At 41.2% G+C, this 72,089-nt stretch overlaps 2 protein-coding genes and 2 long non-coding RNA genes across 4 annotated transcripts in view; all 4 read left to right on the top strand.

The window, feature by feature from the left end:
* The first annotated feature begins 27,897 nt into the window (after nucleotides 1-27,897).
* On the top strand, nucleotides 27,898-31,400 carry LOC125315492 (putative disease resistance RPP13-like protein 1). Its single transcript, XM_048280651.1, has 2 exons — nucleotides 27,898-31,074; nucleotides 31,242-31,400. The coding sequence occupies exons 1-2, from the start codon at nucleotides 27,898-27,900 to the stop codon at nucleotides 31,398-31,400; spliced, it is 3,336 nt and encodes a 1,111-aa protein (XP_048136608.1).
* Nucleotides 31,401-31,441: 41 nt separating this feature from the next.
* LOC125315637 lies at nucleotides 31,442-41,316 on the top strand. Its single transcript, XR_007198902.1, has 3 exons — nucleotides 31,442-31,582; nucleotides 39,623-39,627; nucleotides 41,306-41,316. It is a non-coding gene; the product is annotated as an uncharacterized LOC125315637 (long non-coding RNA).
* Nucleotides 32,771-33,611, top strand: LOC115754354. Its single transcript, XR_004016982.2, has 3 exons — nucleotides 32,771-32,953; nucleotides 33,104-33,218; nucleotides 33,546-33,611. It is a non-coding gene; the product is annotated as an uncharacterized LOC115754354 (long non-coding RNA).
* A 28,541-nt stretch (nucleotides 41,317-69,857) lies between the features above and the next one.
* LOC115754368 (guanylate-binding protein 4) overlaps nucleotides 69,858-72,089 on the top strand; it is a 7,750-nt gene continuing 5,518 nt past the window's right edge. Inside the window, exons 1-2 of the mRNA XM_030693365.2 lie at nucleotides 69,858-70,216; nucleotides 71,337-71,439. Of these exons, the coding sequence (XP_030549225.1) occupies nucleotides 70,128-70,216; nucleotides 71,337-71,439 (192 nt within the window). The 5' untranslated portion in view covers nucleotides 69,858-70,127. The remainder of the gene's footprint in view (nucleotides 70,217-71,336; nucleotides 71,440-72,089) is intronic.

Genomic DNA, 72,089 nt, shown 5'->3' with positions numbered 1-72,089 from the left:
ACTTCATACTCGTAGAGGAACTCATTTTGCCATTGGTTCAGCTAACGATGCGAGTCATAAGAAAGCATCCTTTAAGAAGGATAATGACCGTTGTTTCTTCTATAAGAAAAGAGGTCACAAGAAAAAGGACTACTTCAAATATAAGAATTGGTTGTCTAAACGTGAGGATGCATGTATTGATTCTTTAGCATCTGTTTGTGAATCCAACATATCCGAAGCCCCATCTAGTTCATGATAGTTAGATAGCGGTGCAACTAATCATGTTGCCTTTACCATGCAGGGGTTCATAACTAGAGGAAGCTAAATCAAGATGAATCAAACCTCAAAGTGGGAGATAACAATAAAGTCGACGTTGAGTTCGTGGGAGATAAAATTTTGGTTTTAGAATCTGGTTTCAACTTGATGTTAAGGAACACTTTTTATGTACCTTCCTTCAAACGGAACTTAGTGTTTGTATCATGTTTGGACATGTGTGGTTATTCTTTTAAAATAAAGAACAATGTGGCTTCCATGTTTTTTAATTCAAATAAAGTTAGATACTGCAATATGTCCAATGGATTGTACATATTGTGTTTAACTCCCAATGATATATACGTCGCTTATACGATTGAGAATATTATCTCAAAAAGAACTCTACCTAAGGAACAGTCTTACGCATTATGGCATAAACGTCTTGGTCACATTTTTAGGGAAAGAGTAGAAAGGTTAATAAAAGTTGACATCCTACCTACTCTTAAAAGTGACTTGGAAACTTGCGTAGACTGCTGTAGAGGTAAGATGGCTAAGATAAAGAAGAAAATAACGGTCCGCGATTCTGACCTGTTGGAGGTCATTCACACCGATATCAGTGGATCTTATACTGCGACATTGTGTAGAAATTTTTATTTCATCATTTTTATCGATGACTATTCCCGATATGGTTATCTATACTTGATTAAGGAAAAATCTGAGTGTCTTGACAAGTTCAAGATATTTTATACTGAAGTCGAGAAACAGTTGGGAAAAGTCATAAAGGTTGTCGAGTCTAACCGAGGTGGCGAATATTATGGCCAACATAACGATGCTGGACAGTTTAAAGGGCCATTTTCCAAATACTTAGAGGATTCTAAGATAGTAGCTCAATTTACTATGCCCGAGAGCCCTAAACAGAATGGTGTAGTCGAAAGGCGTAATCTCACCCTTATGGATATGAAGAGGAGTATGATTACTAGAACCAACTTTGCCACCTTTTCTTTGGGGTGAGACGTTGAAAACAACCATTTATGTTTTAAATCGGGTTCCCACTAAAGCCATTCGATTGACTCCTTTTGAGTTATGGATTGAGCATAAACCCAGTTTAAATCATCTAAAAGTTTGGGGTTGTCCTGCAAAAGTGAAATTATATGATCCAACATTAAGTAAGTTGGACTCTAGAACCACTCGATGCTACTTCGTGTCTTATCCAGATCATTCGAAGGATATCGGTTTTATAACCCTATTGGAGATACAAGAATTGTGGAGTCACAGACAGCGAAGTTTATGGAATTTGATGTAGCCGAAAAGGGTAGCTGTTCGAAGACTATAGATGATAACGATACGATGGAGACTACTATGTCGTTTCCTCTACCAATACAGACCATTGTGGAGCCTCCTATACCACAGACCGAGCCTATTGGGCTTCAGGATCCAATTATTGAAATAGTTCCCGATGAAGTTATTTAGGCCCTGCAGTTGCAAGATCAAGGCGAGGTAGCTCCACTTAAGAGGTCTATTAGGTAGAGAAGATCAGCTATTCCACTGGACTATATAGTCTACACGGGAGAGCAAGACTACGATGTCGGCTATGTGGTTGATCCAGTTACTTATACGAATCTTGTTTCTTGTCCTCAATCAGATTTGTGGATAGATGCGATGAAAGATGAGATGTAGTCTATGAGACATAATAGTGTTTGGGAACTTGTTGTATTGCCCGACGGCCATAAAGCAATTAGCTGCAAATGGGTGTATAAGACAAAAAGAGACTCTAAAGGAAAGATAGAAAAGCTTAAAGCGAGAGCGGTAGCCAAAGGTTTCACTCGGAGAAAATGAGTGGACTATGAAGCATCTTTTTCTCTAGTCTCTTCTAAAGATTCTTTCAGAGTGATCATGGTATTAGTAGCTCATTTAAATATGGAGTTACACCGGATGGATGTAAAGACCGCCTTTACGAATGGGGATCTTGAAGAGGAAGTCTATATAGCACAACCGAAGGTTTTGCAGCGAGATGATTTGGATAAGCTTGTGTGTAGACCGAGAAAGTCTATTTATGGTCTTAAGCAAGCTTCCGGACAATAGTATTTAAAGTTTCATAGTGTTGTGACTTCTTTCGGATTTGTGAAAAATAGAGTGGATCGGTGTATATACTACAAGGTCGGTGGGAGGAAATTCATTTTTTTTGTTCTTTATGTGGACGACATTCTACTTGCAAGCAGTGATATTGAATTACTGCGTGAAACAAAACGGATGTTGTCAGAGAACTTTGATATGAAGGACCTTGGTGATGCATCTTTTGTCCTTAGCATTGAGATCTATAGGGATCGTTTTATTTGGGTATTAAGTTTATCTCAGAGGGCATATATTGATCATATTCGGGTAAGATTCAATATGCAGCATTGCAAGCTAGGAATTGTTCTTGTCTCTAAATGTGATAAATTGAGTATTTCATAGTATCCTCATTCGGATATTGAGAAAACTCAGATGAAGGATATATCTTATGCTAGAGCAATTGGTAGTATCATGTATGCACAAGTTTGTACTAGACCAGATATTGCTTTTGCAACAAGACTTCTAGGCAGATATCAGTCAAATCCAGGACATGATCATTGGGTTGCTACCAAGAAGGTTTTGAGGTACTTAAAGAAGACGAAAGACTATATGCGATTTACGAGACACGTTCAAGACCTATAGCTAGTTGGATATTTAGATTCGGATTATGCTGGCTGTCAAGATGACAAAAAGTCGACATTAGGATACATTTTTATGTTAGCAGGCAATGCGGTATCATGGAAAAGCGAGAAACGAAAAACAGTATGCATCATCTACCATGCAAGTAAAGTTTATAGCATGCTATGCAGGTGCTACTCGAGCTATTTGGCTCCGGAACCTTATTAGGGAGTTGACCGTATTTGATTTTGTTGATAGGCCCATACGGTTGTATTGTGATAGTAACTATGCGGTGTTGTTTATTAATAACAACAGAGGTCTCAAGGGGTCTAAGCACATGGAGGTCAAGTTTTTTACCGTAAAGGAATTTGTGCAAAATGGTGACGTTGCGGTAGAGTATATTTCCACAGTTGATATGGTTGCGAGACCCACGACTAAAGGTCTTCGCCCTTGTGTATTTGAATGACATGTCATTAGCATGGGCTTAGTGGCATCGTTGGATGCTGTTGTCTAGTGGGAGCCATTTTGCTTTGCTCTAATAAAGATTACATCCGTGTTTGTTACATATTGTAACATTTTGATATGTGTTAAAGTATGTATACAATATTTGTGATAAATACATACATTTGATGAAAATCTTGAGGTGAGTGTAAACCTTGAGTATTGGCTATGGGCATTTGGCTACTAGCCTTATTAATATGTCATATTACACATAAAGTACAATTAACTATAAAAATAAGACATATGTGGGTATATCAGAACCATATGGATATTCTCCGGTGACACATTAAGTTTTGTGACACATAAGGTGAGAGAATGGTGACTAACAAAGGGAATGACACAAAAGATATCCCTATTTTATGAAGTGTCATCCAATTGCCACACTACCATATTGAATCCATATCGGTAGAGTTAAGAGCACTCGTGATCATGGATGGTTACGTGTACAATTTTATGCAATTACTACCATAATTTGGTATTTAAGACTACGTGGGATCGGATTAGCCATTAAGAATAATCCCTAGACCAGCATAAAGGTGTGCACTACAATACACTTTCAATTAATATAGCCAAAATGGGAGAATGTTAGAGTTATCCTAATGTGGGCTTATATTAATTGGGATTGTAATAACTGACTTGGTCTAATAAAGATTGGATATAAAGATTCTTAATGGGCCTAATATGAGCTTGGTTAGTATGGGCCGAGTTCGGCCTGGCTAGTGTGGGTCGAATTCGGCTCGGCCCGTGATGAGAGGACTCGCCAGAAACTCCATAAATAGCGCTCAGTCCCTCTTTTAACCCTTAAGGATTCATAAATCACCTCACATAAAGTTTAGAGAGAAAGTGAGAGGCGTCTCATTGAGCCGGTCATACGGATGGTAATAGAGGAGAAGATCTAGAGCGTCGGATCATTGCGATTCCGCTTGAAGTACAACGGATTCGAAATCGGGGGCACAAACTCTTTATTTTCTCCGTATAGTGTTCTATTTCTAGCTATGGTGATCTAGGGATAGCCGCAATGAGGTTTATAGCAGCCATCACCACGTACAGTCAGTTTTCTATGGTTCGGGTAAGTTTTTTGGTTTCCATTCTGCTTCCTCCATTCGATGCTTAATAACACAAACTGATTTTTCCCATGGGGAAGTTTCACATAAATTTCCGGAAATCCAATAAATCCCTGACATTTGCATCGATTGGGTCCAGATCCAATAAAGTCAAATCGATCTGCGCTTAAATTTGCGAACTGCCGCGATTGATTCGTCTATGTACAGTCAGTTGTCTAGGGTTTGGGTATGAATTACTTTTTTAACTATGGAGACGTTTCCCATAGAGTCAGAGACTGACATTCGGGTGTGTGTTCTCGTTGGGGAGGGGGTCTCTCACCCACAATGCAGTAAGAAGAACGGGGGATCTAGATCCCAATTTTGACATCACATCCTTGTCCCGGTATGCGAAGTTACCCAATGGGCTGAAAAATGATATTCTTGTACGCCACTGCTGCAGTCACCCTCCCCTGCACCCAACCATCTCCCCTGTTTCATTTCTGGCCTCAATCCCAGCAACAGCCACCATCCGCCAATCACGACTTAACTTACATTTTTACTGGCAACACATTCCAAAAGAGCTCTTCTAACCTGTATAACTGACAGTTTTAGTATCTGGTCATTTATGGGTGAAGTTACCGCATTTCCAGCTTTCCACATATACCAACAGGTGTAGGCAATCACTAGAATTGTCCAGCGGAAAAAAATCTCGTCGGAATGGTTCTTGTCTTGTTTGTTCATTGTTTTAGCTGTCAGGTGGTTATGCATACAATTCTGGTTGTCTAGTGTCTAATCACTCTCACATAGGTATTCATCATGAATGTAAGATTATTATTAGTCAGGACTAAGTGATTGTCCTGTTCCAGATTTTTGGATGAGAAAAATGAAGAATGTGGAAGGACTATCAACGGTGGCAGACGTTAGATGTGTAGAGTCTTGTGTTTCCTTCTTCCCTGTCCTCTCTGGAGATGAGAAATGTGAGGAACGAGGAAAGACTATCAAGTGTTGTTTGCAGTCATCTCTCCTTTTTTCAGACAGTTATATGTTGTACATCAAGTTGATGTACTTGCCTGAGGATGACTTCCCTCCGTCCCTCCAAGTATTTCACATAGTTCAATGTGAGATTCTGAAAGATCGATGCTCAAAACTCCTTGACTATTGGCACCCCGTCCAATATATCCCGCTCATCGTAATTGATCAAGTTTGGTTCCAATAAGAAGATTTCTCTCCACTGTTTTAATTTTCGTTCGTCAGGTAATGATTCAGACTTCTTTCTTTCTTCCACACTTGTCGTTTAGCTACTGCTGCTGCTCCAGGATGCATTTCCATTCCGCTTCCACAAGTCGATGCTAAAAAGTCCATGTTTTCCCACGGACATACGTCACAGAAATTTCCACAAACCAGCTACTGAAGGTCCAAGGTTAATATTTCGGTTGCTCTGTTTTGGTTGACAAGGAAGTAAGCAATGAAAAAGTTATAATGCCAACGGGTTGCAGCGAGTGCCTATTCCTCGAAACAAATAATTCCTACATGGACTTGCTCACAGAGCTGGAATTGTGATGCATGCATCATATGTGCCCGTTTATGTTGATAATATATCTAGAACTTTGCACTTGGATGACACACAGAATTTGTAAACGGAAATGCACTATGCTTTGCGCGAGAATCATGAAGAATTGTTGCTCTTGAATTAATATTTTTCTGCAATTCAAGCATTTGCTGTATTTTCTCTTTGAAATATATTTTCTTTTTTTTTTAATGCCCTATCTCATTGACCTGAATTCTCTCAACCGTGCTTGTTTTGCAGAATATCCCATTGTCATCTGTCTTTTGCCAAATTATCTCGGGAGGATCAAATGCAAACACTGCGGAGGTAGGCAATTGCTGTACTTATGTTCATCTTTTGCTGTACTGATATGCTCTGAACTTCTTTTTCTCATTTGTGTCCTGCTCTAAATAAGATTAATCTCTATCATGATGTCGTTTATTGGGGTCTACATTCTAAGTCAAATCAATAATCTTTCTTACTTTGAATAACAGCTACTTTAAAGATGCAAAAATAGGATTTAAGATTAGGGGTTTTCAAGTTGGCAAATTGGGCAACCAAATTCCAATGAACCATGCAGGTTATAATGTATTCAAATCTGACCATCTTGTCAAAGTTCACTGTTCATCCTTCTTCTATTTAAATACCCACACCATCTCATAGAACATTTTCTTTTTCTTTGTTGTAAAGGAAAGGTGGAGAGGAGCATTAAGGGAGACTATGCTTTGTTGCTCTTTAAGCAATCCTAAAAGTCTCACGTCTGCCGTGAAGCATTTTGATCAACAATTGCGACAAGGTCGTCATCCAATAACACTCGCAACCCAGTTATCTCGGGAGACAATTATCGTCAAGATAACCCCACCAAGCTACCTGAGCTCCCGTCATGAGCAAGGCAAGATACAGGCACCACCATTGCAAGCGGATTATCCTAGTGACCTCGCACTTGTGGAATATCAGCTTGTACCATTAGGCCATCTCCCATAGTTTCTGTATGAACACAATCATAAGGGTCATTCTGGAAAAAAAAAATCATCAAATGGGTCACTCATTCTTGCTGGTTTTTGGTTGCATTGGGGTGTGTATTTACATAATTTGTTTGTATGGTTACTCTTGTAATTTTTTGTTTCGCATGGCAAAATAATTTTTACAGGGGACTAACTGATTTGTCGTTCCAGATTTTTTTTAAATTTGTTCCCTTACCATTTCGTATATATCAATCTTAGGGGCTGAACATAACGAGTCCAATGCAAAGACTGTGATTCAAACAAAATTATCATTAATGTAAGCAAAACGTTATTCTTTTGCTTTTTTTTTTTTACCTAATTCTCTTTTCATGCGATTGATATGCGATCTTTCTCGACGATTTCTTCAGCTAGTCAAACCAAGTTAGTTGCCTTCATATAAAAGTGTTATGAATCTTCTGTTTTGTTTTACCAAATATATAAATACTTTGCATGTAATGATTGACTTAAATGATATATGTTTCGATAATGCCTAAATATTTCTCGCTACTGATTTATATTTATTGATTTTTTTCAAAAACACTGCGAGATTTACTAATCTACTGATGGGAAATATATAAAGTAAACAGATTCCAAGTCAGTGATAAATTTTGCTAAGGTCAAAAGCAGAAGGAACTCACACATATTTAAGCAAAATTAACTTTATAGAATATCAAAAGAAAAAGTTTATACGCATCTACAAATTATGCAAATGTCCAAAATGACGAGTCAACTTTCATTGCCCATGATATGCGTCTTGCAAAGTCTTGGTCTTCCTAAATTTTATTATAGTTTCTTGCGCATCATCTCCTTTTCACTGTTGCTCCACTTTCTTTACAGGAAGTTACATGATCTCCAGTAAAGTCTTGGTCTTCCTGAGATCACGGTACACGTGCAATTACAGTGCTAAAAATCCGCAGCAAGAGGGTTTCAATGATCTGCTAAAGGGTGCGGAGGTAGCAGTTAATGATCAGAAACCGCTTAATAAGAGAATCCTGATCTTTTTTAACATGATGGTAACTCTATAATACCCGAATCTCTATCAGGCATAATCATTTGCTATCATGGTAAAAGTATAATGCGCAACAGCAGCCAAAAGCCCCGTTTTGCAGTCGTGAGACTCTAAAATTGGGTGGATCCAATTATGAAAAACGATATGTTTCATTGGTTTAGCCAGTGAACGAGTGGTCAAGCTGGTTCGATCTGATTTTGGTCAAACTACGTCACACACTTTTTTGAGTTTTGGTTGAGGAGATCAAAGGGAGAGCAAATGGAATTGGCCAAAAAATGGGGCGAGAGCAATATTTCCATGATCCAATGATTCTAGAAGATCTAAAGGAAATCTCCATTGATAACTTTATGGTCTTCGAACGTGCTTGAAATTTAGCCACTGAAATCCTTTTGCAACGGCTTGAAACTAACAAAACTGTTTAACATTCTCTTTCGCATGAAAGAAGGAAAATTTTTTAAAACGAAATTAGTAAAGTGAGATCAAGCAAAAAAACGAGAGGATGAGCTAGTGGATTAACATCGCGTAAGCAAAAACACGTTTGAGATTTGAATCTAGTCAAATCATTATATGAAAAAAATTCTTGGAAAACGGCTCAAGTATCCGAATTATTACCCTTTTTGTAATCAAGTATCTGCATTTTTTGTTGGGTTGAGTCAATTACCTCGACTTTTCAAATGTAAATCAAAGCTTCCATTAAAACTGCAGATTTGAGAAATGTCGATATGATACTAAAGCTGTTAAATAATCGTCAACTGTCCATATATATTGGCATCTCATACGGTACCATGAGATGCTACCACGTCAACCGAGATATATTAGACGCTAAGGTCGTCTAAGTATTGATAAAAAAAAAAAAAAACAAAGGGTCGTCTAGGTCAACACACTTTTTCTCTCCTCGTCACTCTATTTTTAAGGTAAGGAGCCATGTCATCTATTATTATCAATCCATGTGTGGGCTAAGGCCGAAAACTTCAAATTGGTATACCTATGACTAATTTATCCTAAATTATTTTGTTGATCACAAAAAATCCTAAACTGATACACTTATGATAAATTTACCCTAAATTGATATACCTATGACAAATTGACCCTCCTTTAGTTTTGTTAAATCTGACCATCAAATTGCTGAGTTGGATGACACGTGACGGTTGATGGGTGTACCGTTTGTGATTTTTATCCTCTTGTTAGTCATATGTGTATCAATTTGTGATTTTCGTAGTATTAACCAAATTTAACGAAGGATAAATTTATCACATGTGTATCAATTTAGTATTTTTCGTGGTCAAAAAAATTAGATTAGTATAAATTTATCACGGACATACCACTCTGGGGTTTTTGGTGGTAAAAAAAATAATTTTGGATAAATTTATCACGGGTTTACTGGCTTGAGGTTTTTCATGATATTAGTCCAATTTTTAACTTTTGCTGAGTAAGTGAGTCACGTCAACAAAAATCACATAGCATGGCAAGTTATTTAACCCATGCCTCAAGTGAGCCAAATTTGAAAAATTGTGGCTCTTGATTGAAAAAAAAAAGTTCAAATACTCTATCATAAACCGAACAAGAGCTTATGTACTTATGACGTCATTATTGTTTAACTCTTGAAACACTCTAAGAATAACATCTCAAGAAAAGTTCTTGCTATTTTTTCTATCTACTTATTTCTTTGCTTCTTTTTATTTTATAGAAAAGATACATGAAAATCTAGACATAACTTACAAGAGAGATTACTGAATGAAGAAGCACAGTACAATTAGGCGGGGAAAGAGGTGGACGAAAGTGAAATTACAAATATCTCTAAATAGTACGAAAGACGCACCTGTGGACGAAAAGCATCCTCGAAGTCTAGGTCTTCGTTTCCCCTCTCCCAGGTCGGTGAAAAGTCTTGTTCTTCCCGGATCGATAGTTTTCTCTCTCCGTCGGCTCATTTTCGCTTTGCTTCACCATAGCCCATTCTTCTCGTCCCCATGCTCAACGGTGTTCTCCGAACCTAGCGCTCGTGCTTCTTGGATTCTTGTCGTTGATCTCATCCCGTTCACCGATCTGCTCCAGCAAGTCTGCTCGGAAAAGGTAAGAGACAACCACCTATTCTTTCTGAAGTCTTTCTATTAATGGAGGTGTTGACGTCTAAATTTTGACTAATCTATTTTTTGCATAAAAATTATAAAAAAATCATCTCACATATTTATTTTTAGCGTACATTGCATTGGCATATAATTTGGGCAAGCAGAACACTTAATTTAGCATGCGTCTAGACTAGGCACGGGATGGAAAAATACACCGAGAAGATTTGAAACTTCGGGGACTGTATTGCAAATACTTAAAACTTCGGGGGACCGTATTGCAAATACTTGAAACTTCGGGGACTGCATTGCAAATACCAAAAGAAGATGGAGAAAGGAAGATGGTGAAGAGAAGATAATGAAAGGAAGATGGTGAAGAGAAGATAAAGAAGAGAAGATAATGAAAGGAAGATGATGAAGGGAAGATGAAAATGGAAGGTGAAGAAATGAAGATGAAGAAGGGAAGATGAAAATGGAAGGTGAAGAAATGAAGATGAAGAATGAAGGGTGGAGAAATTTGGCTATAAAAGAGGAAGAGGATTGAGTGGAATTTTGAGAAGAGAAGGGGGAGTGGAAGAGAATTGAGAGAGTTTTGAGAGAGTTTTTTAGAGAAATTTTTAGAGAGGAAAAAGAGAGTTCTTGAGAAAAATCAGAAGAGAAAATTCGAGAGTGAAGAAAGGAGTTTTAGTCGAGCATCATCTTCGACGAGTCCCGACACATATTTCACCTCTCGCCACCCAACAACGCCATTGCTTGCCATTTTCGACGACAGCCGCGTTCTTCCAGCTCCGAGATCTTGAAGGGAACTATAACGTGTATGTGAGTAAGATTTTGTGTAATAGAAGGTAATCCTTTTCATCTTAATCTACAAAAATGTAATCGTTTGGTTTGAACATTTGTTTGTTTATTTTAGACATGCCACGTGTTCCAAATTTTAGCATTATTACATGTTAATTTATTTTTATAAATACTCGTGATTGGCTGCGTTTTCTTTCTTTCTAAATCATCCATGGTGTATATCGCACAAAGTTCAATGTTTTACATCCCCATAAAAAAGAAGAAAAAACCAAAAAAATTGCATCTTTGAATTTCAAGTAAAATCCATCAAAATTGCCAAATCAAATATTTTTCATGAACATGGTACCGAAAGGGCGTTAGAGTAATCTAGCGTAACCAAATCCCCGAATTCAAAATCTCCGGTTCGCGGAAATAAGATAGTTTTCTCCCGCTATTTTATTTAGGTTTCTAATCAACCTACCGAAAATGATTAGTGGCGACTCCAAATTCAAAACATGTTGCATGTTAATTATTTGAACCTTAAGTTGCGATTTGGTATGGACTTGGGAGAGTCCGAGTTAGGTTAGTTAATTAATTAACCTGATAATCCATTAGCCCGAAAATAAACTTGTCTATTTTTTTTTAGGTCGCGACATGACTTAGCGACTCATTGGGGATCCAAAGAGGACTTAGGCCAGATAATTTCATGAAAAAGAAATCACATGATTTGGTAAACTTTGGTTGAATTCTCATTCTTAGGTGTTAAATGTTTTTTGCAGATTGGGAGTTATAAGGGGAGGAGTGATTGGCTAACCCTTTGTTTTGCAGGCTTGGTGAATTGGAATTGTGATTTAACTTTTGAATCATTGAAGCGGTGTTTGTTTTTAATTGTTGTGCATGATTTATCGTCTTTGCACTACATCGCACACAACCCGTGACCGGACCTGGGTCACACTAATAGTTTTAAGATGGTATTTAGATGGTCCTTTAACCTTGGCGGTAAGGCTTCGCTAAAGGTTATCCCATCTCGGATCCCGAAATTTTTTCAAAAAATGGCTCAAGGGTCGTTCTTATGCACGTGAGGCTACGATGCATGAGAATTGCCCTTGTCGACCAAACCAAGCCGAAGTGATTGAACCCGACTAGTCATGACTATTGTACGCGAGGCTGCGACTAGTCATGATGATTGCGCGCGAGGCTGCGGCATGTCGTTTCGTTCATCATTTCACTTTGCAAAAGCCTTTTGGATAGATAGAATAAGATTTAAACTCACAATTCATGCGCATGTCTTTGTGATTGACATTTTCTTCCTATGAACGGTAATTTCTTGTCTCTTTTACCCTATTATCTCATTTTAATTTTGAGCTGGTCCATGGTTTAGGAGTATCGTTGTCTTATTTCCAATTTCGCACTTTGCTTCCGTAGCTTTTACAATTTCATCGGTTGTCCTCAATTCTGATTTGGCTTGTTTTTGTTGTGCGATTTTTACTAAATTCTATGATCGAGCTTTGAGTAAGTGCCAAACACGAAAGTTATAGACCTATGTTTCAACTAATATCCTACAAAATTTCAGAATTAAATTCATAATTTAAGATGGCCTTTCGTTTTTTCAACTACCTGCGGTTATAACAGTTTTCTGAATGCGATTTTTTGGAAAAACATATTAAACTGATTTGATCCGTGCATTTCTAGTCCGATTGGCCAACATAAAAGTTGTTCATCATCTTCTCAACTACAAGCTCGTAAAATTTGGACATGTTTTGATCAACGTACGAATTAATATGAATTTTTTCGTAAAAGCGGATAAACTGAAAATTACATGTTTCAATCCTTTGGTCATAATCACTTTGTTCGTTTGAGTCTAGAGGGATGCCATGGGCCGGCTCGCTATTTTTGCTCCCTGTACTCATTTTGGGTTTGTTACTCTCTACAGGTAATTTATCACGGATCCTCCACATATCACCCGATCGCTAGCAAAAAGGATGGCCGACATCAACGCCACCGTCGGTCTTGCCCTGGATGAGAAACTTGGCTCCTTGACCGAGCGCTTTGAAGGGATGATGTCCCGAAAGATGGAGGAAATGATGGCCGCCTTTGCCGCCAAACTTCAATCATCCACCACCAGCCCGCCGCTAACCATTCCTGCTCCAATTCCTCCTATGGACAACTCCGGTAAAGCCCAGGAAACTGCTCCCTATCAGACAATGCCGCTAGAAGACGTGATCTTCACGGGCGTGAGCTCGAGCACGCCGCCCGTAGTCCCAATCCTCCAAGCCAGCCCCGTGGCCCCCGGGTTGAATGGTGATACGGCCAAGCGGTTGGCCCAAATGGAACAGAGAATCCGAGAGGTCGAGGGGACTCACAACATACCCCAGATTGACTTGTCTGTCTTTTCAAAGGTCACGAGTGCCGGAGAAGTTCAAAATGCCCGACTTCGAGAAGTATGATGGGACTTCTAACCCGGTTCAACACGTCCCGGATGTACCAGGCAAGAATGAATAAGCACGCGACCAACGGCCCCCTAATGGTCCAGACTTTCCAGGCTAGTTTAAAAGAAGCCTGCCATGAGGTGGTATACGGACTACGAGATCTATCGGATGGATGATTGGGAGAAGGCAGCTAATGCTTTCATCAAACATTTCAGCTTTAACTTGGACGTACTCACCACCAGAGAAGATCTTGAACAGCTTGAGATGAAGAAAGGAGAAACAATCAAGCGGTATGCCACCAGGTGGAGGAATGTGGCATCTCAGCTGAAACCGGTCCCTCCCGGAAGGGAGCTCATGAAGTTGTTTGTTTCCACTCTGCCGCGAATTATGAAAACCCGACTGCTGGGATCCGTTGCTACGTCATTCAGCCATCTCATCGCAATGGCTGAAGAAATCGAGAACGGTATGAAGAAAGGTTGGTACGATGATGTCACCACGACGACTAAGAGGTTTGCGGTAAGGAAAGATAAGGAACCGGCTCCACAGGTTAACATGACCTACGGCCGAAACCCATGACCCGGGCGCGCGGTTGTGCAGATTCCTAATCGCGGCGAGGCTAATTTCGGCGCACAACGACAAAGAGGGAATCAACGGCCCCCTCGACAGGTTTACTCCTCTACCGGGAACCCCGTCACGGTACTCGCGGTTCTACGTAAGAGAGGTTTACGACTTCGAGCCTCTACGATGCGGTAACACGAGCTCGCCAAAATATGATCCATCAAAGAAATGTGATTACCACTGTGGGGAGCCTGGACATGACACCGACAATTGTTTCGTGTTGAAGCATCGGATTCAAGATCTTCTTGATTCTAAGGCATTCTCATTCCAAGGCAACAAACCGCCAAATGTCCAGAATAATCCTTTGCCGGATCATTACGGTAAAGTTAATCTTGTATTCGGGCTAGGAATCGAACGAGGTTGGTGCTAGTAAGGATGAAGGAGTCTGCGATATCGCCGGTTGTTTTGATGATGTAACCATTGCTGCTATATCCGAAGACGGAGCGCATAAAGAGGAACCTTACCTGGTGCCTAAACCTTCCAAATCATTCGTCAATGCCATATGTGATGATCCACTTGGAGGGTTTAGATTCGGAGTAACATCTTTATGTTTATGCAATCCCCCATGTGGGACCTTTTACATTTCCTTTAGGTTTTGGGTCACATTGGGATTTCTATTACGTGTTGCACTCTTGAATTTTTTCCTAGAAGATGTAATTTCATATCAATAAAATTGCACTATTTTTCGAATCTTGTTGAAGTATCCCAAACCAACCCGATGACGATAACCAACGACCAACAAGTTTGTCATCATGGTGAGAACCGAGGGTTGGGCTTCTTCAAGAATTCATGTCCCACGGTTTTGAAAAAAAAATAATAATAACAAAAAAAAAAATATATATAATAAATAAAGTTCTTCAAAAACAAAAAAAAAAAAAAAAAAAAAAAAAAAAAAAAAACACCGCAATTAAACCTTGTTTGTTTTTCTGATTTTGTTACTTTATGTTTCAGGGGGATACATGAGGAGGGAAATCTAGTGGATTCAGAAGTATATGACCTAGATGAGTGCGGTCCAGATTATGAGGAAATTCGTCGGGATTTCGAACGACATAAGGAGATCAAACCCTTGACCGGTGAACAAACTGTCTCGGTCAACCTAGGCGATGCAGAAAACCCTAAAGAAGTTAAGATCGGGGCAAACCTTTCCAAAGAGATGACCGAGCGCTTGATTAAGCTCTTGAAGGATTACCGGGACATTTTCGCTTTGGTCCTATGCGAGATATGCCCGGTCTTGACCGTTCCATTGTCGAACATTGTTTGCCGATAGATCCTTCGGCTAAGCCGGTGGTGCAAAAGTCAAGGAGGGCCGGACGGAATGGTCCGGAAGATCAAAGAGGAGGTCATGAAGGCGCTTGACGTCGGATTCCTTGAGACTACAGAATATTCTGATTGGGTTGCCAATATAGTCCCAGTCATGAAGAAGGATGGGCGTATTCGGGTCCGTGTCGATTATCGAGATTTGAATAAGGCCGATCCTAAAGATGATTTTCCCCTCCCGCATATCGACGTACTTGTTGACAGTACTACGGGATTTGAATTGTTTTCATTCATGGATGGTTTCTCCGGGTACAATCAGATTCTAATGAATGTCAATGACAAGTTGAAAACCACTTTCACCACACCATGGGGAATGTTTCATTACCGGGTGATGCCGTTCGGTCTCGTAAATGCTGGAGCTACTTACCAACGAGCCATGGTTGCCCTTTTCCACGACATGATGCATAATGAGATTGAGGTTTACGTTGATGACATGATAGCAAAAACAAGGCATGGAGAAGATCATGTCGAAACGCTCAAGAAATTGTTCGATAGACTCCGAAAGTACAAGTTACGCCTCAACCCCGCCAAGTGTGTCTTTGGGACCAGCTCGGGCAAGCTGCTCGGATTCGTGGTAAGCAATAAGGGTATTGAAGTCGACCCTTCTAAAGTCAAGGCTATTCGTGAGCTTAAGCCGCCGACGACGGTTAAAGAAGTTCGAAGTCCGATGGGCAGGCTAAACTATATTGCTCGATTCATCTCTCGGTTATCAGAAACCGCTAAGCCATTCCTCAAGCTGTTAAAGAAGAATGCGCTAATCCAATGGGATAGCGAATGTGAAGAAGCTTTTGGGAAACCTGACGAAAGATCTCATGAGTCCACCCGTGCTTATTCCTCCAACACCGGGGCAACCTTTAATCCTCTACCTCACAATCCTTAGTGAGTCTTTGGGTGCTATGTTAGCACAAGAGAGGCGGGGAGGATGGAAAAGAACGAGCCATTTATTATCCGAGCAAGAAATTCACCGCTTCGAAATGAAGTACACCGAAGCGAGAAAACATGTGCGGCGTTAGTGCAGGTACTGCACGGGCTTCGGCAATATACCTTGCATTACCAGGTACTTCGGTGACGAGTGCGATCCTATCAAATACTTGCTTAATCAACCCGCCTTGATTGGTAGACTTGCCAAATGGCGGATCCTCATCTCCGAATTTGATGTTCAATATTTGTCCCAAAAGTCAATCAAGGGACGGGCTATAGCGGATGTCCTAGCTGAAAATCCGGGCGAGATGATGATGCCTATTATTCGAGGATCGGATCATGTCGGTGGAAGATTACATCTGGACTATGTATTTTGACGGAGCTGTCAATTTATCGAGGATCGAGCACGGGCGCGGTTCGATATCTCCAAGTGGTCGGCATTATCCCGTGGCCGCAAAATTGGTATTCCCTTGCACAAATAATATAGCGGAATATGAGGCATGCATCCTCGGTCTGCAGCTGCGATTGAAATGGGGATAGCCCGACTCAAGGTGTTCGGAGATTCCGCTCGATTATCCTTGAGATCGTTGGAAAGTGGAAGACGAGAGATGCTAAATTGCTACCCTACCATGAGTATCTGGATAAACTGGTGGATGAATTTGAGGATATCTCATTTGAGTATCTGTCCGGGACTCATAATCGATTCGCCGATGCATTGGCTACCTTGTCTTCAATGTTACAAATCGCCAATGGACTTGAGGTTGACCCACCGAAAATCGAGGTATTAAAAAAGCCGGCATATTGTATGGCCGTGATCGATGAACCCGATAGTAAGCCGTGGTACCATGACATCAAAACTTATATTCGAAGCGCGGTTCCCGAAGAAAGTACCGTATCGACCAAAAGTACATAAGGAAGATGGCTTCAAAGTTCTTCTTAAACGGAGAAAATTTATACAAGCGATCATTCGATTACGTCCCGCTAAGATGCGTTGATTCAACCGGAGCGGTTAGTCGATGATGGAAGTGCATGAAGGGATCTGTGGTCCACACATGAATGGCTACATGTTAGCTAAGAAGGTCATGAGGTTGGGTTATTATTGGCTCACGCTCGAAAGAGATTGTATTCAGCATGTCCGGAGTTGTCACAAATGTCAGATTCATGGTGACAAGATTAATGTCCCTCCGAATGAGTTGCATCGATTATCCGAACCATGGCCGTTTTCTATGTGGGGCATTGATGTTATTGGCCCTATCAATCCTAAAGCATCCAATGGGCATCGATTCATCTTGGTAGCAATTGACTATTTCTCTAAATGGATCGAAGCCGCATCCTATTTAGCGGTCACAGCACGAAATATCGTGAAATTTATCCGTCGAGATATCATCGCTCGATATGGTTCACCTGAAGCCATAATCACCGACAATGGCTCAAACTTGAACAACAAGCTAATGGACGAATTGTTCAAGGAATTCAAGATCAAGCATCCGAACTCTTCCCCATATCGTCCTCGAGATGAATGGAGCGGTAGAAGCCGCCAATAAGAATATTAAGAAAATCTTAGCAAAGACGGCTGAAAATTATCGCGATTGGCATGAGAGGTTGCCATTTGCGCTTATGGCATATCGGACCTCGATCCGGACATCTACGGGAGCAACCCCGTATTCTCTAGTATATGGAATGGAGGCTGTTCTACCAATTGAAGTGGAAATTCCTTCGTTACGTATATTGTCTCAAGCTAAGTTGGCTCAAGCCGAATGGATCCAGCGGAGGACGGCCCAATTGAATCTAATCGACGAAAAGAGACTTAAGGTCAGTATGTCATGGCCAATGTTATCGAGCAGAGGGTTGCTAAATCATTCAACAAAAAAGTTCGGCCTCGATATTTTCGGATCAATGACCTGGTCTTGCGAAAATTGTTGCCAATAGTCCCACTCCCGGAAGGGAAGTTTGCTCCAAACTATGGTGGTCCATATATAGTAAAGAAGGTGCTCCCTGGTGGTGCTTTGATTACGGCCGAGATGGATGGTCGTGTATTTACCAACCCGGTGAATTCGACTACGTAAAGAAATATTATACTTGATTTACTCGATGTTTTCATAATCGAGTTATAATATTTATACTGATTCACAAGTTGTTCACATTTGGGCATTCGTTTGTTTCATCGCTACCAATTTTCTTTGAGAGATCGTTTCGAATGGGGGGTCTCTCTCGGCCCAATTGAATCAGCCATCGGTAGCGTGAGATTTACATATTCACGAGTAAAAGGGGTTATCTTGCGAAAAAATATGATGACCAAGATGAAATCGGTAAAAACTTGCATTCGTTTCATCCATCGAAAGCCTTACAAATAGATCATCGGGGTGGGAACGTAAAGCCAAGCCGAGCCCTAATGAGCATCACAAAGGAGCTTAACTGGTCCTCCATACAATTGATGCTCCGCCTACACCGATCGCTTCGAGAATCAAGATCCGCCCGGCTTAAAGAGGAGGAGCTCACATTTCTCTTTAAGCTCGGCTACCCTTTCCTCGTGATACTCGACAACAGATTCCAAGTCATGGATCGGCATTCTCCCGCGGGCTATATCCAGGGTCGAGATCGTCCATCCTTTCTTCCAGCCATGTGCATTGGAATTTCAAAACAATATTGAGCGGATCACGCTCAAAGATGGTCTCGAGACATGGCCAAACGTTCCACCAAGTTTCTCCTCTCACGAACCAGCAAGGAGACTTGATCATTACCGTAGTCAAGGGCCTTCTTATAATTGTCGGCTACAAGACGGCCAACACCAAGTTATCTCGTCCGATCCTCGATAGCGTGCCCTCACAAGATAGGCCAAAGTAACATCTTGATGAGCGTGATTGTAAGCCTCCAGGGAAGTTAGTGAAGAGGGTAGGGAAGATCCTATATTCCTCTTCTAACTTGGTACCTTGAATAGAAGTAATGTCCATATCCCTAAACATAAGACGAATTTCGGTTTCGACCTCCGGATGGTTGGCTATATAAGAGTAGCCCTGGCCTAGGAGATTATAAAGTTTCTCCCATTTGGCCGGAACCTCGGCCGAGAAGACGTGTGCGGGGAGGGAGGCCATTGTTGTTGAAGCAACCGAAAAAGAATGGATGCGAAAGAGTGCTTAGAAGATTGGAGATGAAGATATGAAAGCGATAATCGTCTCGGCGTTAAATCCTAATTTAAAGGGCAGGGAAAAGTCATAGCAATAATTATTGTGGGGGCCGAGTTAATTATCCGGGTGAAACTACGGACGTTTCGTCCGTGAATCACGGATCTACCATCTCGAGGCTCACGAATTCGAAAAAGTTACGAAACGACTTAAAGGTTCCGCCATATTAAAAGAGGGACAAGCATACTGCAGAAAAGATTTGAGGGTCCCACCATGTTAGAAGGAAATGAAGAAGACGGAGCGGGAAACACGAAATCTTGGGAGAAGCACCGGCTTAGTGGTTTTCATCCACGTTAAAAGGGAGGCTCCGGAACATGCATGTTTACTCGGAAGAATTTGAAGAGAGTAAGCATACAACGGAGAGTAGAGTGAACAAAAGGCGGTAAGAAGTATTTCAATCCAACATGTTTGGAGGCTACCAAGCACTTACCGGAGGCAACCAACCTAGACATCCCCGAGAATGAACTGCTGAATTTCGAGGCCGGATCCAGCGCAAAAGCCGTAAAACCCAACTCCCTTGGCGGTGAAGTTCAAGATCTCGATAACAGCACCAACAATAGCAGCAGCAGCAGCCGTAGTCAACCCCAGAAAAGAAAACATCAAATCAAAGAGCTCGAAGCTGCCTTTAAGGAGTGCCCTTACGTGAACGGGAAACGAAAAAATGAGTTGAGCCGGAAGCTAGGAATGGAGCCCTTGAAGGTCAGGTTTTGGTTTCAAAACAAGCGGGCCCGAGTGAAGGTTCGAAGTGAAAGTCATGAACTTGCGTCTCTAAAGGAAGAAAATGAAGAGCTTCGAAGCGAGAGATCAAGAGGTATAGGGAAGCTCTTAACATCGCTATTTGCCATGTCTGCAGCAACCCCATCACCTTTGGTGGCATGTTCCTTGATGAGCCACGTCCGAGCATTGAAAATGCTCATTTATCGATTCATCCTCCCGAGCAAGTTCTCGCACAATCGGATTTCGTTGGGGATACATCCCGGAAAGTCGGCCTTGCGGAGGCAGAACCGATGCCCTTCGAGGGAAGTGACATGCATCACTACAATTGGAGTTTCCACGATGTCACGATCGGCCAATTCAACACCGATGAAACTCCGAATCGTAGCCTACATGAAGCTTGAGTTTTTATTATGGGCTTTCAAAATATCACTCTTTTGAGCATTACTAGCTAGCCCTTATGAATTCTCAAGAGAAGTAGAGACATGCGTGAATGAATGTACTGTTTGTTACAAAGTCCCCATGTGAGACATTCTTCCTTTTACGCCTAGAGTTAATCAAGGGGCAAAGAACGAGTACTTATCCGCAAATATCTTCATGCTTAAATGCGTGAATTCTTTGTCGATTTGATCGAACGCCGAAAGGAAAAGCATTAAAAGCCTTCACATAGATAGATGCAAAAAGATTTGAGAAAAAAAATAGCTGCCTCGTTATTAGAGAAAGCAAAAAGATTCGAGGAAATAAGCGCCTCGGGAGGAAGTGAAAAGATTTGAGGAGGGAAATAAGCGCCTCGTTCGTAGGGGGAACCGAAAAGATCCGAGGAAGGAAATAACCGCCTCGTTCATAGAGAAAGCGAAAAGATTTGAGGGCTCCTACATATCGAAAAAGGAAAAAGATGACAGATTGAGTGAGAAGCAAGAGTTATTACGAAATGGATCCAAGGCACTAAGACCGGAAAGGAGAGAAAAAGTTGTCCTCTTTCGTAGAAAAAGCGAGAACCTATATGCGAGACTAACGGATCAGAAAAAGTTTATAAATGACCACCGGAACTCGTCACGAAAGACCACCATCACTTTTGTGATTTTCGGACGGATTGTTTTGCAAGTCTCGAGAACATCTAAAGCTCGGTCTCCGGTCGAAACAGACCATTTTTGATCTACATATGGAAAGTTTTAAAAGAAAAACACGTTCATTCCAAGCGGAAGTATGGGAACCTTCCTATCCTGAAGATCTCATGAGTCATGGTCATTGATGGCAACCCCGTTTCCCTCTCAATCCTCGTTGCTATGCTTGAGAAGTTGCATGTACGGGGTTTTTGCTAATGCGAAAGCAACGGATGCCTTACAAGTGCGAGGCGGTACAAATATGATTTTGACATCGTCGTCACAGCCGTCGTAGGGATCGACATGGACGGTTTCGATCTCTTAAAGATCATTGATTCCGAGTTGGACATACAGGTCATCGTAGTATCGGCAAGTAATGATCAGCGGTTCATAACGAGGGCCATATCGCATGGTGCTCGAGACGTCCCGCGAAGCCGATCTGCGTTCAAGTGCTCCAAAACATTTGGCAGCATGCTGTAAGGAAGCAATTACTCGTACAAAAAAACCACGACCAAGGCGACGACGACGATTTTGTCCAAAAGAAAAGGCCCCTTTGGTCCGCCAAGCTTCATTCTATATTCATTGAGGCGGTTCGACGGCTAGGAATCAATTCAAGACGACCACCGGCTGTACACAAAATGATGAATATAGACGGACTCACCATGCAAAGTGTCACAAATCACCTTCAAAGGGTTAGAGATAAGGCGAGGAAGCACGATGCAGCTTGGGACCAAGGCGACCGGACCAGAGTTGGCTGGAAGATCAATTCCGGGAAAACCTACCGAGCAAAAGGTACCCGGCCACTTCCCAATCAAGAATATAGGTCATACCAACCTTCCGCTGGTGGTTCTAGTAGCAGACCGGTTGATCATCCCTACAAGTTCCCGAGCAACGACGGAGGCTCAAGCTTAAGGAGTCGGGCGCTCACGTGCAATCTGTCACCGGTGTTAGCAAGTAACAATGCCCAATTCGAGTATCAATTGCTCGAAAAATCAGAAGATTACTTTGATGATGAGCTTGCTACCTTGATGAGCCTATTTGGAAATGAAGGACCTCCGGAGCTGTGATTCGAAGCAAGTTATTATGGGTCTTCAAACAACGATTGTTGGTGTTTAGTCCAAGACAGAATCGGTTGATCGTTGAAGTGGCCAGCAAGAGAGGTGGAACCAATCTCGCATGAATACTCCTTTAATTCCATGTATAATTCCCTTACGTGGGATATTTTTTACTTTCTAACTGTCTAGAATTTGCCTAGAGTTAAAGGACGAATTTTCTCCTCTCTTGTCAAATGCGTAAGTTCCTTACTAAGCTAGGCCTGTAGCAAATCAATTTGTGGACGACGCCCCCGAACGCCCGCAAAGAGAGATTCCGAATAGCCTTACTTGGGAGAATACGAGTAAAAGGCCAAGCGGACTCAAAAATGGGTAACTCCGTATCGTCCCAATTGGCTCTCGGTCATTTCAAACTCTAATTTAAGCTTATTTGATTCTCGACGGGGGATTGCCATCCGCTTTGAAAATAATATAGCAAAAAGCGAACCACTCGTGGACGCCAACAACACCACGGCCTAGTGGTTGGGGGAATGACGATGGTCCGAGGCGTCCCAGGTTCGATCCCGGGATTTGACATCAATGTACAAAGATTAATAAAAACCTTTTTGCTTCGCGATTCAATGCCGATTGAAGCTCGGCCAAGATGGTTACGTAACCTGGAGAGATAACATCCCGGACATACAATCCGATCCGGATGAGTTGATCTTTTCAATTCAAAGTTCACAAGAAATTCGTACAAGGGTAAAGCGGTATCGTTTCAACTCGTTTAGAACATGAGAACGTACATTGACGCTTTCCCTTTTGATTTTTACAGGGGTCACTGCCTTTCCAGATAGGGAAGTATCCATTCTCCCTGAAAAATTAATGAAATAAGAAATTCCCGGAGCCTTTGACAATCTCATGTCTCGAACCGGATAATGAAGTTTTGCAACTCATTTGCATGAGCGAGGGCAACTCCCAATCCACGCCCCTAAGAAGTTTCTTATGTGCTTGCGAATTCTGTCCACCATGATAAAAAGTTGCTGCATTTTATATGCTAAAAAACACTCATACATTGCATAGTTTGCGCATGACTGTTCCTCATGTTTAATTTACCAACTCTGAATAAGGAACATGAACTACATGAGATACATCGAATGTATGGAATGGGGCAGGGCGGGATGATGTAAGGCAATCCTTTCCCAAACACGTCCAATTTTTTCAGGCAAGATGAACGGTGGCAAAATTCCGCATTCCCCGAGGTAAAGAGTTTTCTCGCAAAAGGTACGATAACCGAAATGACAGAGGCATTCAGTTCTCTATCCCAAACACTACGGGTGATCCATTGATTACCCCTTTTGAGCGGTGGTTTCATTTCTTTACCCCTGTCAAGAACCACCCCACATCGGAGTCCAGACGGGTTAATTCTAGCAGCAACACGAGGTAAATGGTTAGAAATTTTCTTGCTCGGACTAACATTAATCTTCGGGTGTTTCTTTGCATTTATACTTGAATTTTAATTCAAGTGCCTTAGGATGATGAAGAGCATTCACTTCTCTATCCTATACACTTCATTCTTTGCATAGCCCACTTGAGCCTGCAAATTCATTTCTTAAACCCCCGTTGGTGATCATTTGCTCATTCCAAAGACGAAGATAGCATTTTCCCAAGGATTAGAATTGGAGATGGTCGGGTCAACAGAGAATTCCCGAATGGACTCATTTCTTGTATGCTAGATTTTTTTTATGTTTACATAATTTTTCTTTGTAAATGTTTATGTTTGTTGTAATTCCTGGTTCAAAATCATGGGATTAAAAAAAAAAAAAAAAAAAAAAGAGGCAAACTCAGCTTAAAGGAGAAGGGCCCGCTCTCGAAAAAAAAAAAGGAAAAGAAATCTCTTCTCGAAAAAAAAAAAAAATGAGAGTCGGGAGTAAGAAAAGCAAAGACTGATCTCATATGAAAATTTCAAGCATAGGAAAAGCAAAGTGCCTACCAAAAGTAAGGCCAATGCACATTCATTTGTAAAGTACTTCTGAATTTTAAATGTACATTTTTGCACGTTAAGTTGTAAATTCCATGTACATGTTTGCATTGTGTCTCTTGCAAATCCTTGACAGACACTTGTTGTGAAGAAGACTCCCCAAGAAATCGGTTTGCAAAGTGCAATTTTCAGTAGAAAATTACCATCCCTCATTCAATGATGGTATTCTTTACGAAGACATTTCCGGAAGACCAAGATCGGTGACTAGTCGATGATGATCACCAACGTCAAGCCCCTTCTCATTTAATTTCTGAGCCAAAACGAGCATTTTCATTCCTCGGTCCCCAATCCTAGCCTACGTTATAACCCTCCAAAGTCTTTTCTGATTAGGGCATTTGAGTTAACGTAGAGTTAAATGATTTTAAGCATCACTCGAAGAAGTTCGAGCAAGATTATTTCTCTCATTTTTGCAGGGCTCTTGACTTGTAAATGCGGAGTAGATGATGAAGAAATTCATTTCAAGCGACCTTGACTCAACTAGAGTCCCCTTTGTAAACCTTTGACCTAGCTCTCATTATGGTCCTAATCAAGACCTCCCGATCGGCTCGGTCGTATCAATTGCGAGATTACTTGGATCCTTATCGAATGCGATGATGGAAAGATTGAGTGATTTCTTTTGAATCCTGCAGACGGGATAAATAGCTTTTCTTGAGAGTGAGTGAAAGCCATTTCGGACTAAAGTCCCCCCATTCGGCTCACATTCGAGGTATTCGTAATGTGAGAACCTCTCTGGACAAAATTGGTAATGCAAACTTGACAGAATGGTTATGCATGAACCATAGTATGAGTGATTGCATTTTTGTGTGTGTTACCTCTGACATTCTATGATAGGTAATACATTCCCGATGTTCGAGTCCCCTTCCAAGGTCTCGAAATTCATCCAAGGATTATTGAATGAGCAAGTTTTGCTGGCAAATGCCTACCAGGTACGATACGAGCAATGCTTTTCGTTCCTTGATTAATCGTTTGGAGAACCCGGGTAAGTTTTCTAAACCCCTTTTCAAATTAACAACTCTTCTGATGATAGTTGTTATGATTCAATTCGAGCAATATGCCCCTTTTGTACTTATCAATTCTATTCGATGGTGCTCCTATCAAATATTGTTCAATTCAAGCAATATGCCTCTTCTATCGAGTCGTGAAGACATATGCCTTGGCGATCTTGACATCTTATCAAATCATAATGGCATAGCTCCTATGATTTTCGGCTCCTTTATCAAATCATGAAGACATAAGCACCCATGGTTTTGATCCAAACCAAATCATAATGACGTAGCTCTTATGATTTTGTTTCCCCCTTTGTCGAATCGTGAAGACATATGCACTGGCGATTTCAACATTTAATCAACTCACAACGACGTAGCTCTTGTGAACTTGATTCCACTTCTTTCGACTCACAACGACATAGCTCTTGTGATCTCAAACGACACACATATTTTGCGCTGTCTCGCACCGGAAAGAAGCCTCAGGTAGCGGATAAGGCACCGATACCTTAAAATCCTTGCATACGCAAAAAGAAACTTGGAAATTAAGAGAACCATTAGCTTACGAGAAATTTGGTAAAACAGGTATTCTTGTATGCGATCCATGTGCGAGTTTCTCTAACATGGAAAAGAGGAATTATGACACATGTTATTTACAGTCTTGCATATCATGCATCACTTCATTACATAAAAAATGGGATTAAAACTCCCGCCAAAAAGTTCATTCATCATTTGCACTTTGTCAAAATTTAGGGTTCAATTTTGTCTTTGAGCGGAACCTCTACGAGCCTCCACTCAAAGAGGGGCAACCGTTGACGTCTAAATTTTGACTAATCTATTTTTTGCATAAAAATTATAAAAAAATCATCTCACATATTTATTTTTAGCGTACATTGCATTGGCATATAATTTGGGCAAGCAGAACACTTAATTTAGCATGCGTCTAGACTAGGCACGGGATGGAAAAATACACCGAGAAGATTTGAAACTTCGGGGACTGTATTGCAAATACTTAAAACTTCGGGGACTGTATTGCAAATACTTGAAACTTCGGGGACTGCATTGCAAATACCAAAAGAAGATGGAGAAAGGAAGATGGTGAAGAGAAGATAATGAAAGGAAGATGGTGAAGAGAAGATAAAGAAGAGAAGATAATGAAAGGAAGATGATGAAGGGAAGATGAAAATGGAAGGTGAAGAAATGAAGATGAAGAAGGGAAGATGAAAATGGAAGGTGAAGAAATGAAGATGAAGAATGAAGGGTGGAGAAATTTGGCTATAAAAGAGGAAGAGGATTGAGTGGAATTTTGAGAAGAGAAGGGGGAGTGGAAGAGAATTGAGAGAGTTTTGAGAGAGTTTTTTAGAGGAATTTTTAGAGAGGAAAAAGAGAGTTCTTGAGAAAAATCAGAAGAGAAAATTCGAGAGTGAAGAAAGGAGTTTTAGTCGAGCATCATCTTCGACGAGTCCCGACACATATTTCACCTCTCGCCACCCAACAACGCCATTGCTTGCCATTTTCGACGACAGCCGCGTTCTTCCAGCTCCGAGATCTTGAAGGGAACTATAACGTGTATGTGAGTAAGATTTTGTGTAATAGAAGGTAATCCTTTTCATCTTAATCTACAAAAATGTAATCGTTTGGTTTGAACATTTGTTTGTTTATTTTAGACATGCCACGTGTTCCAAATTTTAGCATTATTACATGTTAATTTATTTTTATAAATACTCGTGAGTCGGCTGCGTTTTCTTTCTTTCTAAATCATCCATGGTGTATATCGCACAAAGTTCAATGTTTTACATCCCCATAAAAAAGAAGAAAAAACCAAAAAAATTGCATCTTTGAATTTCAAGTAAAATCCATCAAAATTGCCAAATCAAATATTTTTCATGAACATGGTACCGAAAGGGCGTTAGAGTAATCTAGCGTAACCAAATCCCCGAATTCAAAATCTCCGGTTCGCGGAAATAAGATAGTTTTCTCCCGCTATTTTATTTAGGTTTCTAATCAACCTACCGAAAATGATTAGTGGCGACTCCAAATTCAAAACATGTTGCATGTTAATTATTTGAACCTTAAGTTGCGATTTGGTATGGACTTGGGAGAGTCCGAGTTAGGTTAGTTAATTAATTAACCTGATAATCCATTAGCCCGAAAATAAACTTGTCTATTTTTTTTTAGGTCGCGACAGGAGGCAAAAGCAATATTTTATGCAAAAGAAGGGGCAGCAGCAGAAACATATCTTGGTTCTTAAACCGATTTCATGCCTTGATGTCAAATACTTGCTGTCAAGTTTAATAACAAGTCTAATAACAAAAAAAAAAATTGTTACTTCAAGTTTAAAAAATTGTTACTTCAATTGGTGCTGCTGTGAGATCATATCACACAATTTATTTATGCTCTATATGTATTATTTTGATTTGTTTAACCTTTGGCCTCGCATCCTTTGAAAGCCTTGGTCTTTTTTAAAAATTGTTGGTAGGTGAACTTCTTGGTCTTCCTGGACTACATTGTTTTCTCTCTCCATTAGCGGGATCGGATTTACAATTTTTTCTTATGCGGTACCTGCTCATTTTCACTTTGCTTCACCATAACACCTTTTCTGTTCTCTGCGGTGACCGATTCACCCATGGCCATGGGAGGGATCGTTTTGGGTTCCTTCTTGGCTTCCTTCTTTCGGGTCCTGTTCGACAAGTTGACTTCTCTCGCATTGGGATATGCACAACGAGAAGGAATCAGCACCACCCTACTTGAGGAGTGGAAGGAGATGCTGGTCACAATCAATGCGATTCGGGCGATGCGAGAGGGACGAGCAACTCAGCGGTAACCCTCTAGTGAAACTGTGGCTAGACGATGTTAGGGACTTGGCCTATGACATGGAAGACTTGCTTGATGAGATCGCGATCAAAGCTGCTCAGATTGAGTCGGAGCGCGAATCCAGCGCAAGCAGAAGTCCGAAGAAATGGAAGTTCTCTTTCTTTGGCCCACATAAGTCCTCCGGATCGAATCCAAACCTGCGCTCGCTCGTGTCCGAAACCAAGGTAGAAGAGATCAATGGCGGGTTGAAAGCGATTGTCACCGGGAAGGCTCGTCTAAGCTTGAGAGAGAATGTTGCGGACGGATCCAACTACACCAACAAAAGGGATCCCACAACTTCTTTGCCGGAGCCTCGGTTTTTCGGCGGGGAGAAGGAAGAAGCAGAGATACTCGAATTATTGATCAATGAGGTCGAAAATTCGGATGCCACGCTGAACATAGTCCCCATAGTTGGGATGGGCGGTGTTGGAAAGACAGCCTTGGCTCGGCGGCCGTATAATGATGCCAGAGTATATAGCTCTTTTGAGAAGAGAGCGTGGGTTTGCGTGTCGGATGTTTTTGATGCTCATGACATAACGAAGACTATTTTGCGGTCAATCTCCGGGTTGTCTCGTGAGGGGGAAGATCTTAATGGGCTTCAAGTTAAGTTGAAGGACAATCTATCGGGGAAGAAGTTTCTTGTGGTTTTAGACGATATCTGGAATGAGAAGTACGAAATATGGACTGTCCTCTTAAAGCCATTTGAAGTAGGGGCTAAGGGAAGCAAGATCATCATCACGACTCGCAACCTTGATGTTGTTTCCATAACAAGAGCATCGCCATATCCTTTGAAGGAATTGTCCCTTGATTATTGTACCAGCTTATTAGCCTTTCATGCTCTTGGAACAACAAATTTTGAGAGCCACTCGAATTTTGAAATAATAGGCAAGAAAATAGCTGAAAGATGTAAAGGTTTACCTTTGGCAGCGAAGATGTTGGGCGGTGCCCTACGTAATAAAGGGAATCCGAATGAATGGGAAGATACCTTAAAGAACAGAATATGGGATCTTCCAACGGAAGAGAATGATGAAGTTCTCCCTGTTTTGAAATTGAGCTATGCCCATCTTCCTTCCCATTTGAAGAGATGTATTGCTTATTGTGCAATATTCCCCAAGGACTACCAAATTGAGAGGGATGAGGTAGTACTTTTATGGATGGCAGAGGGCTTTTTAGATGGAAGAAAAATAAAGGAGAATATCTTGAGATTAGGACAGAATTACTTCGATGAGCTAGTATCTAGATCCTTTTTTCAACAATCTAGTGTTGACGGATCAAAGTTTGTGATGCATGATCTTTTGAATGACCTAGCAAGGTCAATTGCGGGTGGGACGTGCTTTACCTCCCGGGAGTCTCAGCTGGTGGGTGATGAAGATGACGCCTCTCTTGAAGAAAAAACTCGATATGCATCATTCATCTTGTCGTGGTATGTTACATCACAATGCACGAGAGCATATCACCGAATGAAGCTGCTAAGAAGTTTAATTCTAGTGCCCGGTGGATTTGGAGGGGTCTCGAGCAAATTCAGTATTTCCAACAAGGTGTTGCATGATTTGCTAAAAGAATTGAAGTACTTGAGGGCCCTCTCGGTATGTCATTGTCGCATTGTAGAGGTACCAAACTGTGTTGGTGATTTAAAACATCTTCGATATCTCAATTTCTCATACACTAATATCGAAACGCTACCCGAGTCAATTGTCGACTTGTGCAAATTACAAGCTTTGATCTTAAGAGGTTGTCAAAACCTTTCAAAGTTGCCTCAAGGTTTCACAAAGTTAGTCGGCTTACGGTTTCTTGATATTAGAGATACACAGAGTCTAAAAGAGATGCCATGGGGCATCGGTAATTTGAAGAATCTTACTATCTTATCCAAATTTGTGGTAGGAATAGAGAAAGGGTCGCAGTTAAAGGAGTTAAAGAACTTGCCCCATCTTCAAGGAGAATTAATCATATCGAATTGCGAGAAGGTGGAAAAAGTTAGAGATGCAGTTGATGCTGATTTGTTTGGAAAGCTAAGTCTTACCAACTTGTCCTTGCATTGGGAAGAACATTTGGGAAATCTCCAGAATCATGAGCACGAAGCACATTTGCTTGACTCTCTGCGACCTCACACCAATCTGGAAAATCTCACTATCTCGCACTATGGTGGTGCAAGACTCCCCTCGTGGTTAGATGGTTCATCGTATTCTAAGGTAGTGTCTTTGTGCTTGAGGGGCTGTACTAATGTTACATCGCTGCCCCCCCTTGGACAACTAGCTTCACTTCAGGAATTATCTCTTGAAGGTCTACATGCAGTAAGGATGATAGGCTCTGAATTCTTCGGAAGTAAAAGGCCTTACTCATCCTTAACCACTTTGAAGTTCGAAGAGATGTTGGCATGGAAGGATTGGTCTAATTATGCCGGGGGCCGAGAAGAAGAAGTCCCATTCTCTTGTCTTCAGCATCTTGTTGTCCGGAGCTGTCCTTCATTGGTCGGGACATTGCCTCGTCAGCTTGATCATTTGATAAAGCTTGAAATCCATTCATGCCCGCATTTACATAACTCAGCCCGTGCGGTGCGTCTTCCATCTCTCCGCGAGTTATACCTCGAGAATTGTAGCAAGGAGATATTAAAGAGCTTGGTCAACTTAACTTCTTTGACCATTTTGAGAATTGAAAATCTTTCGGAGCTTGTTTGCTTTGATGTTGGGTTTGTGAGTTGCTTGGTTAAGCTAAAGCAGCTTCACATAGGAGGGTGTGACAAGCTAAACTACTTGTGGCGGGATGGAAATGAAACTCGAAATCTCACTTGCCTTCAAAGAGTTATCATCGAAAGGTGTCCTCAATTCACATCATTTGTGGGGGGAGAAGGAGAGGTAGAGCTGCTGTGCAACCTTGAAAGGATGGAATTGAGGGATTGTGCGAGTTTAGAAAAGCTTCCGGGCAAGATGCACGCACCGAGACATTTAAGCATTGAGAATTGTCCAAAAATAGTGGGACTAACCATTCCTTCGGATGGCCCAAGCGATAATAACCCGATGCCGCAGCTTGAATCTCTCGAGGTAATTCATTGTCATTCTCTGGCATCCATTCGGGTCATCGAGAGTAGACTCACCGCTATGAAGACACTTCATATTAGTGAGTGCAAGAGAGTGGAGTCGCTCGCAGAGATCTCCACCGGAGAATCGCTAGAATCTTTGACTATTGCTTGGTGTGAGAATTTGGGAAGCCTACCACGATGCCTTCACGTGCTCTCCCATCTCACCGAGTTGATGATAAGCGGGATTCCAGCATTAGAGATAGAGGAGGACTTCCCTCCCCTTCCCATCACCCTCTCGAAACTTATTCTTTCGCATTGTCCGAAGATAAAGTCTATTGCCAGCTATAATATTGCCAGTTGTAAGAATCTCATTCGCTTGGATCTAACTAAGCGTCCAGCATTGGAGATAGAGGAGGACTTCCCTCCCCTTCCTATCACCCTCTCGACTCTTGTACTTATGGATTGTCCGAAGATAAAGGCTTTACCAAATCAGTGGCATCATCTTACCTCCCTCCAGTCAATATATATTTGTAATTTCCCTCCCGATTTGCGGGTCCTTGAAATCTGCGGCTGCGAGAATGTGAAGCAGCCAGTGAGAGAATGGGGCTTACCCCTCCTCACATCCCCGCAGACTCTGTTTATTGACGGCAGGAGCATGGGAGGGGAGGGAGACAAGGTGTGCTTTCCTCCTTCGGAGGAAGAGGGCGAGGAGGATGCGTGGAGTCTTCTCTTCCCTTCCTCTCCGACCTATCTTGAGATAACAAATATGAGGAAGGTGGAAAGACTATCAAGCGGTCTTCGCAATCATCTCTCCTCTCTCACACATTTAGCGATTTCCAATTGCCCCAAGTTGAGGTTCTTGCCAGAGGATGGCCTCCCTCCCTCCCTCCAACATTTGCACATACAAAGATGCTCGAATCTGGAAGATGGATGCTCAAAACTCACTGGCCAGAATTGGCCCCTCATCCAAGACATCCCCAGCATCTACATTGAAGGCGTTTGGATCCACTGAATTGGTTTGCGTATGTTTTTGGTCTTATAATGCATAAATTTCGTTTCTCTTCTTCCATTGGATGCTTAATACGAATTTATTTCATTTTTTTCCCATTTGGAGAAGTGTTGCATAGAATTTCCAGAAAACCACCGACTGTAAAGTAACCCAATGGGCAAAGGCGTTTGCTTCTCGTGAAAGTACAACTAAAATTCAGAGCACAATTAGCTGCTTGAATCCCAGCGAGAGCTTCGTTTAGTCTCCAATTGCTCTGCTTGCGAAAGTTGTTCATATTCTTGTATGCCACTGCTTCCTTGAGTGTCCAGCTTTTTCCTTTATCCACTCCAATGCTCTTTCGAACGGCAAGTAATTGAAATTCACCCTCCTCTGCACCCAACCATCTCCCCTGTTTCATTTCTGGCCTCAACCCCAACAACAGCCGGCATCCGCCCAATTACGGCTTAACTTACATTTTTACTGGCGACACACTCCGAAAGACCTTTTCTAACCTGTACAACTGACAGTTTTAGTATCTGGTGATTTATGTAAGATGATTATTAGTCAGTACTAATTGATTGTCCTGTTACAGATTTTTGGATGAGAAATATGAAGAATGTGGAAGGACTATCAATGGTGGCGGACGTGAGATGTGTAGAGGCTTCAGTTTCCTTCCTCCATGTCCTCTCTTCACAGCCATCTCCCCTCTTTCAGAAGCTGACGTACTTGCCGGAGGATGACTTCCCTCCCTCTCTCCAAGTATTCCGCAACATTCAATGTGAGATTCCGAAAGAAGATTTCTCTCCACTGGCGACTATTGGCACCTCGTCCAATAAATCCCACTCATCGTAATGGATCGAGTTCGGTTCCAATAAGAAGACTTCTCTCCACTGTTTTAATTCTCATTCATCAGGTAATTATTCAGACTTCTTTCTTTCTTCCACACTTGTCGTTTAGCTAAAGGTGCTGCTCCAGGATGCATTTCCATTCCGCTTCCTCAAGTCGATGCTAAAAAGTCCATGTTTTTCCATGGAAATGCGTCACATAAATTTCCACATACCAGCTACTGAAGGTCCAAGGTTGATATTTCGGTTGCTCTGTTTTGTTTGACGAGGAAGTAAACAATGAAAGTGTCATAATGCTAACGGTGTACAGCAAGTCAACCTTGTTTCATACAAGTGACTTCCTCAAAACAAATAATACTTTCATGGCGTTTGCCTACATTGCTGGAATTGGGATGTGTCAAATGTGCCAGCCTATATCCATGATATATGTAGAACTTTGTGTGATGCCCAAAAATTGCTTACCTTTGCACTTGGATGACGCACCAAAGAAATTGTAAATGGAAATGCACTATGCTTTGAAAGAGAATCATGAAGTATTGTTGCTCTTGAATTAATATTGTTCCGCAATTTAAGCGTTTGCCTTATTTTCTCTTACCAAATATCTGTTTCTTATGCCCTAGCTCATTGACGTGAATTCTCTCAACTGTGCTTGTTTTGCAGAATATCCCACTGTCATCTTTGTATTTGGCAAAATCTCTCGGGAGGATCAAATGCAAACACTGCTGAAACAGAAATATGTTCGCTGGGTCACATTGATGAATGAAAAAAAAGGTCAAAAAGTCAAAAAGGAAAGGACAAAAAGCCAAAAGATGAAAAAAACAAAAAAAGATTGCTGCTTGTTCGTGTGTCCAAGAGGAGAGAGGGAGCTCTCGGCCAAGAGGGAAAACAAAGGAGAAGAAGAAAAAGGGGCACGGCTTTGCGGTATGGATTTGAAGGCAAACGATGTCGGAATTGGCTTGGGTTTCGATATGTTATTCACGAGACCAAGGGCTACGAGTTGATCGGTTTTGTTCATAGAGAACTATTTTCGAATTTTCTCTAGTTTCTCCAATTGCAGTTAGGGTGTTTTGATCCATTTGGGGTAGTCGATCTTCGTGGCGATAAAGTCTATTGTATTGTTGATGTTGAGCTTCTAACATATGACAAGAGAAGAAACTCTGTTTATCCTGCTATTCTTGGTGATTAGTGAAAGTCTCTATGCCGTCTGTGGTTTTTCCCTCATTGGTTTTCCACATAAAATCTTGGTGTTGTGCCTTTGTCGCCTTAATACATCAACATTGTATTTGCTTATTTTGAGATTATATTGCTGGAGAATACTGCCAGCTGATGTTGGAGTTAAGTTGATCCTTTGGTCGATTTAGTTTTTGGGAAGAAATTAATCCTGGATTGGGTTAGTTCTTGGTGAATTGTTGCCTAGTTCTTCCCAAGACAATACCACTCGTAACCCAGTTATCTCGGGTAGGCAAGTCTCGTCACTACAACCCCGTGAAGCTGCCAGAGCTTTCGTCACGAGCAAGACAAGATACAAGCTCTACCATCGCAAGTGAATTATCCTCGTGACCTCGCATTTGTCGAATATCAGCTTGTACCATTAGGCTACCATCAATGGTGATCAGCGGTCCCCCATACTTTTGCATTAACATAATCACAGGGGCCATTTTGGGAAAACAAAATAATCGAAAGGGTCACTCATTTTTCAGATTTGGAATGGCAAGTAGCCTAGAGTTCCTTGTTGATTTTTTTTTTTTTTGGTGGCATTTGGGGTGAGTATGTATGTAATTTGTTTGTCTGATCACTCTTGTAAATGTTAATTTCACATGACAAAATAGTTTTTAAGCCGAGTTACTTGATTGTCTTGTCAGGTCGAACTTAAAGAGTCCGATGCAAAAGCCGTGATTCAAACGAAATTATTACATTGACAATGGCCGTTGGCGAAAGACAGGAATAAAAAAGAAAAGTTATTCTTTTATTTCTTTTCTTAAGACTTATTTCTCTTATTTTGTTTCTTTTCTTAAGACTTATTTCTCTTATTTTGTTTCTTTTCTTAAGACTTATTTCTCTTTTCATGCGATTAATATGCAATCTCTCTCAACAATTTCTACGAAATTTAGACTTTTACAAAGCACACATCTTCGTCTAGTCAACCCAACTTAGTTGCCTTCATTTATAGTGTTATGAATCTTCTCTTTTGTTTGACAAAATATATTAGTACTTTGCATGCAATTATTAACTTGAACGATGAATGCTCCGATAATACCTAAATACCTCTCGCTAATAATTTAGATTGAGCGATTTTCCCAACCACGCTACGTGATACGTCGATCTATAGATGAGACATAAATAAAATAAGCATATTGTGACATTCTGAAATCCGACCCTTTTGAAGTAATGAAATGTCATCGATGTATTTCAGTAAATCTCGCTCGGAATTGATCACTCTTGAGTTAACTAACCGAAGGGGAATGGCTAACTGGGAAATGGGTACGTGGACCTAAGAACTTGACCATGAATCGACAATTTGGCCATAAGGGTTGTCGAGGGAAGGTTTAGCTATTGTAGGCCGATCCAGGAACGACTAAAGAACAAATTGCTAGCGTTATATAATTGGATCGCGGGTGATTCCGTTTGACCACAGTATAATTTGTGAACGTTCCTAAACTGTTTCCTGACGATCGCGTCCTTCGGAACTAATGATTGACCCTCGCAATCACATGACAACCAAGGTCGCCATAGCTTGAGTATGATACGAATCATAAGGTCGATACGCGTAACTCCTAAAGAGCCGCCCGTTAGTTTGAGATAAACTGAGTTGCAATCGATTGGGATTAGCCATTAAATTGGACTTCGAACTTGGGCATCGGGCTTTTAAGGATCACAATATGAATATTTTGGACGTCGCCTCACCAAAGTCACTTAAGTTTGCGGTTCGTCCCAAAATGATTAGAAAAGTGAGATATTGATGGAATTAGAAATTACTCTTTTACCGTTGGATTAGAGCTCATTCCTCAAGTTAGATTAATGGCAAAGTAGTCTTTAGACTTGAGTTGGATTTACAGGAGTGCCCCTCTTGTTGTTATTTGCAAGAAGCCAAAAGTTTGAATTATTGATGTGACTCCCTAGACAACTCTCCTTAAAACCCTCAACCACCTAGTCTACTAAGCCCCCCCTCAAGTCAAAAGCCTAGTCTAAGACAACCCATCACCTCAATCTCTCATTCTTTCTCTTGGCTTTGGGAACAAGCTTTTGAGAAGCAAGAGCTCATTTTTACTCTTCCTCTCCCCTTTCTCACCACCATCTCCTTCTTGTTACCTTGTCCGTTGGGCACCGGGATGCCTCACCACCACCACCATCGACCACCCTCCTCCGCAAGAGCACCGTGAGCCTTGAACCGCCGTCCGCGAGCCATTGAGAGCCCGCAAAGCCAAGCCAAAATAGCTGCTGCCCTTCACTGGAATTGTGGACTTGTAGGGCTGTTCTAAGGAGTTTCTTGAGTGGTTTCAAGGTAAGAAACTCCATATACCTCGCTTAGTATGTTAGACAACTTGTGGAAGAAGTTTGGAGTGGATTAAGAGGATTTAAGTGGCTGACTTCAAGCGTTTTCCTTGGACTGAATCAGCCCTCAAATCTGTTCCAGATCTGGTCGTGAAGTCTTGCCGCCCCTTGGTTGGCTTTTCAAGCTTCAATCTTGTGGTAAGTTACTCTTAAACTTAGTCTAGGACTTTAGGTTACCAATGGATGGTTTAGAATTGGATTGGAAGGGTTTTAGGGTAGTTTTGTATGAAGAATGTGTGAAACCCGAGAGACCCGTTAATCCCGTTTTTCAGCGCGCGTCGAAATTGAAATGGCTCATTCGAGGTCGTCTGGAATCCGAATTGAGCTCCGTTTTCTCCCACACGACCGTAAGATCATGAGGAACATGATTCTGAGTTTGGATTGCTCAAAAAGAGATTATAGAAATGTCAGTTTTTCTGAGAGTAAGTCTGGATGTAGAAATCAGTAGGTGGATACCGCCGAGGATGCATGGACATGGCTAAATTAACTTACTTGTCCTATATGTGTTTGGTCTTGAGGTGCCCTTGTGGATTGATTACTTATCGTTATTATGTTTGGCTATGGTTTGCCAATGTGAATTGAGCATTTGGAATTGACTAGCTAAGTACCTTGTATTCGGTCATGAGGGATCGAAATGATCGATTGGCTGAATTGATAAATTGCTCATAGTATGTTTGACATTATGATGTGGAACATGATTGAATTGATGTGTTTGGGGGCATAGTAGATGAACCATGAGATGTCCTTTGTGATTGTGCAATTCATGTTTGCTCAAACCCGTGCTGTGGTTAGTTGGCATGGCTTGTGTTGTTTAGGTCATGATTGACCTTGAATTCAAGTTTGGCTAAGCGAACGAATTGATTATATATATATGTGATCACATAATACCCTGAAGCGTGATACGCGGGGAATTGAATTTATCTTGAGGCGTTAAACGCGAGATAACGACTTGATGCGTGTTTACGCGAGTCTTAATATTTATAACGACTTGATGCGTGTTTACGCGAGTCTTAATATTTATAGCGACTTGATGCGTGTGTACGCGAGTCTTAATATTTATAATGACTTGATGCGTGATTACGCGAGTCTTAATGCTTAAAATAGCCTGAAGCGTTATGACGCGGGTACTTGGCAATCCGATATCAATAATTGGTATGTGATTGAGATTTATGATAGGAAACACCCTTTATGATCTTGTGATTTGTGAAATGTCCCGATCTGAAGCTCGACCTTAAAACTGTAAAGTATGACTTGAATTGCGAACTTCTATCTTATGTTTGTAGTGTGCTTTTGTCGTTTTGCTTGTTGAGCAATTGTCCCTTTGAGTAGAATTACATGTTTTAGGATTTGCCTGGAGGTACTATTGGCCTGGTCTAGGTTTAGGAATAACTTGCTGAGATTTATTCTCACCCCGTCGTGGGATAACAATTTTCAGGTCCCAAATGATGAAGTCTCATGACCGCCATGGATTGGCTTTTGAAGATGCCTTTTTTTGAAGTAGATGAACCGTTAACCTTACCCGATTGTACTTCTTTTTGTAGTCTTAGAGAGCTGTGTTTTTATATTTGGGGTTGTGTTCGCTCGTATAGCTCTGTAAGGTTAAACTTCATCTCCCTTGTTTTATTAAGAGAAGTTGTATTTTGAGAATTATCAAGTAGTAACTTTTGAAGTCAATTTGACATTTTTAAGAAATGTATGGTGTAAGTTTTAAATCCCCCTTTTACATCCCGAGTCATTGTATTTCATTCTGTTGTATGGAGTGTAGTTCTCGCTTCCGCATGTGCTTATCATTTTAGGCTTAAGTTCATTGCTGTTGGATCCTTGGGAAGTTTATAATTTACGGCCCGTGCGGGGTGTTGGCGTGCTCGTAAGGTTCGGGGCGTGACACATATTCTAAGTCAGCAATACATTTTGCTAAGGTCAAATGGAGAAGAAACCCGCGCCCATGTGCGCAAAAATAACTCTTGAGAATCTCCCCTTGTCTAAACAACAGCTTGTGCGAAACATCAAAATTTGCAAATGTCAACAATGACGAGTCAACTTTCATTATTAATGATACAGCATTGTTTCTTTTCTTTTTTTCTTTATGAATTCCATGATATAGCATCGCCATATTTTGCAAGGGCGAGCCTCACCCATGCGACGGCGAGGCCGGACCTCGCCGCCCCTCATGAGGCCGATGTCATCAGCCCACCCCTTTGGCCGGTTGCCTTATTGACAATCGGCTAAGGAAGAAGAGAAGAGAGAAAAAAATAAAGATAAAGAAAAAAATAAAAAAGAATAAATTGAAAATTATGAAAATATCATTAACAATTACTACGTCAACGCCGGCCATATCATGTCGGCGATTTCTATCAAAATTGATCGGAAGGACCGAATTGGCTAAAAAAATGTATTTTAGGACTAAATTGGCACATTGCAATAGGTTTATGACTTTTTTGATAATTTCCTTGAGTTTCGAGTTCAATATTGGAAGAAATATGGAAAAATAATTCGTAGTTTGTTCCAACGACCACATCAAGAGCACCCTAAAAGCATTACCCTCTTCAAATTTTGAAAATGAAACAAAAATTTAAACTTTAAAAAATTAGGAAGATTTTATATAAATTGAATTTACAGGTTGATTTTTATGTAATTTGAAATGTTTCGGATGCTCTTGTAAAATATAAGTTACATGTGGATTCCACCGATTTTGACAATTGCAATACTACAAAGTCCCAAACATGGAAAAAATTTCAAAAAAGTCCTAAGCCAATTGCAATTGTGCCAATTCAATCCCGATTCTTTTTTTTTTTTTTTGCCGATTCAGTCCTATACCTTTTGTAATTGTGTCAATTCAGTCCATCCAATGAACTTTGGCCGGTCGGCTTTGACATGAATGCTGGCCGACCGGGGGCCTAATATTTTTCAATATTTTTTAATTTTTTTAATTTTTAATATTTTAAAAATAGTTTTTATTTATTTTTTCTTTTCTTTTTCCGCCTCCCCTCTTCTTCCTCCCTCCCATCTTCTTCCTCCGCTCCGGCGATTAACCGGAGGACGACCGGCGAGACTCGATGGCCTCGCCACAACCGATGGGCGATGTCGGGCCTCACAATGGCTAGGCGAGGCTCACCTCGCCAACCCAAATATGAGACCGTGAACGTGCTTTAAAGAGTTGGGAAGCTAGAGAATTTCCTATGCAGATGGTGTCGAAGACTCTACCGAGTGTGACGACGGCAGCATGCTAGAGAATTTCCTTTGGTAAGAACACGGACGTTATGAGGAACCCGTGCCATTCGGTTGTTTCCTTGTCTTAGCAAAGCGCAAGCTAGACCCCAACCAACATCTACCATTGGGCTGACGAGTTCCCCCTCAATGTCCATCTGTACATCACTCTCTCACCGACCATCCCAAGCCTCGCGATGGCGGGGCAATGCCTCGCCCAAATCCGGGTTGGTGAGGCGAGCCTCATCGGCCACTGCGAGGTTGTGTGACATTCTCAAATTCGACCCTATTCAGGATGTAATGAAGTGACGATTTTAATCGATGCACTATTAGTAAATCTCGCTCTAAAGTGATCACTCATAAGAAGCTAACCAAAAGGGAAAGGCTATTAAGGATATAAGTACGCTCGACACGAGAACTCAACCATGGACTGACGGTTCGACCGTAAGGATTGACGAGGGACAACTTTGAGCTATTAAGGACCAATCAAGGAATGACTATAGAATGTTTTGACAATAGTATACAATCGGATCGCAGTTGAATCCGCTTGACCATTGTATGGATTGCGAACGATCTTAAACCAATTCCTAATGATTGAGTAAATTGGAATTAGTGATTGACCCATCGCAATTACATGACAACCGAGGTCATCCATGGTTTGAGAAAGCTTAAACGTAGATTGATATCGAATCAACTACGGGTCGAGTACACGTAACTCTTGGAAGCTGCCCGTTAGCTCAAGATGAACTATCATCGCGATCGATTGATGATTGACCATGGATTATAATCCGAATATAGATATTGAATCTTCGAGAATCTTATGATTAAATTTTTGGACGTCGCCTCATTGAGATGCTAATTTATCAATTTTCTCAAGACTTTGAATTTAATGATCGACGAGTCGAGATTTGGAGTCTACGAAGGAGCGGGCCGGACGAGGACAAATTGGCCTCAAGCCCAAGTGAGTTTCAGCCATCTAGGCTCAAGAGCAAGCTAAGTGGGCTTACTAAAGCCCATTAAGTTATTCTAAAGCCCAAATTCTATTCATTTGAGCCCAATTTCAATTGATACCAATTCGTACAAAATACTACCTCAAATATGTGTATAGTACTTCATACTATACTTTATGAAATCACCAAAATGCCCTTGCCTTGTGAAAAGACCAAGAGTAATCTTATGGCAAGAAATGAAAAATCCGATGTTAGTTCATTGTTACTTTATCATATTATGTCTGTCAATGTTAGAAAGTCTAACCCAAATATTAAGCTAAAAGGACTGAAGTGACATAATTGAAATAGGTTTATGACCTTTTTAGCAATTTTCTTATAAAAATTTCATTAGTCAGGATCTACCAACGATAATCATCTTTGGATTCTTGTCGGATAACGTTTGCCTATCTGTCTCCGTAATTCTATCGGCTCTATTGACAGAGTCACCTGGGATATCACAGTTAACTCAATGGAGTAAGAATATCCCCAAGATAATGGGAAGTACCAGAATAGCGTTTCCCTTATGTACCGGAAACATCAATATACGTATATGATGCCTAATTAGGCCCACTAGATGAGCCAACAGGTTTCATTTTTATTTTTATTTTTATTTTTTGTTTAATAAACTTTTTGGGTAGAGCCTGATGTTTTGATAGTGCCAAACGGCGGAAGTGCCAGAATATTGCTTATTATTCCATCTAGGTCTAGCAAACGTTAGTGCTTGGTTTAATGACAGTAGCTGGATAATGTCTATCCACTGCTTAGTTTAAAGGAGTCATAAGGTTTAATGTCTTTCTATTGAATCTTTTGGGGGTAGAACCTGATGTTTTTGTAGTAAGCACCTATGGAACAGCAAGATTGTTATATACTAATTATCCCATCCAGCCAAATTTTGTAATTAGTCATTTTTGTGAGGAGAAATTAATCTAAATCCCCGTTAACATGGGGGATAGTACACGCTTATCCCTAAACTTTCAGTTGTTACACAATACCTTCGTTTCGTTACAACCATTAGCCTACGTTATTTTCTTTTGTTAACATGTGTAGTCCAGATGACCTTTTGTTTTTTGGTCGGATCTGTGCAGATGACTTGCAAGGGCGTAAGTACACTACAAGTGTCAAAACTTGTGTACGACGCTCACTTTAGTGTCAAAACTTTCAAAACGATTACTTAAGTGCCAAAACTTTCAAAACGATCACTTCAGTGCCAACTTTTTTTAAAAAAAATCATTTAAGTGCTAATTTTTTTAAAAAAAGATCACTTCGATGTCAACTTCATCGAGCCACGTTAGCTTAAATACTAATAAAAAAATAACACGTGTCGGATTTCCGGTAAGCCACGTCAGCTCAAATTGGAGTTGGCACTAAAGTGATCGTTTTTAAAAGAAGTTGGCACTTAAGTGATCATTTTTTTTAAAAATTAGCACTTAAGTGTTCATTTTGAAAGTTTTAACACTAAAGTAAGCGTCGTACACAAGTTTTGGCACTTCTAGTGTTCTTTAGCCACTTGCAAGGTGTAAAACAATACATTTCATCTCAATTTTTAAGGAAAAATCATTTTACCCACAATTGCTGTAAAATAAATTAGACAATATAGAACATGATAGAAATTATATTATATAAAATATATTAATAATAGAAAGCGTAAGTACCGATAATAATATTGAACAAAATTTGATAAATGTCGCTGCTTTAATATATTCAAGGTAAAATGCATGCTAAATAAAGAGGTAAAAGGACTAAATAACACAATGAATTGGATGGTGTCCCTGGCCCTTTACTTGTTTAGCTCAAAGCGCGTGCTTTTGTTTTTCTTATTGAGCAGACAAAAATGTATGCCGAAAAGTTTTGGTCTTTTATGAGTTTATGGTTTATGTACATGAACAAATATATGATTGTGGAAACATCAAATACCCGAGAATAATCTCTAAACGTTACGAGACAAGCATTAGTGGACGAAAAGTATTTTATTTTGATTTCTCTAACCACTTATGAGCATCCATGAACAGTCTTGGTCTTTGTTTAATGTTTTTGGTAGGTGAAAGTCATGGCCTTCCTGGACTTTATAGTTATCTCTCTCCATTAGCTCATTATCACTTGGCTTCTCCATAACTCATACTCATTCCCCTACCCAACAGTGTTCTCCTCCAGCTCGTCCGAACTCCGAACCTAGCAATCGTGCTTGCTGGATTGCTGTCATTGATCTAATTCCATTTACCAGTTAGCTCCAGGAAATCTACTCGAAATAGGTAAGAGACATCTATCTACTTGCTCTGTCTTTCCCTCGAACCGATATGGCCAGAAAGCATCCGGTGGGCATATATCACACGAGCGCAACAAGCAATTCTTTCTGAAATCTTTTATATTAATGGAGGCCAAAGCAATATTTTTTTAGCAAAAGGAGAGTGAAGGGAAGTATCGCAAACCGATTCGTAACGATCACACGTATAATAGAAGAAAATTAGATGACGCACGGTTTACCCGGGTTCACCCTAAAAATAGGGCTACGTCATGCAAAGAGATTTCACTATGATTTAGGTTTACAACCGCACAACTTGTTATAATAATTAGCCAAAAACAAGTAAATATATATGCCATAAATGGGCCCAAAACCTATACCTTTCCACTCACCGGAATGCGGAACCCTCGCCCGCCGACCGGGTAGCGGGACACCCGTATCGGGGGCGCTGCCCTCGAACTCCCGCATTTCGTGCGCAGGGATCACGTGTCTTCGAATTATACTTCAATTTCCCTAAGCTCACATGGGCATGCCCGATGTGAGAAACAAGGGTCCTCGAAGTATTCACCAACTCCAACATTCTCCCACTTAGTGGATACTTCGCGCAAATGAGAGCCTTTCCAATATTATTTCTCTTCAATCTAATCGCAGCAGAGCACTATTCAAACTCCGCACCCTTGACGGCTTTAGTAAGGAAGTCCGAACTATTTTTCACCGTGTCGACCTTTATCGCTCGAACCACTTTCTTCTCCACTTTCTCTCTGATAAAATGCTATTGTATATCGATGTGCTTTGTGCATGAGTGAAATGCTGGATTCTTAGCTAAATAAATAGCTCCTTGATTGTCACATCTCACCTTTATGGCACTTTGCTCAAAACCGAGCTCCAAGCACAGCTGCCGTAACCATACGGCCTTTTTTCCGGCATGAATAAGAGCCATGTACTCGGCTTCCGTAGAAGAGGGCGCTATTACGCTTTGCCTCCTACTCATCCAACTCAACGCAGCCCTAAACAATATGAAAACATACCCGCCGAGAGACCGTCTACTATCAATATCTCCACCCCAATCTGCATCTACATGGCCTACGATATCAAGCATGTTTCCATTCCCCGTACCTTCAAAACATAAAGAAAAATTCGAAGATGCCCGAAAACTCTTTTGATCGCATTCCAGTGTTCTCTACCCGGGTTAGACATATATTGGCTTAAGACTCCCACTGCTTGGGCTATATGCGGACGCGTGCACACCATAACATACATCAAGCTACCTACCGCACTCGTGAATGGAACTCGAGTCGTCTCCTCTGCTTCTTCATCCGTTTTAGGACAGTGTTCAGCAGATAGCTTGGTCCCTAAAGGTATAGGTGTACTAACAAGCTTGCGGTTCGTCATATTGAATTTCTTCAACACTTCTTTGATGTATTTCTCCTGCCCTAGCCACAGCTTCCGTTTCTCACGGTCCCTCGTAATCGGCATGCCCAAAATAAAATTTGCAGGCCCCAAATCTTTCATTTCGAACTTCTTAGCCAACAAATTCTTCACGAATTTCACCATCTTCATGTTATTTCTGATTAACAAGATACCATCCACGTATAACGTGAGAATGACAAACCGATCGCCCACCCTCTTTACATAAACACAATGGTCAGAATTTAAATGCACAAAATCAAGGCGAGCATGTACGTGTCAAACTTCCGGTACCACATCCTCGGTGATTGCTTCAGGCCATATAAGGACTTTTTTAGTTTGCACACCAAATTGTCATTTCCTTTTACTTCAAAGCCTTGTGGTTGCCTTATATATATCTCCTCCTCCAAGTCCCCATGAAGGAAAGCCATTTTTACATTCATTTGATTCACCTCAAGATCGTATGCAACTGCAATAGATAGAACAAACTATATCGAGGTCAATTTCACCATGGGAGAAAAAATCTCGTCATAGTCAACTCCCTCGATCCGAGAATACCCCTTGGCTACGAGCCCGGCCTTGTACTTCTCACGGTTCCATCCGATTTCAGTTTTCGCTTGAACACCCATTTACACCCAATTGCCTTTCTATCCTTAGGCAATTTACATAGGCTCCATGTCTCGTTATAATTAAGCGACTGCATCTCATCTATCATTGTGAGCTCCCACCGATTCGCGTCATCCCCGGATCTCGCCTCTTTCATAGGACTAAGATCATCTTCGGTAATGCTTAAAGCATAAAACGTACCCAATGCACTAAGCGAGTACCGAAGTGGTACACGCTTTTCCCGCATTGATGTCCTAAGAGCCGGTATGCTATTTGTATCCGAATCTTCATCCGAATCAGTATCCTCGACTTCATTAACCAAATCCCCTTGCTCCAAATCAGAATCAGACTCTACTAGCATACCTTGTGGAACTATCTCCACAGTTTCAGCTTCAAGACTTTCTTCAAGCACTACCACTTGCTTGGGCTCATCACTTTTCCGTGTGCCTGCCTGGGATTGTGATTCACGGAAGACAACATCCCTACTATATACGATGGTCTTTGATTTTGGATTTCACAGCTTATAATACTTGACCATTTCCTTGTATCCGATGAATACTTTCTTCTCAGACTTATTATCAAGCCTACTCCTTTTTTTCTTGGGTATATGAACATACGCGTCACACTCGAACATCCAAACATGTGATAGATTCAGCTCCTTCCCAAACACTACCTCATATGATGTACGATCCTTTGCTGATGAGGTCGGTGACCGGTTCTTCAAATAACTAACCGTGGCTACAGCTTCTGCCCAAAATTCGGGCCCCAAACCCGCCCAACTCAGCATGTATCTTGCCTTTTCTATGAGTGACCGATTTAATCTTTCAGCCACCCCATTCTGTTGAGGCGTGTATGGAGTCGTCTTACGCCTCATAATACCATTATCCACACAGAACTGCTCGAACTTGTCCGAACGGAATTCATCTCCGTTATCCGTACGAAGTACCTTGATTTTCCTGCCCAATTGGTTTTCTACCAAAACCTTAAATTTTCGAAATTTTTCAAATATATCCGATTTACTTTTAATAAAATAAATCCAATTATATCTCCAAAAATCATCTACGAATGATACATAGTATCCAGATCCTCCAATGGATGGAGTCGGAGTATGACCAAAAACGTTACCGTGAATCGGCTCGAGAATGTCTATTGCTCTTACACCGGTGTATTGTAAGCTAACTCGGCTCTGTTTTTCATGGAGATAGTGTTCACGGAACCCGAAACCCACGGAGCAATCTAGTACTCCATTTGCCATTTGACTTGAAGCTAAGGTAGATAGTTCCTTTTCATCGATATGCCCTAGCCTCTGATGTCACAACATGGATGTATCATATCCATTTTCCTTGGTCTTTTCGTAGACAAACCCGCCACTAACAGCTACCATTTCCTTTAGCAGCTTGTACAACGTCTCGTAACGAACTCATCGTGCAATCACAATAGAACCCCGAGTCATCTTGCACGAATTCTTATCACGGTTGAAAGTAACCCCTAAATCAGCTATCGTACCAACCGATAACAGGTTTCTACTCATCGAGGGTATGTGCATCACGTCCGGAAGAGTCTTCATTGTGCCATTACTCATCCTCAACTTCACCCCGCCACGCCCGACAATCCGAACTGCAAGATCATCTCCGAGCATGACATCTCCGCCATTATATTTCTCATATTCACAAAATCAGTATCTATGATACGTCATGTGGTATGAAGCGCCGGTGTTGATGAACCAAATATCCTTGTCTGACTATGCCATACATGCGGTAGCCACATACATATCTTTTGTCTCGATCTTCTTCTTTCCCGAAAATGATTCAGCTTCTTTCTTAGATACATGCTTGTTTTTACAATCCCGCTTCACATTGCCCCACTCTTCACATCTCCAACATTATACCTTCCTCTCCCTACTCTTTGATTGCCCACGAGATTTGGATATGGACCCTCTCTGATTTAGAGCCTTCTCTGCTGGCCTACCCCTAACCGCTAATGCCTCTCTACCAAAATTTTCTGATCCCTTTCGTCGTGTCTCCCCCGATAACAAGGCCGAACACACACTCTCACACGACAATTCCTTATCCCCACTACCAATTACCACAATCGGGTTATCCCACGAATCCGGTAGTAACCAGAGTAGTGTTATCGCCTTATCATCATCCTCAAACTTAACACCGATTGATACGGGTTGGCTTATAAATTTGTTAAAGTCATTTAGGTGCGTAGAAAACGAGTCGCCCTCATGCATCCGAAGATTATACAGCTTTTTCCTTAAAAACAGCTTATTAACCAAGGACTTACTTTGATACATCGATTCCAGTTTCCGCTATAAATTTCTAGCTATAGGTTCGCTCATCATGTTCGTCAGAATTGAGTCCGCAAGATAAAGCCAGATCAAGCCTTTTGATTTCCGATCAATTCGATCCCGGTCTTCAACCTCCTTTGGATCCGGCTGTTTGGAAGTTGAATCCCCTTCCTTGTCCGATTCCCTACCTATCATGACACTAACGATTGCAAGAACCGACATTTTCCTTACTATTACCGACCAAAGATCTCGATCACAAAGAAGATCCTGCATCTTCATCTTCCACAGCTTGAACCGCGTCCCATCGAATTTTTCTAACTCAATCATTGACCCTCCTAACATCTCGGATAAACCCTAATTCCTCGAACACAAGGCTATGATACCAATTGAAAGGAAGTATCGTAAACCGATTCAAAACGATCACACGTATAATAGAAGAAAATTAGACAACACACGGTTTACCTAGGTTCACCTCATAATAGGGCTACGCCTTGCAAAAAGATTTCACTATGATTTAGGTTTACAACCTCACAACTCATTACAATAATCAGCCAAAACGAGTAAATATATATGCCCTAAATGGGCCCAAAACATAAACCTATCCATTCACCGAGGAGCAGAATCCCCGCCAACCGATCGGGCAACGGGACACCCATTTCGGGGGCGCTGCCCCCGAACCTCTACTTTCCGTGTGTAAAGGTCACATGTTATTAGATTATACATTAGTTTCTTGAAGCTCACGTCGGTGTGCCCGATGTGAGAAGCAAGGGTCCCCGAAGTATTTGCCAACTCTAATAGAGAGACGATAATATCAACAATATTTAGGTTCTTGAACCGATTTCACACTTCGATTCCCGGGCGCACAACAACCCTATCGAATCGCCTCAAGTCAAAAGGATAACGTCCTAGGCACGTCATCGACCCATTATTTTTATCTTATTATTAAGCGCATGCGGAACGTACAACTCCCATACATTGAATCAAACATTAGGGATAGAATAGTAGGCTAACACATCGACAACAAAGAAGAAATTACTTTTATTTAATTATCTTGTTAACCCCGGTAAAAAACATATACACAAGCCCTACTTCTAGGCAATTACCAACAACCAGCAAAAATACCAAATCGGGTTTAGGGGTTAACACTACTCCACGCTACCAAAACGCCTCCAAAAGGGGCTCCACACCACATCTACTCATGGATGGAAACCGGTCGATACCTCCATCCCTTTGGTCTTGAAAATGGTAACCTACGACGGGGTGAGCTATAAAATCTTCATGAGTCAACACCTAAGTCAGAGTAAGACATTGACTCGCTCAAGGCAACTTAAACATACGGGATAATATCGATGGCAAATCTATACGATGCGACTCTCGTCACGCTTTAATTATCACATGATCAAGCATAACATTGCCACAAACCATCAATCACATGCAATCTTACCCCACTTTGACCCACACATGAACAATTTATAAATACATGCTATCAATTGCGTACGACTAAGGCATATAACTAGAACATTCATCACAATTTGCATACGCAATGCACTACATGTGCTCTAGTTATTAATGACCGATCCCGGTCTAGTAAAATCATGCTCTTTTGGCGGAACCAAGCACCGTTCCATTCTTTCGACAACGGCAACCGACAAGCCATGTGGTGCCAAGTACCCTAGGCATGGACTAATAGTCGGGCATTCCTATAAGGAGCGTTGGTTCGTCACAAGCCGCGACCGGTATCCGATAAATCGTATAATTCCAAGTACCCTCGGCACAAACTTACCAGGCTCGAACCCTCATACCCGGGGGTCGGCTTCATCCTCATATACCCAAGAAGACAGTAGCCATTATATGACCACACAAGCACGACACTCAATCAATCAATTTATATCTTTGCATTTAATTCGGTGCACCTACAAACGTCGTGCTCAAAACTTGGCTCAAGGCTATTTTTCATGCTCAAAGTTCAATGAAATGCACACGTGTGGTCACATGCACAACTTTTATCCACCAGACTTTGCATCTATAAATAGAGTAATCAGGCATCAAATTCACATCGGTAATGACACTCAACAATCATCAGATCATCAACTAATAATTAATTAACAATTAATTAATTATCACGACCATAACCAATTGATTTAATTAGCAAGTAATAAATCTCAATTATAAATAATTACATATATTTTAATTAACTAATCCAACTTTAGTTAATTAATTCATCTCTGTCAATTAATACAGGCTTCGATTAACTGTCACCCCAATATTCAACTAATCCGACTTCGGGCAAATAGTTCGATCACAATTTAAATAAATATATCCGACACTCGTTAATTGTTCCAATCGGCAACTAACAACAATTATTCTAATCCTTCAACGCAGTTAACGCCTTATTCAAAGTTTAGGGGTTAACTCACAACTCCTACATTCGATATCGAGTCGGGTGTGACGGAGACGCGAGTTCAAGTCCAAGTCTACTGCGACCGATGATATTCGCATGTCGGGTCCTCGAATCGACGTAGCGTTATGGTTCGAGCGTCAATCAGAGCCGATTCAAACCGGCGGATCGGGGTTTCGGACCTCGGACGGGGCTCCCGGCTCACGGGTAGCGGCCGGAGGCTCGGGTTCGGTGGTGAGTCAGCGACAACAACAAAAAAGCAGCTTAGTTTTGGGGCTACGGGGAATGGTGGTGGCTCCGGGGAACGTTAGGGAGCTCGGGTCAACACTGTTCACAACATGGGGGTGTCGGCTCGGTGAACTAAGGCCAAACAGTGGCGTCGAGGGCTGACCAAAAGCGTTAGGGATAGGGAGGTCTTGAGACAGCGAATCAAGAGGTGGTGGGGGCCATTGGTTTGAGTCTGCGGGGCATGGATGAGGTGTGAGTAGGAGGGGGAGGTCGCGGGATGCTCGGGTTTATGGTGTGGAGGTACGGCGATGAGCTGCAATACGACCGAGCAGAGGCGATGGCACGAAATAAAGGAGTCGGGGGTGCTAGACACATCGCCGAGGCTTTGGGGCTCGCAGATCTAGCTTTCGCGGTGTGAGCCGGCGGCTTGGAACGGGGCGAGTTGGGTGGGATGAGATGGTTGGCGAAGCGACGAGCAGTAGAGGAGGTAGTTGCAGGTGGTCGGGCTCGGGTCGGGTGGCGACGGGACAAAGGCGAAGGATGTCGGGACTGTGGATCTTGGATCATCGTCGTGGAGGGGTCGGGTCGGCCTCGACACGGCTAGATAACGAAAACAGAAGCGGTGACTAGTGGCGGTGGTGTGGTGGTCGAGCGTCGGGGTTGAGGTGCTGTCGAAGGGGGAAGAAAACAAAGGAAGAAGATGATAAACAGTGAGGGACTAGGGGGCTGCTTACATGTGGATGTGAGAGAGAGAGAGAGAGAGAGAAAGAGAGAGAAAAGGTGGGAAAAGTCAAACAAACTTGGGGAAGGGGTTTTGTTGCTTAGGCAGAGAAGAAAGAAGAAAAAGAGTAGTGGCCCATGTAGGTTTTGGGGAAAACTTGGGGAAAAAGTGTGGGTGATGTCAAGAAATTGACATGGGGCGCCGCAAGACTTAGGGGAAAGGTTTTGCCCGAACAAAATAAAAAGTGCGGCCCACAATTTCATATTCAAACCTTAAATAATTTTGTCCTTTGTGAATAAAAATCAAGGATAAAGTGGTAATTTGACAAATGGGTATCGAATTGTCATTTGGCTTGATTGACTTAGGGTAAAAATGGTATTCTCCATTAACGATTCGAACAAGGCTAAATTTGCGCATGAAATATCTCTCAGCTATGAGTCAAAGTTTGGCGATTCAAACTTGACTTTTTCTGACAGACGTCCCTAAACGACCAATCATTGTCCCTTAAATGTTCAAAATCCAAATTTATTATTAACGTTGGAATTTATAATTTTTCCTACGGACATCGAAATTCCAGGACATCACAATTCTCCCATCCTTAGGAAATTTTCTCCCCGAAATTACTCTACTACTCAACCTCAAGAAGATAAAGATACTTGCGCTTCATAACGTCCTCGCTTCTCGTCATATACTAATCGTTTCACATTATTCCTTATCTCAGCTTCGTATACTAAAATCGCAAGCCAACCATCATATACAAGCCAGATTCAAGCCTATAATCCTCAAATTTCAATCCTACAATTCCATATCCACAACCCATCTAAGCAAGCTAACTCGTTAGACTCCAACGATTACACCTAAATTGTCACCATCCGAACTTGCCGTCCAAACCAACCGTCGATTGCCATACTATAACCACAATTAACTACAGAAATTAGTCATTCTTACTTAGCGATCGACAACTTCTTAACTAACGAGTGGCGTTATTATTTCTCTCACCAAATACAAATACATCCCGTAACACGTCCACAAGTATCTGAATTTTCGTTTTAAGCAACAATGAACTGCGCCGATTTCCTCATTCCGTTCCCCACGCTTCCTCTACACACTCTGATCACTTATTTTTCCTTATTCGTACATCTCGCAATCTTAATCTTATTCGGGGTCATCATAGACCTTAGTAACTCATAGACTCATCTCGCAAACTATAATACGTTATCCACTCATAACTTACCATTACAATTTTTTCACGTTAGTTTCCGCAACTCTTTGCTCCGCATACCCGCTTGTGGTTCTGCTGGTTACGGTCTTCACACAAAACACAATTTCAAACAAGTCTGATGCAATCCAAAACTCTGCGGGACACATCACCGCAAGGACTTACAAACAGCACATCCCTCACACGGACGGGATCTTCTCCGACAACAAACTCGGAGGTATCACAAATGACTTTCACCAGCTTCCCACCAAGCAGTCCAAGCATTTCTACCTCCATAGTACCTCATCCAATCATCCTTTCCCTCATCGAAACGCAATGCATTGCCATGCAATTTCGAAAATGTTTTCATTTTGAGAATCAATTTTAATGCTGTATTTTTTAAATAAATGTCAAACTTAGTTCGATACCTATACTCGTCCCTTTCAATGTATGGTTTGGGTCACTTCTGCTCCCATTACCATCTTAGAAGCCTGTTAGGAGCCGCTCTTTGTCCAGGCTTTCTTGCCCCGGCGATCACTCCCCGCCCTTATCGGACCTGGTCATTGCGGGTTGTCCCAAATCATACATCTACGAAGAGAGTCCCATTCCACACATCTCATACCATGCTTCATTACGGTTTGTAGGTATCCCGTCAATCTCGTCCCATACCAAGCTAACGGTTTATCAAGTCCGAGAAAATAATGATATGCCCATATATGCACATTTCTCAAATTTCGTTTTAATGCAATAAACAAATGGAATGCATGATTGTCCTCACTACTCATCACACAACATTCATTTCCAGATCAATTCTTATCAACCGAAAATTTCTAATTCCACAAACGATTATCACATCTCAAAGATTAATTGCCTAAGTTCGATATATAACCTCATGTTTGATCGTTAACAATCTAGGATCACAATCATATAGTGTAACCGGCCATTTGTTCATAAACAATTCATTAAACCTCATGCACATTTACAAGCTCAAATCCACGCTTAAACTTCTCGATTCTCGTTCGCTTCCATGTCGGTCTTTATCATATCACCACTCAGGATCATCAATTAAAGTCGGTACCAAAACCATTAGAGTACAACAAAAGTTCAAGCCTATAATCCTTCAGATTCAATGGCATTACCCGATGATGATTACTCATTTCACGAAAACCTTATGAAATCATACTCAACCAAAGTCAACACGCCAGGAGAACTCAAAAACAGTAACCCAAAGGTCATTCAACAATCACAAGCACGAGTTTTAATCTTACTAACTATCCCAAAAAACCCAGCACACTTTATTGCTCTAGACTATGACCAGGCGGTTCAGCCTGACCTTACTCTGATACCACTTTTGGGTGGGGTTGTTATGCCCCGATTCATTAGCCCGCAACAACCCTACCAAATCGCCTCGTGTCAAAAGGACGACGTCCCAAGCACGTTATCGACCTATTATTTTTATCTTATTATTAAGAGCATGCAGAATGTATAACTCCCACACGTCGAATCAAACATTAGGGATAGAATAGTAGGCTAACACATCAAACAACAGCAAGAAATTACTTTTATTTAATTATCTTGTTAACCCTAGTAAAATACATAAACACAAGCCCTACCTCTAAGCCATTACCAACAACCAGCAAAAATACTAAATCGGGTTTTGGGGTTAACACTACTCTATGCCATCAAAACATCTACAAAAGGGGCTCCACACCACATCTACTCATGGATGGAAGCCGCTTGATACCTCCATCACTTTGGTCTTGAAAATGGTAACCCATGACAGGGTGAGATATAAAATCTCTATGAGCCAACGCCTAAGTCAGAGTAGGACATTGACTCGCTCAAGGCAGCCTAAACATACGGGATAATATCGATGATAGATCTATACCGTACAATTCTCGCCACGCTTTAATTATCACATGATCGGGCATAATATTACCACAAACCATCAATTACATGCAATCTTACCCCACCTTGGCCCACACATGAACAATTTATAAATACATGCTATCAATTGCGTATAGCCAAGGCATATAACTAGAACACTCATCACAATTTACATACGCAATGCACCACAAGTGTTTCAGTTATTATTGACCGATCTCGATCTAGCAAAACCATGCTCTTCCGGTAGAACCAGGCACCGTTCCATTCCTTTGGCAATGGTAACCGACAAGCCATGCGTTTTCAAGTACCCTAGGCATGGACTAATAGTCAAGCATTTATGTAAGGAGTGTCGGTCCGTCACAAGCCGCAACCGGCATCCGATAAATTGTGTGGTTCTAAGTACCCTCGGCACGTACTTACCAGGCTTGAACCCCGGTACCCGGGGGTCGGCTTCGTCCTCACGTACACGAGAAGACGGTATCCATTATGTAACCATACAAGCACAACAATCAATCACTCAATTTATATCTTTGCATTTAATTCAATGCACCCACAAACGTCGTGCTCAAAACTTGGCTCAAGGCCATTTTTCATGCTCAAAGTTCAATGAAATACACACACGTGGTCACATGCACAACTTTTATCCACCGGACTTTACATCTATAAACAGAGTAAGCGGTCATCAAATTCACATTAGTCATCAAGGATGATAAACCCTTTGCCTGTTACGCACAAATTACTATCCAAATGTACTAGCGATTCTCTAAGGATATTCCTATTGTTATCTTGCCGAATCCCAAGGTAACTTCCGCATTTAAAGCCTAATGGTCGTCCTTTGCCTTCGTCAACCCTTTCGAGGAAGCTATTTCATCACTTCTCAAAGGTAGAAAGATAAAGTCTTTTGTCCCCTCGTCAAAGAAGACAATAAGGAAGGGTTCAGCAAAGGCCCTTCAAATTGGCGAATCCAGGATTTCGACTACCTTTATCGGCGGTAAGCTCAACGATCCTTTCGTAATTTCAAAACTATCGACAACTTAGATAGACTTACTTGCATTTTCTTGTTAGATGATGACTCGGATGATGAGGCCGATGCAGAAATGTTTTCTTCGCTTAAGCGGAAGAGAAAGGATTCTCCTTCGACAACAAAAAAGCTCAAGCCTTCAACGTAGTCTCCGAGTGATCCCGATGAAGCTATCGAGCATGAAGGAGCAGGCCAACTTGTCGAGGAATTGGATAATGTCCCCGTTGCTGATCGGCCATCCGTTCTCGCTGCCCTAGCTACAATTTTGACTCCATTACTTTCGAAGACCAGCGACGAGGCTTCTACTGCTCTTACTTTGCCTCGGGGTTGCATTGTCTAATATTCCATTGATAGCTAGGGTAGCTCATGGAAAGCCCTCTTCTTCAACTCCAACCGTTGCTTCGACACCGTCAATCGACAACCCGCCGCTTACCCATATCGTTCAAGATTCTCATGCTGTTTCTACCTATTTGGCATCTGTGGGAGATGTCCAGGCTTACTTTGCTAGCTTATCCCGCTCTTCTTTTGACCTCCCAGCTGTGCCTCAAACCAACATTCCTCCATCCGCAGAGGCTTTTAATAGGGTAAAAATCATGTTGTCATGCTCTCTGGATCTAACCTACTCTAGGGTTGTTTCTTTAGTCAATGATCCAGAAGCTCTTCAGGAAATCGGGGCCGTGATGGAAGAACTGGTCAATGGAGAAGCTAAAACAAAACTTTCTACAAGCCTGGTTAAAAAAATTCAGAATCTTCTTGGAGCACTTCTCCATAGGCTTCAAGCATTTCCGTCAAAATCAAAATCAAGTGATTGCTCTTGCCAAATCTGTTAGCCAATTCTTCACACCTAGTGTTGAGACTAAGAAAGTGGAGTAGCTTGTGAATCGGGAGTAGCAATCTTTACGATCCATTACCACCGAGATTGCCGATCTAAACGAACAAGAACTTGAGCTTGAGCGACAAAGACTAGCAATAGAGAAAGAGATAGAAGAGATCCAACGTCGGCGGTCCGTCATATCCTCTCGCTAGGCTGCCCCTAAGGAACAACTCAGGACATCTATTACTTCCTTGAAGGAGAAGAAGCAGGCTGACCATGCTCGAATGGTAAGAGTAGAAGCAGAACGACGTCAAGTTAGGAGTGTTTGATTTGATCCCAATAGGAAGTTTGAGTCCATTCTCTATAGTTTGTGTCACGACCCGAACCCTATGAACCGTCGACATCCCACCTGACCTCGCTTGCATACAGTTCTCCAAGATCCTCAGGCCAACAATATTATACAACATATGCGGAAGCAACAAAATCTCCGTACGTAAAACCAATAATACTACGATAACTTGGGATGGTAAAAACACACATATGTACATATATACATAGTTGTTACAAACTGTCAAACTTAAGGCTTCGGGGGCCACCGTACAAGCCCGTGACCACCTATAACAAAAGACACGTGGTCGAAGCCCGCTACACAACCAAATACAACACTCCACAAAAACCTGAGGGGCCGACTATCATAAGGCTCATCCTCGCTATCTCAAGCGGCTACTCAGCATCCAAAGGCTCCACAACTTCTCCTGGCATCTCGATCTCCGGGTCGGATCATTGCGGCGGAGGGTCTGAAAACAACGAACCCACGACGAGGTGAGATAAAATCTCAGTAGGAAAATCTCTAACCCTAAATCAGGTCGCTAGTGCCTCCAAACACAATATAGGCGAGCAACAATTTCCAACAACTCTTTCTTTCTTACCCAAAAAATTCCACAATTAATTCCAGAAAATTCCATTCTTTCTCCAAAAATTCTCACACCTTCTCAAATATTCTACATTACTCCCGTCTCGGCGTTCCACGCCTTAGTCCGACAATAAAATATTCTACGTACTCCGGGACCCATTTTTAACACATCCAGCCATAATATAAATATCCACATTACCCCGAAAATTTCTACGTTACTCCGAAAATATTCCACGCTACTCAAGAATATTCCACGTTACTCCGAAGATATTCCACGTCACTCCAGAATATTCTACGTTACTCCAAAAATATTCCACGTCACTCCGGAATATTCCACGTTACTCCAAAAATAATCCACGTCACTCCGGAATATTCCACGTTACTCCACCGCCATCATAAGTTCATGAAATTGAGCCTCGGACCTTTATGGAACACGGCTCTATATATATATATATATCGGGGTCTCGGACACATAGGAATACAACCCACGGATCTCGGTCTCGGACACATAGGAACACGACCGGATCAAGTCTCGGACAATTAGTCGAACACGACTCACTTTGGTCTCGGACGACTTAATTGAACACGACTTTCTTGCTTTCTCGATCTCGGACAATCAGACGAATACGGCTCACTTTGGCCTCAGACGACTTGATTGATTACGACCCTCACATTTCCTCGGTCTCGGACAATCAGACGAATACGGCTCACTTTGGCCTTAGACGACTTGATTGAATACGACCCTCACATTTCCTCGGTCTCGGACAATCGGACGAATACGGCTCACTTTGGCCTTAGACGACTTGATTGAATACGACCCTTCTCATTTTCTCGGAATAGATCGGGACCACGTGATTCACTCACGTTAAAGAATTAATAATTCGGGATCACCCGATTAATTCACACTAATCCAAATATTAATCCGGACTACCCGATCAGTTAATACTACCATAGTATCGAATCCACGTCATGCGACCATATTACGCTAACGTAGTAATTTATAAATCACGCGCCATTAAAATTATACTAACGTGGAAATTTATCACGGCCGAACAATAATAATTTTCTAACATATAATTAATTCACGACCATAGTACTATACTATAACAATGTCACATTTAATTAGCATCGTGGTATAACGACTTTATGTCACATAAAGGTAACCCTAGTTAATATTTAAACTAACCATGGTTCAAAAACTAACTAGAGTCAAATACTAACCTAACCATGATTAATAAATAGCATAAAGCAACCATAGTTGAACAAAAAGTAACTAGGGTTGGTAGGGTAACCATGGTCAAACTTTGACCAAACAAATATCCTCTTGCAATTACTATTCATTGCAAGAACAAGCATATCTCACCTCCATTTCTGCAATTTTCGTCCAGCCCCTCCACAAGCTCAAACCCAACACTTTTCTTCATCAAAAATTCACAATTTCATGGTCTTTTAGCAACCTAACCACCTAATTTAGGTTTAGAAACAATCCTACCTCAAAAACTCGCAAAAATGTCCGTTGAACGGTTGAGAAAAAGCCTGAACCAATCAGCGATTCCGGCGATCCTTGCACGGCCGGCGACTCGGCGACGATCTAGCGACTCCAAGCGCTCCAAAGCGACACCAAAGAAGGCTTGAAGAATTTTCGGCAATGGAGGGTGAGAGAGAGGGTGTTCGGCCAAGTTAGGGAGAGGGAGAGTGAGGTAGAGAGAAAGTGAGCTAGAGAGAGAGAGAGAGTCTTTGGATAATGAAGAAGAAGATGCCAATATAATAATTAATATAGGTTAATAATAATTAATTATGCTCCCAAAGTCAAGAGAAAAATAATTATCTCCCCTCATTAACTAGTCAATCTCGGCCAAAAGGGAAAATGGCCAAAATACCCTTAGTTCCAAGTGAAAAATGGGGTATTTTTCGAGGGCAAATGGGTCCTTTCCCATATCCAATCCAAATATACTTTTCCCGAACCTCTTTGGGGCGAACCGCGAAGGAATTTCACACAGGATGAGGAAACGTCCAAAATTTTATTTATTGAAACCCCTGAAGGTCCGATGTCAAATTCTGAAGCTCGATTCGCGATCAATCTCGATCAATAGAATTTTCAGCGTATCTCAAACTAACGGGCGGCTTTTAGGAGTTACGCGTATCGACCCGTGATTAAAATCACATTTAAGAATTACTCGAGCCATGGCAACCTTGGTTGTCAATCAATTGCGAGGGTCAATCACTAGTCCCGATGGACACGATCGTTAGAAAATAATTCGGGGACGTTTGGAACCTACACGAGGTCGAACGGAATCACCCGTGATCCAAACGTTGGGTATTATCCAAATCGTTCCTTAATTATTCTAGGATCGGCCTATATTGGTCCAAAATATTCCCTCGACAATTTTCATGGCCAAAGAGTCAGTCCATGACCAAGTTCTTAGGTCCACGTACTTGATTTTTCCTAATTAGCCATTCCCATTTGGTTAGTATGCTCGAGAGGGATCAATTCCGAGTGAGATTCGACTGAAATACATCGATGAGACTTTTCATTTATTCAAGGCTTCAAAACGAGCCGGATTACAGGATGTCACGGTTTGCTTAGGCGGCCCAAAGAATCCTATATCCAGAGCCCCGTTAGAGATCATGTCTTTTTTTCTCTCTTTGCATCTTCACGCTAAAATTTGCTGCGTCTTTGAATAACGTGACTCCCCCACGTTTGCATGACTGACTACTTACTCGGGTCGATTTTTTGGTATTTCCTATATAATTGTGTCTTTGAATGTTATTGCATACCAATTAACCATGGCGAGCTTTTACCCTAGTAGCTTAGGTGCTCATGCAACCACATGTCCGTCGCGTCTTAGCGGTCTTTCTTGCTATAAGGATGAAGGAAAGGTAGTCATGTCTTTTATGAACCATCGGCTAGGAAATGGCCATACTAACTTAGGTCCGCATCTCACATGCTTGCCACCTCTTTCGATATTGACGGATTGTTTTCCTTGTCGTTTTAAGGAAGTCTTACCCATCGAACAATCAATTATCCGTGCCTCCGCCTGGTTGTTGAATAATCATAGATTCTCTTCATACCCGTCCTTCGATAACCGATTTTATAACTGGTATAAATGATTAGAAGGAGAGCTAGCTACCGTCCGGGCATAGGCTAGGATTGACATCTTGCTATCATTCTGCGGTATATCCACCGATCCCTTAGAATATGGTATTGTTGGCGACTTGTGCTTTTACTGGTCACCCTCATCGAGCCGTTTCTTTTTCCCCATCGGTCCAGTGACCCCTACTTTGCTTGATGTTTGGTTTCTGATCGGTCTCTCTCCGTTTGTCAAGTATGATATCCAACTCCCAAGTGACCAACCCCTACTTGATACGGCTTGTTACCTCAATCTTCTTTACAATGAATTCATGGATTTCCATGCCAAGACTTCGGGACCCATCTCGTCAAAAGAACATACTGCTTTTCTACTATGTTGGCTCTGTAAGTATGTCTTTTACCTCTCTACGTGTGAAGTATCTTCAGAGTTTCTTGACATAGCATGTGCACTTGCACGAGGAATCGATATCGGGCTAGGCCAAATGTTCTTGGCCGCATTGTACCGTGGTCCGACGGATGCACAACTTTCACTAGTGGGTGAACATCCTACTCCCTTTTCCGGCCCCTTGTGGATTCTGTATTGGTGGTTGCGGGTTTACTTTTCCCAAATGTTTCAGGATAAAACATCTTCTTCGACAGCTATCAAAGAGAATTGTGTACTCATGGCTTTTAATCGAGCACTTCGACATGCGTCCGATGGCTCCACTCCCTTCGATAATCTTCTCGTCGTATTGCTGTCTCTTACTAGTTTTGACTTCTTTAAGCTACCCGTCGAAGATGGCATTTACAGTTCTTTAAGCGGTAGTTCCGATGCTTACCTATTCTGGATAAGTGTTTTAGTTCCAATGGACTTGGCTCTGAACTTGTTTGGCGGTGGCAAATTCTCATCGGGGCTCGAGATTTATAATCTTCATTATTGTGCTTGCCAATTTAGACTTACTCGAGTGTTCCAATGCCGAGTGGTGTATTATACGAATTTCCCTTTTACTGGTATCCGGGAGGCTGTTCTTGACATGGTTTGTCATATCAAAATTGCATATGCTACTTTTGAGCGCTTCGCATTTATCGATTTCTCCGACTACCCTTGTAGCTCTTTATTCTTCGAGAGATGGTGGCAAGCCTACGGTTCTTCTTTGTTCCCTAATAGCATGAGCAATACACTTTCCAAGGTTTGTCGAACTCCATTGGGCTTACTACATCCTCTAAGGAAGCATGCTCCTTTATTCATGCCAAACGTTGCACTTGATAAGCTAATTAATGAAGGAAAGCCTTTCCTTAGTCTTCTTGTTAAGTACTTGGGCTAAACCGATCTTCATCATACCACAGATGATTCGCTGGCTTCTGATGGTCGTACTGAAGAAATTTCCAGCAATATGTGGGTTGCTCCTATGAACATGATAGGTGTCTCAACCGGTTCGTTGAATATGTTTCGTGACAATTACCAATTCATCCATGCCCAGTGGCTACAACTCCATGATCTTCCGGAAGGAGGATATGCCAATATATGTTGCAATGTAGCCATTGAAAATGAAGTCAGAGATCTCATTACCTTCCTGGTTCATTTCCCTTACCCAATCCAATATTGTGCTCTGGAGTTTGTCGTTAACAAACTTTTTCTTACATTTGGCTCGGCCTTGAAATCATATAAGACAAGACAACGGGATCCGGAGGCTATCAACAAACCGGAAGAGGCTTCTCTCCTCGCCGACGAACAGTTGTCCCGTCAACATGGCATACTTAGCTCCTTAGAGAATGACGAACATACCTCCTTGTAAGCTTTGTCCGTTCAACTAAAGACGATCAAGCGGTAGGAGGCTATTTGCGAATCTCTACACCTCAAGCTGTTAAGGGCTGAATACCATAAGGAATCAATTATTAACGCCAACTGTAATAGTGAAATGCAGCTTCACAATTTTGTGTTAAGCATTAAGCAGCATGTACTATGATTCGCTATTACTTGTCTTATGTCAACATGATTTTTTTCTTCAATTCTATTGTCCTTATTTTAGTCTGTCCCCAATCTAAATCTCCCGCCCTCGACGTCGAATCTTGCATGGCTCAACAGGGCATGATTTCAAAAGATCACCTTTTTCCTTGCAGCATTTAAATGCTAGATGTCATTTTAGGCCTATCCAGAAGTCCAATAGCCACGGCTCTCCGATAGAGATTGCAGACAACTAGGAGCCATTATCCACGTCACTAGGATTAATCGCACCCTTCCACTTTTACACGATACACTCGATTGCCTCATAACTCGACACTCAACCATGATCGTAATCGCCCTAGTAATTAGAAGATCGTAGATGGATTCTATGTATCGTGAGATGATATGTCGCCTGGACTTTTGCCTATAAATAGCACGGCTCATCCGAAGTGGTTCCTCATTTAGACTTCTAAAACTCGAAACAAGAGAGGGAGCTTTCTTTTTACCAGTATGAAGCCCGCAACTTCTTCTCCCTCTTCGCCTTCACCTTTCACTCGTGAGTTCACCACCCTTTGGAAGGAAATTATTTCTCTCCTGGGCTATACTTACGCCTTGCCGACGGTGCGTCCCAAGGCTCTTGAAAAATTGAACTCCTTCCTAAAATGGGCAGTACCGCCAAATCTCCCCGTTGACCACCCATTCCAGGAGACCTACGACGAGTTCATGGTCACCTTTGACTATGGGCTCGAACGATTTCGACGTAACACGGCCGCAATTTCCAAGCATGACCTCACCGAACATGAACTGTGGAGCAAGATAAAGGAGGTTGAGAATGGAGAAGTGGAGTACAAGGAGTTTTTGCAATGCTCGGGAAACCCTCCTCTCATTCCACTCCGTATTATTCAACTCAAAAACCTCGTCTCTAACTGCCCGAAGGTTAATCGGTGGCGTCCGCGGGGGTACCTAAAGGATTCCGAGCGCTAGGAGTATGAACTGGGTGAGGTTTGTGAGGCTCGATCTTTGACCTATGTTGAAGTCACCGCCAAGGCCTTAAGTATCATGGTGGACACCGCCAATGATTTCATGTAGGCCCAAATCACAAGTCTTCAACAGTTAGAGTGTGAAAGGGATGCCCTAGAAGCTTCATTGGACGAATTGGCCCATGCCAAGTACTGTGCTCGGGAGGAGAACACCTTGCTTGAGGATCGGCTGCATCATTTCGTCATCTGCTTCAAGGAGCATCTCAAGCAGAAGTGAAAGTGCATCCGGAGAAGCGGGGAGAGGGAGAGAGAGAGAGAGAGAAAGAGAGAGAGAATGGAAGGGAGAGACAGAGAGAGAGAGAGAGAGAGAGAGGAATGATGGAGAGAGAGAAATGTATGAAAGGAGTTTGGGAATGAATTAACTTTTCTCATTCCGTGCCCCCCGGCTCCTCTCTGCTTTCCCACATGGATGGATAGAATTTCTTTAGATATTTCCCATTGATCGATCGCTGTAATTCTTTTTCATCAATTTCCATTAACCGATATGCGTTCCTTGGGAGAACATTGACTATCAAATACGGTCCTTCCCATTTCGGTGACCATTTGACGAACTTTTCGTTGTCAAGACTTGTAGGCATAATAGTTTTCCAGACCAAATCTTCCACCTCGAAACGCTTAACTCTCACATGCTTATTGTACTCTTTGGCCGCTCTTTCATTTCTGAACCATTAGCTTTTCCAAGGCCGTGGCTCAACTTTCTCCCAGCTCATTGATGTTAGCATACATCATCTCATTATAGTGTTCTTTTGCAATACTTTCTTGAAGTTTTAATCTTAATGACTATACAGTAATTTCAAGGGGCAGCATAGCTTCCTGTCCATATGTCAACATGTAAGGGCTAACTCCATTGCTTGATTTATTAGTCATTCAATAAACCCATAATACTATCGAAAGTAGTGAGTCCCACTCCCTTGGGTTGTCTTCTAAGTGTTTTTTTATCGGCCAAATGATTATTTTATTGGAAGCTTCCGCTTGACCATTAGCTTAAGCATAATAGGGTGTCGAATGGATCATTTTGATTCCTCTTGACTTGGTGAAGTTCAATATATCTCGCCCTGTGAAGACTATCCTTTGGTCGGCGGTTATAGTCTCTGAAATTCCAAACTAATGAATAATCCGTTCTTCGATGAACTCCCTAACCGTTTTCTACATCACATTCTTGTATGAGACTGCTTCAACCCACTTTGTGAAATAATTAGTAGCTACCAAAACGAAACTGTGCTTTTTCGATGAAGGAGGATAAATTTTTTTTATTATATCCATTGTCCATCCTCAAAAATGCCATGGCTTGACGATCGGGTTTATTAATGCGGCAAGTGCATGCTGAACCGGTCCATGTTTTTGACATGACTGGCATCCCTTAGCGTAATCGATGCAATGCTTGGTGATTGTTGGCCAAAATTATCTATGTCATCTTAACAACTACTTTGTCTTCAAACCGGCTTGATGTGCCCCGCAAATCCCCTCACAAACCTCTGTCATGGCTAGCATAGCATCTTCTTGACCTAGACACTTTAGAAGGAGCCCATTGATCGTTTTGTGATTTAGTTCATCATCAACTAGAAGATACCTCAAGGCTTTTCTTTTGAAGCTCTTGCTACATAAGCCTGGGTTCCTTAAATAGCTCACTAAGGGGATTCTCCAATATTGTTGGCTAAGGTCTTGACTCGAACTCTCAACCTTTTCACTTTCGACCAACATAGCCCGTCCTTCTATCAAAGGTAAAGTTCTTGTCTGGGTGATAATATGATCTGCCAGTTCTTTCGATATCCGATACCCGGATGCCACTTGAGCTAATTCATTAACTTTTGAATTTTCACTTCTTTTGACGTGGATCAATTCATACTCGGCAAAGTTCGAAAGTAGTTCCTTCGCGAAATAGTAATGTCTCACGATGTTCTCGCTAAGATATTGATATTCTCCATTCAATTGTCTAATCACCAATTGAGAATCGCCTTTTATTTTTACTGACTTGACCTTCATGTTAATTAGAACATTCAGCCCTACGATCAAAGCTTCGTATTCGATTTGATTATTTGAACACTCAAAATCAAGCCCGAACATAAGCTTAGTCTTTTGTCAACAGGGTGATATGATCATAATCCCAGCACACGACAAACCGGACGCCACCGATCCATCGAAATATAACACCTACGGTGCAATACGAAGATAATTTTCGTCATCTTCTATTTTCAAGCCTGACGGATATTCCATGATAAAGTCAGATATTGCCCGCCCTTTTACTACTTTGAGCGGCACGTAAATTAAACTGATCTTTATCGGAGTAAATGCTCATTTCGCGATCCAACCTCTTATAATTGGCCTGGATAACATGTACTTAATTACATCTATTTTGCAAATTACATGTACCGTGATCGACAGCAAGTAATGTTGTAATTTTGTACAGGAAAAGTACAATAATAAGCACAGCTTTTCGATGGGCGTATATCTTGTCTCGGCGTCATTAAGCATCCTACTCAAGTAATACACCACCTGTTCTTTACCTTCATCATTTTTCTAGGCCAGCATACTCCCGATTGTTGTGTCAACTGCAGATAAGTACAACCTCAATAGCATTCCCGCCTTTGGTGGTATCAATACTGGTGGCTTGATCAAATATTATTTTAACTCGTTAAAAACCACCTAATGCTTCTCCTTCCACACGAACTCTTGTTCATTCTTCAACTTGAGTAATGGAGAAAAAACTTCAATTTTTCCTAACATGTTACTTATAAAACGTCGCAGGAAATTCAATTTTTCGATCAACATCTACAAATGTTTCTTATTAATAGGGGGCGGCAATTCTAAATGTTGGTGGCTAGTGATTTCACCTAGAAGGGAGTGAATAGGTGATAGAGTGTGATTTTAAGAATTTATTGCGGAATTTAGATCACACAACGTAAAATAGAGATCTCGGATGATGGAGATAGAGTGTATCGCAACGAGCAAGTAATTCAATTGATGCGGGATATGTAATGTGATCAATGTGCACTGTTCGTGTGCGGTTTAGCTATCACAAGATATCTAGAGTGATCAAAGTAAGAGATAAAGAAAACGCACGAGAGGATTTATAGTGGTTCGGCTTTGGTTAAGCCTACGTCCACTTTTTTCGGGGACGACCAATCGGTTGGATTCCACTAGTAAGTCGCTCGGAGGTTACGGATCGGTGATCTCCTTGACACGCATGACTTCACACCTAGCGCTCAACACTCGTGTGTACACCTCCTCACAATTACAATGGATGGATCAAGAAGTGTGTTGGAAATGGAGTTTACTATATCTAAGAATTATGAACACTTTTCCCTCTTAACGCTAATCTCTCTTTTCCCTTCGTTTTCGAGATGTCTTTTGTACTCTTCCGCCTCCAATCTAGCCGTTGCAAGGCATCCGGAAGAGATCTCTCCAAATCTACCATTTTGGACGAGATGATTACCAAAAGAATATCTCCTAGCCGTTAGGGATCGCCAAAAGAAAGTCTTCCCCGCTTGGATCAAATCACCCATACAATTATGATCTCGAGTTTCCATAGATGGTTTCTTCCATTTGGAAAGTCTTTGTTTGTCTCCTTGGTTCCGCATCCTTGATTGATCTTTGTCACCAAGAATCTTCAAGAATGATCCAACGCGATGGCGTTCGTTGATATGCATCAATTAAGCTCAATTTGTATTCCTCTTGAAGTTCCGATTATTGCTCGTGAAGTACTTCTCTCGGAGCTTGAGTGTCATTCCAACGTCTGAGCTATCTCCGCTCATCGTCCGAGCTCGAACCAGCATCCGAGACTCTCGGAAATAACATCTGAGCCAAATCCTTTTGCCAGATTCAATCCCGTGCATCCCCGCACTAAAGGATAATCTGCAAAACAAGTAAATCACGGCATTATCTCAAAACATAAGAGTACTTGGATTGTTTTGTCAATTTCAAAACTGTCTAGGGATTTTTCTCAACAATATATATATATATATATATATATATATATATATATATTGTATTGCATTGCGGGTTCTAAATGCATCCGAGCTGAGTTAACCTCCTAATCGAGGTTTAGGCCTTTAACTTGCTGAGATTTTATATCTCAGCCGTTGTTATTAACCAAATTTCAAACCCTTAGCTTGGAAGAGCGAGTTATGGTGTGAGAAGGATGTGGATTTCTTTTGGAGTAGCTAGGAGTAGAGTTAACCCCTAACCCTAATCTAGTACTTCTGAGGGTTATAGGAAGTAGCCCCGAAGTAGGGGTTGTATGTATAAATGTACTTCCTAAGGTTAACGAATAACTATTAATAGAATATACTTTTACCGATGTAAATTAGTAGGATGTCCCATTGTCTATCCCTATGGTTGTCTTTGATCTTGAAGAATATTGCCGCTATAAAGATTGTGATGATATCAATGAACAGAGTTCAGCGAAGACTAGGTACAATGATAAAGATATTAATGAGGAGAGCAAGCTAATTATGGTGAAGTGTTCATGACGACTTAGGGGTACTATAATCAATCCATCATCAAGGTGATATATTTGGATGCTGAGATACTCAATAGGACTTGTGATCATTGGATGATAGATCACAAGTCATTCCCACGATTTTTTTATAAATAGCACTAACGGACTAAAGATCAAGTGTGCCGATGTTTATGTTAAAAGTGTCGATATCAAGTCTTGGTGTTGTTTGAACAATGAACAAGTGTGGATATTTCATTAGGAAGATTACAGACTTTTGGCGGGTGAAAAATCCTAGAAAAAGAGAAGGACGTCTATCGGGAAGATTATAGTCGTTGGTATCTGTTAGCTTTCCAAAACAATGTCGAACAAGTAGATATTTCATAATAGTGTTAAAAACAGCAAATGTAGCGGCTTCAACGGCTCTCTCACTACTAGTTGGACTTCTCAAGTTTCTCCAACGAGAAGATTGAAGTTGGCTATTTAATGGAAAACCGTTTACGCCAAAATGTTAAAGAGAGAGCACAATGTAAAATGCATACATTGCTATGAGCCACTTTTCTATTGTTGTTTCTTTGTTCCGTTAAAAGGTCTTCTCTGGAGATCTTTACGTGATGTAATCTTGTGAAAGATCAAGTGTACAATAGTGAGAGCAAGACATGAGTCCCGATAGTGTGATCTATCGAAAATGCGGTACTTGCTATTTGTAACTTGTTTTGAAGATTACTTATGGCTTCCAACCTTGTTGTGGTTGTTAATCTTGAGAATGGACGTATACTTACGGATAAAGTCGAATAACTACATATTTGTTTGCAAATCTTCTATCTCCTCTTTATCAGCACTACATGTTCGTAAATATCACCATTTGTCAAACAGTAGCATAACCCGATTTCCACAATATGTTTTTGCCGATGTTTAACTAGATGTTTGTTGTGTGCTCTTGTTTGTTATAACCTTCATACACTTCGGCACACAAGCTTCTCACTTATTTCAAACATCTGCTGACTCAATCTTTACAATGTCTTTATAGATATTTGACTCGATAATTTAAGATGAACTTATTTTGTTCCGCAAATATTTTTCATAGTTCTTTAAACAACCTATTCACCCCCTCTATGTTATATTGTTAGCCCCAATACAATTGAGTCCTAAAACATGTAAAAAGTGCAATCATGTGCAAACAAGTCATTCCGTTATCCAACTAGGCTGACAAAAATGCTGATGTTATTTGTTTGTTATGTTCTCTCCCCTACGTGACGATGACATGGCCAAAACGAGATTGTTTTGGTCGAAATCTGAATTTATATGAATTTTATATAAAATACGTAACCAATAATAATTTAAACCCAAAAAAGGAAGTTGGAAACAAGGCGGCAAGGCTACAAATCCCTTACCACACCCGCCCCGCCATCGTTGAGAAGGGCCAACAATAGTAGGGGAATGGTCAAGGGGGTCGCCGGTCCTCCATCGGGCCCGGGTAAAGGCCGCTACTAGCAGGGGTCGACCGCTAGTGGCAACCCTCAATTAGAACTAGGTGAGGTCGAGATTCGACGACCCTCGTAACCTTCCTCTACCATCATCGACCATTCCAAGCGATGATGGGGCGGCAGCAGTGAGAGCGCCCTCGCTTGTATTTCAACTCTCCTTTTTATTTAGTTTAGTTTATTTTTATTTCATTTAAATGAAATTTGTATAAAAAAAAAGTCATGTTTGAACTAAAATGATGTCATTTTGGCTTTATGCTTTATATTTTAGCCACACCATTGCCACGTAGGATAGAGAAAACATTTTAAAAATCCACGTTAGCATTTCCAATCATCTAAGTTAGACGAAGTAAACGGAAGAACTTGACTATTCCAATTTAACAAGTTTTAGGACTTGATTATAATTTTTGCAAATTTTAATACTTAATTACACTTTCGTAATAAGTTTGAGGACTTGCAATACACAAATCCCTTTATTTTACCATCCCAAATCCTCAAATTTCATCTCTAACCAAAATCGCAAAAATATTATCAACATTTTTTTTTCATAATACTATAATCAATTGTTCATTAAGAAGTCAGTTGAATCATAAGATCCGGTAAAATGCCTATAATTATTTTTTTTTTTCCATAAATACACTTTTTGAGTAACAGTCATGATTGAAGGCAATGATAATTTCGATGACATGTTAACATAACACAAGATATTGCAGCATATTATTTTTTAATATGTCATTAACGCGTTAATTGAAAGTATATATCTCATAGTATATAGCAAGGACAAGTATGTGGAAGCAATAAAACATGTCACAAAAGTGAAATTGAGTTCTAAAACTTATCAAAAAAAGTGCAATTGAATCGTAAAACTTTCAAAAAGTACAATCATGTGAATGCACTTTTTGAAAGTTTTACGACTCAATTGTATTTTTCTTAACAAGTTTCAGGACTTAATTGCACATATTTAAAGTTATAGGACTTAATTGCATATTTTGAAAGTTTTATAACTCTATTGCACTTCTAGACAAGTTTTAGAACTTGCCATGCCTTTATCCCGTGTATTTAGTAATTTATATGATTGCATAATGATGACCAATACAATATGCATCACAAAATAAAGTTAAAAAAATGTCATTTGACTGATAAAATATGACGAGTTATGACTCGATTAAATCAATAGCGATGTTTGACCCAACAAAAAAAATCAATAGCGATGCGACAAATTTGCCTAATAGATCATAATTTATATTGATAATAAATTCAGAATTTAATTGAATAGATGTATGCATAGCATATGTAATTTTAATATAAGAATATTTTTTATTTCTACTTTATCTTAATGATAATCTCGTGTTATAAGATATGAATCGACGATCGTAACATGATGGCGGCGGCTATGATGGGAGCCATAAAAACGCTTCGAGGGTCGTAATTCTTAAATAAAGACTTGATTTTTATTACACGCCGTGGAATTTGGGAGATTTCGTACGAGATACGGGAGTGTGTTAGGGCAGCAATCCCATGCTTCTCACTCAGAAAACCCCGCTTCGTGCTCCTTCCTTCCTTCAAGTCTGGCCGGTTCAAAACTGGGCCATGTCCTCCGTCCCGATTCTTAACGTACACCAATCTCCATGGCTCTTCAAGATCCAGTCTTTTCTCGCCCCGTTTCGCCATCAAGCATTGATCTTTCTCCCTCGCGCTCTTCTCCTCCATAACCTTCTCGCCATTGTCTCCTCCAATCGCCCGTGACAATTCCCTCTTCAGCTTCTCAGTCCCATTGCATCGATTCTGTCGTAAAATGGAGCATTTGACTTGGGTTGTGGTGCTTTGGATCTCGCTCGGCTTCTTGGCTTCTGGGTCCTCTTCGATCGACAGCTTTCACCAAGCGTAAGTAGCTTTCTGATTGTCGAGTTCTCGCTTTGGTTGGATGGGTCGGTTCTTGTTTAGGAGATGGAGCTGAAGCTGATTCTTGGATGAGGGCGGCGATTCTCTGTTGTGATTCTGGGGTATCTTTTAAAATGCCAGGAGCTGCATGCATGGGCTGAAAATTCTTGTCGCTAGATTTGCTTATGTTGTGTGATTTGGTGGTGCGGCTTGAGCTTGACTGAGCTTTGCGGAGTTCGTGGGTGATTGGTTTTATTTGACTTTGCACCTGTGACGTCCACATTGTGATTTGGGATGAGCTGCTTTGGGCGGTTTGATTTTATGAGACCAAGAGAGCTGTCAGTTTGGCTCAGGATTAAATCAGTGACTAGAGAGAATGTTACTTGATCTTTGGACTTAGATTTTCACGCTGTGATAGGGCTGTTGATTTTATTGAAGAGTTTAGAGATGGTTGTGAATTGCTTTGTATGCTATTGTCATAAGCTACAGATGAAAGAAGAACGTATGGTAGGCTAAAAGAAGAAAAGAAAGGGCCGAGGTTGGCCTGCAATTGATATGAAAGGTGCCAAGAGAAAATTTGAACTGATCATAGCTTTCATTCTTGCTCTTTGGCAAGTGGAGGTACTTGCTTCAAATAAGATGATTTTTATGGTGGTTTTGGCATTTGAAATCATGCACTCTGTGACAAGGAGATGCAACTTGATGCTGACTAGAAAAAACGAGTATGAGAGAGCTCTAAGCAAATAGATGAGGAGGTTAAAGGACCTTTAGTTGATATCATGGTGCTGGAAATAAATCAAATAATGGACAGAAAGATGTATGATATTGGCATTGCTCAATGGTAAAGGTTTAGTTATCATCATGCAGCTAGTCAGGTCATAAGTTATCATTACCTATGAGGGCACAGATGCAAATGAGTTTTGGAAGATATGGCATTGGAAGTTGTAGAGCTGGTTATCTTTCATATTGTCTCGTTAGAGCAGCATGTTGGCCTCTTGAGCTAAAATTACTCTTTATATGCTCTTGCAGAATTGCTGCAACAAACCTTCTCTCTCTTCCAGATTCATATGTTGTACTTTGAGTCATCCCCCTCTTATATCATCTAATGGATCTGTCATTGCAGATTTCCTGTCGTGGAACCTGATCCTGGTCATACAAAACTGCGTCTTGCAAGGGGAGGCTTGGAGATTATCAAGAGGATAAAGAACCCAATTGCTGCTGTTGCTGTAAGTCTCTGTGACGTGCATTTATTATATATTCTTGCTATCAAAGCTCCACAGAGACCTGAATGCATAGTCAAGCTAGGCCTTTCTTTCAGTGAAACTAGCATGTTTACATAAGTGATTTGTGGCTCTGCTTTACTTCGAGTATGTGAAGGCCGTTAAAATTGATTGCTTTCTGAACTATTGGATGATTTGACTTCTTAATATCATAAGCAGCTTTCCCCGAATCCATGCACCCCATTTGCTTATTCTTGAGGAGATTTGCAAGCAGGAGGGTTTACAGAATGAATTTTTAGATTGGTACTTCAAGAGGTAAAACCAGTCAGCGAAATGTCAGCAATACGTTTGAACAGATTGAAGAAGTCCGCTGAATAGAAACAGACAAGGTTGATTGAGAGAAAGCAGAAAGAGTGATTAGTCACAATTGTTCATAATCTTGCAATAGAAACAAAGAAGAAGAAAGATTGCAGTGTTCAATCATGGTGAAATGCTTTCTAAAGGAAAACACAGTGGAGATTCGACAGTGAGCTATCAATTTGGTAGATGCTCATTCATAGAATAAACAAAAGTTCTACTGAAAAGAGTTATCACAGTTAAGATATCATCAGGAAACAACATCCTATTTGGTATTTCGATGGTGTTGAAGCTTGTAG

The sequence above is a fragment of the Rhodamnia argentea genome, chromosome 6, assembly GCF_020921035.1.
Source record: "Rhodamnia argentea isolate NSW1041297 chromosome 6, ASM2092103v1, whole genome shotgun sequence".
NCBI lineage: Eukaryota > Viridiplantae > Streptophyta > Magnoliopsida > Myrtales > Myrtaceae > Rhodamnia > Rhodamnia argentea.
The sequence above is the reverse complement of the archived record's forward strand: the minus strand, read 5'-3'. Positions and strand labels throughout refer to the sequence as shown.

Bases quoted from the DNA above. Each gene is read 5' to 3' on its own strand.
- LOC125315492 (XM_048280651.1), top strand. From the start codon at position 27,898: ATGCACAACGAGAAGGAATCAGCACCACCCTACTTGAGGAGTGGAAGG. The intron at 31,075-31,241 runs GTAATTCATTGT...GAATTTGGGAAG, and splicing joins CGCAGCTTGAATCTCTCGAG to CCTACCACGATGCCTTCACG.